This window comes from Eurytemora carolleeae, unplaced genomic scaffold (genome assembly GCF_000591075.1).
Source record: "Eurytemora carolleeae unplaced genomic scaffold, Eaff_2.0 scaffold936, whole genome shotgun sequence".
Taxonomy (NCBI): domain Eukaryota; kingdom Metazoa; phylum Arthropoda; class Copepoda; order Calanoida; family Temoridae; genus Eurytemora; species Eurytemora carolleeae.
The window spans coordinates 75,428-140,756 of NW_019396935.1; the positions used below are offsets into that span (position 1 = coordinate 75,428).

Sequence of the window (65,329 nt, forward strand, 5' to 3'; positions counted from 1 at the left end):
TGATTCTAACTAGCTATATTGAAGGTTTATATGTTACAAGTTAAAGTTAATAGACATTATAACAATTCGTACGTTGTTATCTATATCACATTATTAAAGCAATCATGTTACGAATTACAGCACAGTTGAAATAGGCGCATTTATGATGTGCGTATTTATAGGAAAAGCGAGGATAGATATAACGAAGTTAAGCTATCTCCACACATGTTTATAAGTTGAATGTACGCATGAAAAGGGTTTAAGCTAACCATTCTATGAATTCATTTGAAACACAGATTAAATGAATAATGGGTTTTTACTTAGAAGTTTGCAAACATAGATAATTAATAACGTACAATGTACTGCAGGTTTATAGAATATCATGTGACCTGATATTTATTACATTCATATATATACTTGTACCCAGAGTTTAAAATTAAACCGTCAGAACCATGGTTTAAAAATAATGTTGGTTGGTCTGCAGGTAAACCAGAGCTACATATTAGCTAGTTCACTTTGGTTTTAGTATTCCAGGTTAATTAGATCAGCTAGGTTTTAGTATTCCAGGTTAACTAGATCAGCTAGGTTTTAGTATTCCAGGTTAACTAGATCAGCTAGGTTTTAGTATTCCAGGTTAACTAGATCAGCTAGGTTTTAGTATTCCAGGTTAACTAGATCAGCTAGGTTTTAGTATTCCAGGTTAACTAGATCAGCTAGGTTTTAGTATTCCAGGTTAACTAGATCAGCTAGGTTTTAGTATTCCAGGTTAACTAGATCAGCTAGGTTNCCCCCCTTGAACAAATTCCTGTGCAAGCCCCTGGCAATCACCTTATGTCCAACCTTGCTGTCTTCTGAGTAGAGATATATTAATTTTTGAAAATTTAAACCAAATTGATAATTAAGCAGAACCTTGGTGTTTAAACAATTTGAGATTGATTCGGTCCATTATAGAAGATAGAGAACAAAATGTTAAATTTGAAATTATTAATATCAATATTATCTCATTTTGAGACTAGCTGGTCTCGTTGAGAACTAAATCATTATGTTTTTATTATTCAATATCATAGCAATAACATTTTGACTGCAATACTTTTTTATGGCTATTTCTCGGTGGTTATTTGATTTTGACTTTTTAGTTTATCCCAAAAGCACTTAAAAAAATAGGAGTTTTTTATTAAAATCCAGTAATGGGATTTAAACATTTTTAACAAATTTCTCATATCTTATAAAATGTAAATTGCACTCCGATAAAAGTTAAACTTAAAAATATTCTCCGTTTCTAATCTTTAAACATCCTTGAAATATTAATGTTTCCGTTTTCTATTGTTTGTTTTTCTTTCTTTCCGCGCATTTTCATAAATTCATAGTAATGTTATACCTGTTACAAAATCTACGAAAAATATAATCTCAATCAGTACAACTACAAAGGCCAGTCCCTGCCTCTCACTACATTGAAATCTAATCCCCCTACCTCTAACTACTCCTAACTCAAATCCCCCACACCCCTCCCTTCTCCTAACTCCAATCCCCCCTTTCCCGAACCATTCCTAACCCCCCCCCCCCTCACTGTCTGGTATAGAATGAATGGTGATAAATCCTGGAAGAATATTCACGAATCCNAGTCGTGTCTGCCTGAATCTGCCTGAAAGTAATAAAATCAATTTTCAGACTTATAAAAAGTGACTTTGCAAATTAAGGCATTTTGCGGAAGGGAGAACATTTTTTTTCTTCCAAGGGCAACGCCGGGCCTTCCAGCAAGTAACACATAAAAGAGAGCGATCTTGATTATGACCTTAATGTCTAAAACAACGATCTAATAATTATAAAGTTAAAAATAATCAATGACTGGAAAAGAGAGAAAAAAATTAATATTTGTTGCAGGAAATCAAGCATATAAGAGAAAAGTTAATTTTGTAATTTTTTATGGATATCTCTGTATATTCTTTATTTTACATGATATATAATACATTCAAACAGATTTTAACAGGAATTCACCGTTAAAAAAAGGCACTTTTTATACATAAAAGAATGCAATTTTAATGATTACGCTTTAATCTTGAAATTAACCATGTCAGCTTGGGGCTGAGGCTTGAAATATTAGAAATGATAGGATGTTTTCAAACTTAACTAGACACCATCTATTAATATCTCAGTAATCTTGATAAATATCATTAAGGTTTAGTGTTGTTCCGAACCCCTTGTTCTAAATTCCAATATCGATAAAATAGAAAAACAAGAATAGTTCAAGAATGAAGGATAAAACCAAACCAAATTATTGTTTTTCATTAAAGAGAGTGTTCACGCGCGGAAAATGAAAGGAAGTGAAGGCCGTAAGCTGTATTTTACTAAAATTGTACGCTCACCTAGAGACGGGCGTATTTGACTTTTTTTCATTTCATTCATTCTTCGTTTGTAAACTACCCATTTCATTCGTTTTTTTGATCGTTTTGAAAAATAATTATCTTTGGATCTTAAAAATATCGCTAATTTTTCATCCATTTTGGTTGTTTTCTCGTGGTAAACGATTTTTCAGTAAAATCGTTTTTCATTACAATTATTCGTTCAATAAAATCTCTCCCTCAGTAAAAAACGATATTTTTTTCAAAAATCGTTTTTTTTTACTGTGGTTGGCGATTAATGCAATATAATGAAGAAGACTTTTCTATTTAAGTTTTAATTAATAACAAGCTATTTTCGAATTACAAGTTTACAAGCAATTAAAGAGAAGCTTTTTTAATTGACAGCTTCTCTCTCTTTCCATGCTGTTTAAAAGATTGAAAAAAAAAATCGAACGTCGTCTTCATAACATTGATGAAATCGCCTACCACTGTATTAAAAAAGTTTTATTTTGTCAAAATATTTTGAAAAATTTGTTCTTTCAGTAAAAAACGATATCTTGTTCAAGTTCGTTCAACCAATTAATATCTTTGGTTTTTTATTAGTTTTTCTAGGAACGATCCCAGGATCGTTCGTCCATTGCTATTTTTTTACTGAACGACACCATCATTCACAAAAAAAAGTTTTTATAAAGTTTCGTTCGTTGACAAAAACGATTTCCATCTCTAGGCACACCGCGCCCTTAAATTAAGGCATTTGCACCATTTGCCACTTGAGAAGAAGAAGATTTAGTTTGTGCACATTTTTTATTAACATTTTTTTGCAATTACTATTTTCATATTCTCTTCCATCACTCTTTTTTACCCCTCCCTCCTACCATATCAAGCTCCGTAGGATTAAGTTAATTCTCTGGAAGCAGGATATTCAGGGATTGGATTGGAGGGAATAGGAGGGAAAGGGATTGGATTGGATTGAATAGGAGGGAAAGGGATTGGATTGGATAAAATGGGAGGGAAAAGGATGGGATTGAAATGAATGGGAGGGAAAGGGATTGGATTGGATAAAATGGGAGGGAAAGTGATTGGATTGGATTGAATGGGAGGCAAAGGGATTGGATTGGATTGAATGGGAGGGAAAGGGATTGGATTGGATTGAATGGGAGGGAAAGGGATAGCATTGGATAAAATGGGAGGGAAAGGGATTGGATCGGATTGAATGGGAGGGAAAGGGATAGGCTTGGATAAAATGGGAGGGAAAGGGATTGGATTGGATTGAATGGGAGGTAAAGGGATTGGATTGGATTGAATGGGAGGGAAAGGGATTGGATTGGATTGAATGGGAGGAAATGGGATGGGATTTGGATGGGAAAGGGAAAAGGAAAAGGGTTTGGAGGGAAACAAAGGATAAGAGGGAGATAAGAGGGGCCATGGGATGTGGGACCGGGGTAGAAATGGGGAGGGATGTAAGGAAGGGAAAGAGAGGGCAGGAGAAGTGATAAAGAGGGTAGGAGAAGGGATATAGAGGGTAGGGAAAGGGATACAGAGGGTAGGGAAAGGGATAAAGGGTAGGGGAAGGGAAAAAGGGGGTAGGGGACGGTAAAAGGGGGTACGGGAAGGGAAAAAGGGGGAAGGGTAAGGGAGAAAGGGGGTAGGGTAAGGGAGAAAGAGGGTAGGGGAAGGGATCAAGAGGGTAGGGTAAGGGAGAAAGAGGGTAGGGGAAGGGATCAAGAGGGTACGGAAAGAGATAAAGGGGGTAAGGGAAGGGATACAGGGATTAGGGGAAGAGATAAAGGGGGAGGGACGGGAAAAAGAGGGTAGGGGAAGGGATAAAGGGGGTAAGGGAAGGGAAAAAGTGGGTAGGGGAAGGGAAAAAGAGGGTGAAAGGGAAGGCTGGTGGGGTAAAATACAAAAAATGGAAAGAATATTGAATTTTTGAGGACAGAAAATATTCAAATATTCGAGAAAAAGCTTTTGCCTGGACATCTCTGATGTAAGCAACAAAAACTTCTGACAACAATTTTCCAATTGCAAAAACAAAAGTAGAAGAAAAAGTGTTGGCGAAATGTTCTAGATTCAGCCAATAAGTCAACAATTATATAATACCATGTTTTATTTGAACTTTTAGCATATTTTAAACTATAAGTTAAGCACACGTACTATTTACAATAATTATTTCTAATGAAATCAATTGAATTATATAATATTTATAGGAAATAAAGGCCATATAAGGAAAAAGCAATATTTGTTTTTATATACCCGAAACTACACAAAATTATACTTTTATCATTTTATTTATGTTTACTTTGAGAAAAAAAACTCAAAAGATGAATTTACGAGTTATTTATTCATTAATTAGATAAAAAACATGTGAGTTGAAAAAATAAAAGTTTATTGGAAAAATATGTAAACAAAAACCACGTAAACAAAAACTTTATAAAATTTCATAAAACTCTTTCTTTTAACAAAATAATTTTATAAACCTAAAAATGAGTTCTTGAGGTACATTGTATAATGAACAAAAGTTGATAATTTTTGCTTTAAAAACTCGTTAAAAAAGTAATTTGGACAACCTTGGTTTTCAATTGCAAGTTATTTTGTGAATAGACATAATAATACTATATTTATAAATGTTTCTAATTGAAAGATATAAAGTGCAAAAGTACGAACAATTTAATTTTTAGATTACAAAATTATTTGTTGAACTATTTACATGCACCAAAATGATAATACAAAAGACGATGCATCAATTAATGCATATTTTAGTTGATAATTAATAAGTTTAAGTGGAGTTGAGCACCTTTACAATGTTTAACACAATTTAACATTTATTCAAAATATTTTTTTTTTTCAAAATTGAGCTACTATAGAAGGTATAGCTTTTTGTTTTGTGAATTTATCAATTTTATTTTCTTTCATTTCTCTTTAATATTTCATGATAGGTTATTTCCCTGAGTTGGGAACTTTAGAATGGGATACCTTTAATCCCACCTGCTTAATCCGATTATCCAATGTGGACACTTTTGATTTCTTTCTTAATCCACTCTTTTGGATTTAGTACGGAAAAATCAAAAACCGGTTTTTCAAAATTACAGAGTCCCTCCCGTTTCTATATATTAATCTTAAATGGCGCGCAAAATTTCAAATTTCCCGGCGACTCTGATTGGTTGAATTTTAAACACTTTTCAGGGATACAAGTACAAGATTAGGTTAGTCTCGAGATTAAGAAAAAGAGAAGATCAAGCATTGATCTCGATATCCACCATTCTAAAGTTCCCAGCTCTGAAAGGATAACATTTATTTAGAGATCAAGTATGGAACCATAAAGCATTTGAATGGATATCGAGATCAAACGATCAAGATCTCCACACAAATGTTCACAACATAGTCCGAAAAAGTTTTCTCTCAGTTAAAACTTTGTTTATTTACAAAAATGAACTGATATAGATATTTAACATTTCAATGAAAATTAAGACTAACAAAGTTAGTCCAAGTCAAGATAAATCCTGCAAAAGTTTAAAAAGTTTCTTTGCATATTTCAAATTTATTTCAATAAAAACTCTCTGCCGTTTTATTGCTCGTGTATGCATAATATCTTGTTGCTTTTTAAAAATTCAATTTTAACAAAAACAAAAAATTGAAAGTTCCTTGGACTAATCAACTATTTAATTACATTATCATTCGTTGTCTTCTGATCTTCCAATTGTTGTCTTCATTGTGTATATCACTTTCTTTGCTGATCCACTCATTGAGTGATGCTTTGATGTTTTTTGACATGTCTAGTGTCTAGTGTCTAGTATTTCGTATCGAGTGTCTAGTATCAAGTGTCTAGTGTCTAGTGTCTGGTATCTAGTATCTAGTATATATTACCAATAGTGTCTAGAATTTAGTGACTATAAGTGTCTTGTGTCTATTGTCTAGTATTAATTATTTAGTGTCTAGTGTCTTGTGTATATTGTCTATTGTCTATTGTCTTTTGTCTTGTGTCTAGTATCTAGTATCTAGTATCTAGTAAATAATATATAGTATCTAGAATCAAGTATCCAGTATCTAGTATCTAGTATCTAGTATCTTGTATTTTGTATCTAGTATCTAGAATCTAGTATCTTGTATCTTGTCTCTAGTATCTAGTATATAGTATCTAGTATCCAGTATCTAGTATCTTGTATCTTGTATCTAGTATCTAGAATCTAGTATCTTGTATCTTGTCTCTAGTATCTAGTATCTAAAATCTACTCTGTGGTACCCCTAAGAGTAGAGAATATTGTTAGAGCAATGATACCAAGAAGTAAACCATAGAATCCACACAGTATTGGCATTCCACACTCATTAGGGTCTTCCTGGGGACCTAATTAGAAATTATTTTTATCAAAATAATATAAATATTTATATATTTATATATTAAGTTAACTAGAAAATAAGCACTCTAACTTCCCTTAAACGTTGCATAATCCGAGCCGGCACAACATATACTGCATAGTGTATATGCATTCAGTCGTGCCGTCCAGTCTGGAGTATTGACTTTCCAGTGTAAACTCGACCCAGCAAGTGTTATTATTTAAGTTAACTAATGAGGATTCACCACTAATATTGAGAAAGCACTGTGAGGACAAAACACCAATAAGGAGCCACTTTCTAGGACGCAAAAGTGTAATGTAAATACATGCACTCTAAGAAATCTCCAATTTGCATCTCACAAAATTTTAAAAATGATGCTACTAAGTCGAATTTGGTTCTGGTGCTCAAACAAATCTTGAGAATTAAAGGTAGTGTCCCTTTATTTCAACAGCCACAAAATACACCGATTGGTAAATAAGGAAAACATCTCAAGTTGGTATTGACTACTGCTGAAACAATGTTCAGAAAATCCAGAAAGTTAAATTCAACAGATATAAGTCTTTTTTTACGCAGTTATAAGACACGATTTCGCAGTATTCTTTGCCTCTTAGTCTCCGGGTTCTTACGAATTTCAGATTTTTCAAGAAACATGTAAATACATACATTATACAGTGAGACAAATAAAACTGTAGACTAGGAAGACTCAATATAGACAAGTATGTCTTTAATGTAATTTTCAATCAAACAGGTTTGCTACAGGGTGTCCTAAAAAACATGGGAATTCAGTGACGAATTCGATATCGTCTTTGTTATGGACTACCATAGTAATACCTGATTTCAAAAGCCATAATATTTTTATGTCTGCTTGAGTTTATTTTATAAAAAGGGTAAAAGACTGCAAAAATGTGTCTATAATGTCTCTGCAATATTAACAGTGAAGACGGACAAGTTTACTCTGTTCTTATACTGCAATTCGCTTGTTTTACTAAGTACACCCTTATGCAGTCAAAACATAAACAAACAAAATGTGAACATAGTGGACAGATTACTGCTTTCTCAGTAGGTATCACTCAGGGAGCAAGGAATAGAAGGGAGAAACAACTGACGCGGTTCGCCCTACCATATGATTATACATGCTTTGCACACGGTACTCCATTTTATATCGAGCTGTTTGGTTTCTTTAGTAGGGCCCCACAGGAAAAATATGTATTGGCTCAATTTTCTTTGACCAGTTTCGCCAATACATATTTTTCCTGTGGGGCCCTACTAAAGAAACCAAACAGCTCGATATAAAATTTTATATCTCCCTTCTATTCCTTGCTCCCTGGTATCACTGTACTAAATCAAAGAATATTTAAAAAGACGATATTGAATTCGTCACTGAATTCCCATGTTTATTGAGACACCCTGTAGTATTTTAAAAATAAACTTATTTCATTGAATTGATTAGTGTACTATGCGCAACTGGTTTGTTTCATGTTTATAGGATTACTTCAATCAGATTCTTATTCTACAGATTTTAGGGGCACACTTTTATATCAAAATCAAATTTAAAAAATCATACAATGGTTGGCGATTGTACCAATATAATAAAGACGACTTTTTTATTTAACTTTTAATTGTTAACCATACCAGCTTTTTTCAAATTACAAGTTTACAAGTAATTAAAGAAAAGTTTTTTAATTGACAGCTTTTCTTTGTTTCCATGTTTGTGTGTATATTATTTAAAAGCATGATACAAGTCAAAATTGAAATCGAAAGTCGTCTTCATTTTATTAATAAAATCGCCTACCACCGTAAATAAAACGGAATTAAAAAAAATATTTCAACTCACCCATAGCACAGTAGTTGCAGAGCCATTGTTTCATCGGTATAATTATCTCTCCCTGGCATCATTATCATTCAAAACAAATAAAAAACAAAATACGTTTTATTCAAGTATGAAAGTTCGGAAATAAAAAGATTATGACGATTTAACCCTATTCCTGCTGGGGGGGGGGCAATTTGACACCCCCCTGTAGGGGGATTTAGAGGACCCCCCCCCCTCCACCCCAGCATATCCTGGTTTTCAAGTACCCCAGCAGAGATAGGGTTAAATTCCAAAAGAATACATTTTTCTCTAAGAGGTGGGAGGCATAATTGGTATATGCAATGAGTGTTCCAAAAAACTTAACTTTTTCAAATTCTAAAAATTATCTACTGAAATAGTTTTCATAATGATTCCTTTGATTGATGTATAGAGGCCAGAATAACCATAAAGAATAAGGACTCCATTTTTATATTTTCTTTTCTGACCCTTTCTTTTACTTTGATCGGCTCTGAATAGCTCCGGCTAGTAAAGTTGACATTACATTATTTTGTTGCTTTTTAATATCGAAACTTTTTTGTATTTTAAACTTTAACAGGAACAATTCTTTCTTCTAGAAAAATGTTTGAGGATTTTCCAGCTTCACTTCCAGGATTCATGTCTTTCTGAAATTGAAACAAAATGCAAATCAATATTTAAACAAAAAAAGGTAATTTACTTTGAAGTAAAAACTTTGTGATACATCTTTAACAGATCATCTCTGTAACTATATTGCCCTCAGAAACATCATTAAGCTATTAGAGTAGCCAATGTTGTGTTCCCTATACCAATTCTTTTAAATCTATTCTAGAGTTTTGGTTTTAAAAACTGTTGATCCGCGATAAGTGATATCGTTTAGGATTACTGTTATGGATGGTTGATGGCAATTTTTGAAAGGGAGTGACTGGCTAGACATGGTATTTGAACGGAGAGTGCAGTATTGTAAACACACTTTTTAGTATTCATTTGAGTTCTATAACGGAGGTTTTCACGGTGTATAATTGCTGAAGAAGAGTAGAAGTTCTATTTTTGAAATCTTCCTGAGCCGGTGATTTAAGAAATTCAAGAAAATACGACTAAGGTCTAAGCTGTTGTTTAGCCTTATTTGCGGCTTGGGCTTCCGGATTTAAGTTGCTATAGTTTTCAACAGAGTTTAGTTCATAAAACCGATTTAATATTCTATTTGGCGGATTTTCATAGTTGGAATTTGCGCATTCCGGGTTTTGATGAGAATAAGACCCAACATTGAGCCTTATTCTCCACTAAAACCAACCAAGGTATAGGTTTTATTTTCATTGGGCCTAACTCCTTCAGTCGAGCCGTAGATCTCGCAGCTATCAATCACGTGACACAAGCTGTCGTCTGACTTGGGTCTTAAAACTGCGTTTAAGGAATTAAGACTGGAGCCAAAGCGTTTAAATCGCGGGCTCAGGATTGTGTATTTGTGAGACTTGATTTTGAAAATTGATCTCTTTAAAAATTATCTAATAACGAAAAATCTAACAAAATTATCCAGTAGATTAAAGATATTTAGAGAAATATTTTTATCAACAGAAATTATCGATAAAAGCCATGAGTATAATAGATGAGTTAAAGGAATTGAGTCTTTACCACAAAATCTGATTTTCTAATCACTATATCTTTGGAACCAAATGTTAGATATTTCAAACAGCTTATTTAACAGCTTATTTTCTATAGTGAGAGTACATTTTATATACTATGTCTAAATAGAGTCTAGTACAATCAGGGAGTAAGAAATAGAAGATACAACTGACGCGATTCGCCCTACCATATGATTATGCATGCTTTGCAGACAGGTACTCCGTTTATATAAGAAATATTCAGAATAGGTTATTGTATACGCGGTAATTTACATCAGACATATATTTCTTATACAAATGGAGCACCCGTCTGCAAAGCATGTATAATCTTATGGTAGGGCGAACCGCGTCAGTTGTATCTTCTATTTCTTACTCCCTGAGTACAATAGATGGGAATTCGTAGAATTTGTACACTCTCAGTACAGCTGTATTCTGACGTCACAAGTGTCAATTCAGTTTTGTGCCCGACAAAGTAATTATAAATAGTGATAATTTAAAAATAAAGTGCTTATCTTCCTGTAAAATAAGTAATAATAAATAAAATTGTCTAACAGAAATATTTAAAGTTTTTATTTGGAGGCCAAGAAAACACTTGTCCTTGAATTTAGCAAAACAACAGTTTTGTGTGGACTCCAAATTAAATCAATAAATCACAAAAAAAAACAATAATCAAGCAATTTTAAGAGAAAAGAAAATGTCCACTTGCCAGAAACTCTAAAATCCTAAACCCAAAATCTTTGCAACCTCTGGGTGTAAAACTTTGATATTTTAAACATTAACATCTGGATCAAAAAATATCAAAATTGCAAAATTCGAAATTGAAATTTTTTGAAAGTGTACAGCTATACTTTTTTTTCGGTAGATTAAGGGGTTAAAAAATAGAGGATGACAGACATACGCAATCTTTTAAATTATACAAAAATATTCAATTTACTTAAATAATATTTGCAATTCTTTTAAAATAATCTTTAAATCGGAATAAACATATTGATTGCAATAGAGAAAGTTCAATCAATGAGATCCATTAAAATGTAGAATAGGAAGACGACTTGTATTGGTCTGATTAGTAGGAAGCACTGCAATTATTCACTTAATTTGTTGAATTTCAAGTTTCTGATACAACTATTTGCATTAAAGCAGCATTGAAATCACACAAGTTTCTGATACAACTATTTGCATTAAAGCAGCATTGAAATCACAAAAGTTTGCTCAAATATCGTCTTCATATACTACAGTTTAATGGGTCCCGCTGTAGTAAACTAGTTTTGACCACGTTTGTTCTGAATTGTTGATATCAAACTTGTTTACATCTACTGTTTATATCTACTGTTTATATCTACTGTTGATATCAAACTTGTTTATATCTACTGTTTAGCGTGTAACTATGTTTCTGAAGTGTAGAATGCGGTGTATCTAGAATATCCTGGTTACCATGGTATCTACGGGGGGCTGGGTTTAGCTGCTTTCTACACTAATACATCAGGTTATAGTGTCATGATACTGGCAATATTGGTGTATATCTATCTTTTCCGGACTCGCAGCACAGAGTAATACGAAATAGAAAAGTGTGGCAAATGGGGGTGATGGCAATTTTTGAAAGGGAGTGACTGGCTAGACANCAAGGAAAGGAAAAGAAAATGAAAAGTGGGAAATTCGAACGCAAAATTTAGTCATACATATTTTTTAAGTTTTAAGAAATAGTTTTTTAAACCCGGAATTTGTAAAACATATCTCTGCTGATGTTATCTACAAGTTGTTTTTAAAAATAATCATACTGTGGAAGACGATGCCTGGCCGCGTTAAACTAGTTCCACAAGATTCAACAGAATGAGATAGAACGGATACGGGGCATTAGTACTGATATGATCTCTACAGTCTACACATGCGATATCGATATTGACTCTAGTTCTGAACACTCTAATAATAAGTTATAAGAAATATATATACTGGAAGTTATTTATGCGTTTTATTAGAGTCTGACTCACGTCCTCTATAATACATTATAATCATTCTTAAACAATGTTAATTGACGACTTCTCTTTGTTTACAGGTTTATGGTAGAAATAAAAATAGAAATAGAAGGTGTCTTAATTGTATTGAAATACATATCAACCACTAGGTATTATATCAATTTTATATCGAATGTTTGCCATTTGATCTTGCTGAATTCTTAGTTAGTAAGATAAGAAAATTAGAGTTTATTCTGTTACAATAATATAAAATATATATAAAAATCTGCATCCGGTTTTCATAATTTAAATCCGGTTTTCATAATTTTAATCCGGTTTTCATAATTTGAATCCGATTTTCACAATCTGAATCCATTTTTCACAATCTGAGTCCGTTTTTCACAATCTGAATCCGGTTTTCACAATCTGAATCCGGGTTTCACAATCTGAATCCGGTTTAGCCGGTTTTCACAATTTGAATGCGGTTTTCATAATCTGAATCCGGTTTTCACAATATGAATTCGGTTTTCACAATTTGAATCCGGTTTTCACATTATGAATCCGGTTTTCGCCGTAAAAACTTAGAGTTTTAAGAATCACTAATTCTTAAACCTTTAACATGATTTTAATATGTACTGGGAAACATATTATAATCTATGATTGTATGCTTCTAAAAGAAAACACATATTGATCTACACATTTGTGCAGATCACCTATTGATCTACACATTTGTGCAGATCACATATTGATTTACACATTTGTGCAGATCACAAATTGATCTACACATTTGTGCAGATCACATATTGATCTACACATTTGTGCAGATTACCTATTGATCTACACATTTGTGCAGATCACATATGGATCTACACATTTGTGTAGGTCACTTATTGATCTACACAAATAAAATATCTGAAATATAAAATGAAATCAACCATATGTAACAACGTACAACATTGAAATGATAACACATGTGTTATGTTATAAAAATTCTGAACCATTTACACGACTATGGTAAAATAAATATTTGTTAAAATAAAAGATCTATAACTGCCTAATGCACAACAAATAAAAAGTCTAGATAAATATGTGTATTTTAGTTATATATTTACAATGCAAACATTCAATATCTCATTTAGTTTAAACTAATTTAGTGCACATAGAGCGAGAACCAGAAAACCTGGGAAAATGGTGGAGCTTGTTACGCACCCCTAACTCTTTCGTAAAAGTAAATTCAACCTATATGAAGCATAAAGTCTGACCCCGCGTCAACCTTGTTGCACCGGCTAGTCCTGTCCAGAGAGCTAGGTACAGTACAAACTGGGACCGGAAAGGATGACCCGGCTTGAAAATTCAAATGTACTACTGCTGCCCGAGTTGTGATTTTGTAATATGCAAGTTGTAAGAATAAATTCTAAACTTTTTAAGTTACAAAACACAAAATCGCAAAAAGACGATTATTCCAGTGTTTTCTTGTTTCACTGTAAATCAATTTAACAAAGTATTATGTTTTATAGGACATTGTAAATGAAGAAGTTTAATTAAATGGTGTAAATCTTAATTGCTTAAACAAAGTGGGTTTGGAAATTTTCTTTATGTTCATGTTTTGAAAGTCCATGTATTTGACTTTAAAAAGTTTGATTATTTTTAAACAGATGTCATTGATCTGAAAGTACCATCAAGATCATCAGAAATAGCCTTGATCTTCAGCTTCTCATGGATCATGTCATCTTCGATCTGATCAATTCTAGGAAAAATATGTCTGTTAAGTTGATTGTCTTTCTTTTGCGGTTTAAAAAAAAATTCATTCTCTTTTCTCAGAGTTTAGAGGGTACCGTTGTGAATCTTGCATGCAACCTTTTAAATGGGGAATTGATTAAAGGGAGTGTTCGCGAAAAATGAAAGGGGTTACAGAGAGATATCGAATTGAACTCGATACTAATCGCTACTAATTCTACTTTTATTTGTTAAGTATATGATTTTTTATAGAATTCATACTTTAAACGAAGTCAAACCTTCTAGAAATCCAACGTATAGAAACAGCTACGTAGAGCAACATGGGGTATTTTCCGGGAGAACATTTTTTATATTTACGAGAATTAAACGTTTTTGTAAAAGCTTATCATTATCATTTTGATAATTTCCATTTTTTAACATACCCCAGACATTAAATGAGCAAATATTTTAATATGTACATTTGTACTGCTCTCTATTGTGTTTAAGGTCCCCCAGATTTTATTATGTACTGACAACATGAATGAATGATTATATGGTTATACATAAATTTGCATGTTACTATTTAAAAAAATATTTTATAAAAATGCTATTTACAGTTTTATTTTTAGAAAAAAAAAGTTCTCAAAAGTATAAAAAAGTTCTCCAGTAAAGCGAATATGATTTCATAAAATTCCGTTTTACCATTTAAATAAAAGAATTTTATGAAAATTACATCTACTTTACACTGATTATTTAATTTCTCAAAAAGATAAAAAATGTTCTCCCGGAAAATACCCCATGTTTCTATACGTTTGATTTCTATAAGGTTTGACGCCCATTAAACGACAATTTTTTGGCGAAATCCCTGAAACGAAAAGTTGTCGTTCAAAGTGCATCATATTTAAATGAAATATTATGAGATGATATAATCAATTTTAAATTTAATTGAAAAACACTCTTTAAGTTTCTGTCAGGCTATTATTTTTATCTATATTTAATGACTATTCTTATAATTAGTCTCGGTACCTTATATTTAGACGCTGTATATTCATTTCTGAGTTTTCTGCTTGTGTTTCTGCAATCTTCAATCTAGATTAAATAATTATAATTTATTGATTGACATAAATACAAAAATATAAATACATATTTTATAGATCACAAAATCTCGATCTTTAGTCCTTACTCCTTCCCCAACTACAAAGTTAGATAGAAGAACAATACATGAAGATACTCTGAGATATAGGGTTCTGCTTCTGTTAAAACAGTTTTATACTAACCTATTCATGAGTTCTCTGATTTGCTTCTGATAAGCCTCCTCCCTAGCCATAGCTTTCTCCTCGCTCACCTCCAGCTGCTGCAGGTTATTTCCAACTACCTACAAGAAGGTAAAGAATATGTGCATGATATTCAAAAAACACCTATTTAACACAGATCTAGACAGTATCTGCATAACACGTACTGGTTCCAAAAATCAGGTAAATATGTTACGATTACGCTTGACTGGACAACCCAGGCTAAAAGTTGCATGGTCCATGCCGGTACTATAACAAGCACTGTTTATTCATGGTCCATGCGGGTACAACATGCACTGTAGTGTATATGCATGGTCCATGCTGGTACAACATGCACTGTTTATGCATGGTCCATGCCGGTACAACATGCACTGTTTATGCATGGTCCATGCCGGTACAACATGCACTGTAATTATGCGGTCCGTTGTCCTTCTCCAGTCAGGCTACCCGTGTAGAGTTGATCTAGTACATTTTATGCAGCAAATCTATCCTGGTAAGATCTAAGTACACTGATTATGCGCAGGTTCCAGATGCAGACAACAAAATCGATAAGAATTTTGCCAATTACTCCTTAAAGAGACTGTTAAGTTAACATAAAAGGGGATACAGGTTAAAGCCTAAAAATTTTAGGAGTTCATCGTGACAAACAATAACCCAGAAGTGCCTAGAAATTTTAAGGACTCTCCTATTATAACTTGAATATAATGGCCAGAAATTCTACCAATGGCAGTCAGTATCTGGTCATGTGGCTCCGTCAATTTCTCAAGACAGGGACAAATAGAACTATTATTGGTCGAGATCAGCACCTAAAATTACTATGCTTTTGCCTACACCCTCATTGATTTTATCTTTACAGTTCCTTTAAATACAGAGGCTCTAAGTAAACATTTTAATGCTTTAGAATATTCATTTTCAGGGCTATTAAAATGGTCAAATCGTCAAACAATTAACAGTAGATTGCAGTATTTTTTTTTTCAATCCAAATCGTCTTCCAATTTTAAATACCTTCAATTCTTCTTCAAGCTCTGAAATCTTTTTTTCTTCATTGTCAGCCCGTTCGGTAGCTCGCGCATTTTCAGTTTCAAGATTGGTATGTTTCCGGCTTATGTCCTCATAATAAACAACAAGATCAGTTTCAAGATTGGTATGTTTCCGGCTTATGTCCTCATACTAAACAACAAGATCAGTTCAGGATTGGTATGTTTCTGGCTTATGTCCTCATACTAAACAACAATATCAGTTTCAAGATTGGTATGTTTCCGGCTTATGTCCTCATACTACACAACAAGAGACAATTAGAGGCTAAACCTTAGTCATATCAACTGAACTTGATATCCCAGCGTAAACATAAAAATAGAAAGATTCCAGAATATCAATTCATTATTTATTAAAAAATTGGCTCAAATATAAACAGGAGGAGAGAAGAAAAACGGCAAAGTGCGTCAAAAATACTTTTCAAAACAGTATATTTTGTAACCAAGGCTGATCAAATATGACATTTTTTATTAAGGAATGGAGTCGTTACCACTCAACAGTCCCTTTAACCATCTAAACTCTTGATAATTTCATTTTGCAAATATGCTAAACAGTCCAATTAACCATCTAAACCCTTGATAATTTAATTTTGCAAATATGTTAAACAGTCCAAATAACCATCTAAACCCTTGATAATTTAATTTTGCAAATATGTTAAACAGTCCAATTAACCATCTAAACCCTTGATAATTTTATTTTGCAAATACGCTGAACAGTCCCTTTAACCATCTGAATTCCAGATAATTTTATTTTGCAAATACGCTAAACAGTCCAATTAACCACCTAAATTCTTGATAATTTAATTTTGCAAATACGCTAAACAGTCCAATTAACCATCTAAATTCTTGATAATTTAATTTTGCAAATATGCTAAACAGTCCAATTAACCATCTTAATTCCAGATAATATTATTTTGCAAATACGCTAAACAGTCCCTTTAACCATCTAAATTCCTGATCATTTTATTTTGCAAATACGCTAAACAGTCCCTTTAACCATCTAAATTCTTGATAATTTAATTTTGCAAATACGCTAAACAGTTACTTTAACCATCTTAATTCCTGATAATTTTATTTTGCAAATACGCTAAACAGGCCCTTTAACCATCTAAATTCCTGATAATTTTATTTTGCAAATACGCTAAACAGTCCCTTTAACCATCTGAATTCCAGATAATTTTATTTTGCAAATATGTTAAACATTCCCTTTAACCATCTAAATTCTTGATAATTTTATATTGCAAATATGCTAAACAGGCCCTTTAACCATCTAAATTCTTGATAATTTCATTTTGCAAATATGCTGAACAGGCCCTTTAACCATCTAAATTCTTGATAATTTCATTTTGCAAATACGCTAAACAGTCCAATTAACCACCTAAATTCTTGATAATTTAATTTTGCAAATACGCTAACCCCTTTAACCATCTAAATTCTTGATAATTTTATTTTGCAAATATGTTAAACATTCCCTTTAACCATCTAAATTCCAGATAATTTTATTTTGCTAATACGCTAAACAGTCCCTTTAACTATCTGAATTCCAGATAATTTTATTTTGCAAATACGCTAAACAGTCCCTTTAACCATCTAAATTCTAGATAATTTTATTTTGCAAATATGTTAAACAGTCCCTTTAACCATCTAAATTCTAGATAATTTTATTTTGCAAATACGCTAAACAGCCCCTTTAACCATCTAAATTTCAGATAATTTTATTTTGCAAATATGTTAAACATTCCCTTTAACTATCTAAATTTCAGATAATTTTATTTTGCAAATACGCAAACAGTCCCTTTAACCATCTTAATTCCTGATAATTTTATTTGGCAAAAAAATAAGAGAAAAAAAATAATTACCTTCCTCTCTACACAGATGAGACAATAAAACATGATCGAACACAGATTTTGAAAGAAAACTATTTTTGAAAAAGTAAATTTTATTTTTATTGGTTTTATTGTCTTCCTGATTCTGCCAGGATAAATCTTGCTTCTTTCAGCTGATTTTCTAGTTCATCGATATCCTCTTCATTTGTGGATATATCCTAGATAATATATATACAATATCCTCTTCATTAGTGGATATATCCTATATAATATATATACAATATCCTCTTCATTAGTGGATATATCCTAGATAATATATACAATATCCTCTTCATTAGTAGGTATATCCTAGATAATATATATATTCTCTTTGTTTTGCTTTAACTTGAAAACTATTTTCCGGGATTCTGTAATTTACAATTGTCTCGAAAAATGTTTATGGACAATTTTAAGAAGTGCTTTTATAATTGAATTAAATTAAATTTGATTGAAAGAAAAACGGCATCTTATTTTTTTTTACAAAAACAGTTCTCGTTTTATTTTCTGTTTTTTACTTCATGTTTTTCTAAATTGCAGTTTGTTTCTTGTTAAATTTTAGTTAATTTTTTATTACTTTTGATAAATGTTTTGCTTCTTGTTTTATATCTATTATTTGTTTCGTTTACCAACTCTAATTGATTCTTGAGTTTAATTTGTTCATCAGCCCGTATTGAAGCACGGAGAAGATCACTAAAAAAAAAAAAAAAAAAAAAATCTGATTTAGTCCCCCCCCCCCCTCCTTCTTAAAAATTTGCAATTTTAACTTAAGTTTCTAAAGAATTACAAAAATATTAATTATTGCAAAATTCGAATTTTGTCTTTTTTTGGTTTAAAATGAATCATGTATTACGAAACTAGTTTTTACAAAACATGATAAATTGTACTTTTTAAAAATGTTTTGACCATGCTTTTCCAAATATGGAAAAATAGTTATGTAGATTTGAAATCTTTAATCCAGGGTTACAACTACAATTGTAAGGTCAAACGTCTGGCGACCCTTCCAAGTCTGTCCGGTCTCAATAGTTGATGCAATTTTCTAAATTTGTAAATCCGACCTACCTTATAGCAGTTGCCAGCCTATTTTCTCGTTTATCCGCCTCATCTTCCATCAGGAATATTCGCCTTGAGAGTGCACCTACATCCGCCTCAGCATTCGCCGCAACCTGAGCATATGGAAAAACAAATCAACTCGCTCCAAAAATAAAAAAATAAACCTAATCAAACTCAAAGATAAAAAGTGTGGCTGGTCTGGTTACGTACCCTTGAAAGCTTGGATTTAAAAATATTTAAAAAATTATTAAAATGTAAGACAATTCAAGACAGAATATCGACATTATCTTCCATATTTTTGATCAGTGTTTTCAAATAATATCAGATTAAGTTTTTAAGTCTTTTTAGATAATATTTCTAACCTTTTCTTTTTCTTCCAGTTTAATAGAAGCATTGAATAGGTCCTCAGTAACAACATCAAATTGAGATTCCTGAGTAATATTTAGATAAAAATATTAATTTATCATGCTCGAGTTCCAATATGAATGCTTAAGATTGACATGATTTCTACTCTTATTGACATAAAACTACGTGAGGACGATCAAGATGAATGAATTTAAGTGTATGCAACTAGATAAATTAAAATATTTAAACCGACGTCTAGATATCTAGATATATCTAGATATCTAGATATATCCAAATATATCTAGATATCTCTAGATATAGCTAGATATATCTGGATATATATAGTTATATTTAGATAAATATATATATATATATCTAGATATCTAGAAATATCTAGATATATCCAGATATATCTAGATATATTTATATAATATCTAGATATATATAAGCTAACCTGAGCAGCAATCTTTTTAAGAATATTCTTGAGTTGATCCTCTATCCGGTCTGCTTCCCTGTACATTAAAATGTTATCATTTAGATCATAAAATCTGTCATGGGTAGAGATGGATAGATAGATGATAGGTAGATAGATATATAGATAGATAGAAAGATATAGATAGATAGATAGATACATAGATAGATAGAAGCATGAATTGATTGCGCATTATTAATAATTTTGAAATTATGATGAAAAACTAGTCCAAATTTAAATCAAAATGACAAAAACTGACAAATGCATCCTAAGCTTTGCTAACCGAGTGCAATAGCCAATTCTATCAAAATAATATGTTTCGATTGAAAATTACCGAATTAGTCTGATATAGGGTTCTAAAACATAATAAAGATTGGTCATACTTGGACGCCGCCAGAGCTTCATCGTCGAATTTGTTTGCCCTGGCTGTCGCTGTATCTGTCTCTGTCGACAGAGAAACCATCTTCTTCTTGATAGCGTCCATCTTGGATTCTGAAAAATGCGGGAAAAATTGTAACGCCTATTTTGTTTAACTGTATTATTTAGTTGTTCACTTTCATAAATATAGAATTCAATTCTCGTTAAATTCTAAAGTTTTTTTTTTACAAATTATTGCTAATCCCATGATCCTATCCCGATTGGGTTATTTTTTCTAATATAAGGCCTGCTCATAAAAAAAAAACTTTAATGGTTAGGGTGCAAGGGAGGATTTAAAAAAAGTTTAAAAAGTTCGTTGGAAAAATGTTCATAAATAAAATATTTTTTCTTTTGACAAATATTAACATGTGACACATGTTTTTACATCTATTTTTCAAGGGCTTTTCAAATATATAAATATATATTAACCCTGTAGATTGATTAGTAAAAAGTTATTAAGCATTTCTGATTTTTTGACCCGTCGTTTGACCGTCATCCACCCTAACCTATGCATAAAAAATATTGGGTAAAAGGAATTTAGTTTTTACCACAAACTAAAATCTTCTGATTCCAATATCTTTGCAATCTTTTGATGCAAACCTTTGATATTTCAAACTTTGATTATTTTATCTATAAGTATTAATAGTTTGAAATACCTAAGGCCACGACATTGAGTTACAAAGACATAGAGATTAGATAATCAGACGTTGTGGCAAAAACTCAACTCCTTTGTTCACAACTATGATGTTGAAAAGTGAAAAGTTTTAACGTAAACCGTTTTTAAGTTATTTAGAAAAAAAACACAAGGGGAGTGGTTAAAAACACCTCTCACCCCCAATGGTGACAGAGTTAACATTTTTCAACAATACTAAACTCGATTGAGCTGTGCTACGTAATACGATTGAGCTGTGCTACGTAATACGATTGAGCTGTGCTACGTAATACGATTGAGCTGTGCTACGTAATACGATTGAGCTGTGCTACGTATGATACATTGACTTGCTAAGTCTTCTAAAAGACTGTGTCTCAAACTAAGTGCATGACGCTAATGCAAGGGTCGATATTCTCCTGAATCTTCAAGCAGCGTCAGCTTATTTTTATCATAAAAAGAACGGTGAATGATAAAAAAGTAAAAATTGGCATACTCCAAAAATTACTTTTTTTGGCTGAAATAAGGGTGATCCACACAGAATGAGCTTTCAGAGACGACTGTACAGAATTCACGATTCTCTGCAACTGAAAACTTGTATTTTTCTTTGCAAAATCATTAAATAAGTCATTAAAAGACTATATTTAAGGATAAGACTTAAGTAACCTTTGGACATACGAGATTTAAGTTACCTGTCCATTTTCATCCTTTAACAATATTCTTTTTTATTTCAAATTTTGTAAGCAAAAGCAACGAACAAAACTGGCGAATATTTGACAACTGTGAACAGTTATATTTGCAGAAGAATTTGAAAATGAAACTCAAGTTTTTGTGAATGAATTTAAACAAAATAAAAGATTTAAAAATCTAAGGTAATTGCTCTGAAACTACTACAAAGCATGAGTATCCTGCTCCTGCTCCAGTAATGCCGGTAAATAGCGGTGGAGTATTTTTTGTTTCCCCGTCTGTTAAACATTCTAGAATTTCTGTCTGTTAAGCATTCAAGAATTTCCGTCTGTTGAGCATTCTAGAATTTCCGTCTGTTAAGCATTCTAGAATTTCCGGCTTTCAGCTTGAGTGGCTGAAGCAAAGATTTAGAAAGACATTTAGAAATTGTAATCTTTATAAGTTTGTTTTTGTTCTAGTATTATTATTTTAACAAAGAACCCCCAAATGGTTTGTAAAAGATAATTTGAAATATTCAATATGATCAAGAAAGTTGGAAGCTTTAACGGTAAAATTTCTGAGAATTATGTCAATTGCTTCTTTAAAACTAATCCTGAACCAAGTTCTTATATATGTAGGTTTCAAATCTACGTTTCTCAGGATATAAAAAGTAAAAGCAAGATAGAGACACAAAGTCCAAGGCTCTGCGGAACTATGTCTTGTCTGCGGATCTATTTCCTGTCTGCGGATCTATGTCCTGACTGCGGAACTATGTCCTGTCTGTGGATCTATGTCCTGTCTGCGGAACAATGTCCTGTCTGTGGATCTATGTCCTGTCTGCGGAGCTCTGTCCTGTCTGTGGAACTATTTCCTGTCTGCGGATCTATGTCCTGACTGCGGAACTATGTCCTGTACGTCTGTGGATCTATGTCCTGTCTGCGGAACAATGTCCTGTCTGTGGATTTATGTCCTGTCTGCGGAACTATATCCTGTCTGTGGAACTATATCCTGTCTGCGGATCTATGTCCTGACTGCGGAACTATGTCCTGTCTGTGGATCTATGTCCTGTCTGCGGAACTATGTCCTGTCTGCGGAACTTTGTCCTGTCTGCGGATCTATGTCCTGACTACGGAACTATGTCCTGTCTGTGGATCTATGTCCTGTCTGCGGAACTATGTCCTGTCTGCGGAACTTTGTCCTGTCTGCGGAACTATGTCCTGTCTGTGGATCTATGTCCTGTCTGCGGATCTATGTCCTGACTGTGGAACTAAAATTTTGCATGGTGGAATAAACAAATTTTTAAAACATACATTTTTAACCCTATTGCTGCTGGGGGGGGGGGTCAATTTGACCCCCCATCTGTAGTTTTTTTTACATAACCCAAAAAGTATTGGTCGGGGGCTGTTGAAATTTTCAGACTTTTCTTACATACCCAAAGCCCTCCCTTTAGGTCTAAAACCGGGCTTTAATACTAACTGCCTGAGTCCACAGGCACACTGCCTGAATGACTGTTTTGCCTGTAACAAACTAAATCTTTGTTTTGACCCACTTTCACTTGTCAGATTTTGATAAAATTTAGCTCTTTGGAAAGCCTATGACATAAGGAAACGGATTGCACAAGTTTTGCGAAAAAAAATTGCAAATGTTTTGCAAACAACCGGTCAAAGGAAATTTGCACATTTTTAGTATTTCTTGATTAAAAATCAGGTTATTTAAAATTTTGCAAAATTTTTTGCATATTTAAAATGACATGGTTAAGGGCTTTTCAAAAATGTATAATTTTTTATTTTTTGGACAAATTTTGCGATAAAAAATTCAAATTTTGCAAATTAGCAAATTTTTTGCAGATTCTAAAAGTAGAGCACAAGAGCTTTCTAATGATGTATCATTTGTCATATTTGGACATAAAACATGGGATTTAGAGGGGGCGGGGTCAAATTGGACCCCCCCCAGCATATCCTGGTTTTCAAGTACCCCAGCTGGGATAGGGTTAAACTTACTTTTTTTTTATTCTTAAAGAAACTGATTTTTTGTCCCAAACTCAAATTTTCGTATCCCTTTATCTTTGCAGCCTTATGCTTTAACTATAATTTAAACTTAAATCAGACAATCTAACTGACTTTAAAAATTGAAATATCAAAGGTGTACAACATTGGTTTGCAAAGTATAAAGGAATTAGAAAATCAATTTTTGAGGCAAAGGCTCAATTCGTATTTCTGATTCTCTATTAACATATTATTAAATCATAATATAAATACAGAGATTTAAATATTTGCATGTTTTGGTTCTGGATAACTGTCAAGAGCGCTGAAACCAAGGTTTTAATGCAAGGAAGGTTATTTCAGAGGTGTACGCATTTTTTTACTGCAGTGTGCTGTCTCTAGGCGGTAATGTAAACACAAGACGGATGTCGAAGCCTGACATGGGATCCATCTTTCACATAAAAAATCAATGAAATATTCTGGTCAAACGAAACTATTATGTGAATTATCAAAATTATCAAAATTTAATGCTTTTAACCTCCTCGGATACTAAACGAACACTGATGCATCTATTCTTGTTTACAAATTCCGCCCTCGCGAGAACTGGTTTCAATATGTACGCAGAGTATACACAACCGCAATTAACTTTCCATGCATTAGTACCTTGGCTGAAACCATGTTTTTACAAACTGATGCAAAAGACTCTACTGGCTAAGCAGGCATGAGTATACTAGGATGTTCCCGTCCTGACTAGAGAGCTGAAAAGATAAATATTAATTAGTGTCCAATCATCAGTTTTCATTTTATATCTTAATCCGGGATTCTGGGATCCTTAGTTCAACCCTCCTCGGTTCATTGATCAATCTATTTTTTATTGATCCATCAATTGATAAATTTTTTGATAACTTATAATTCTAGGAATCATTTGATTTATTGGTCAATCAATTTATTCATAAAATGATTAAACTATTCGTTGATCGATCAATTAATATATAATCGATCATTTAATATAGGATCGATCAATTGATATATGATCGATCATTTGATATTTGATCGATCATTTTATACATGATCGATCATTTTATAAGCAAATTGACATTTTTTTTATCGGAAGAGAAATTAGAAATTAATAAATTCCTTAAAATAATTGCTCTGGGAAGGAAAGGTCAGTAGAGATACCCATGACAGGATCAATCTAAAGAAATTTAGTTGCGGCCTCAATCTTTCTTTGATCGGCCGTCGACGATTTAAACAATTTAATATTAATTATCTGTTAACTGTAGTGAATAACGGAACGATGAACGAGCGTTGTTTTTGGGTACGTTTACGTCCGAGAATCGGTCTTTTAGACACAATGGAGCAGGGTAACTCTTCAGCGATTATAAACATAAAAAATAAGGTCCACGCAATTTATAAGTGTCCATCCATTTCAGGATGTACTCTGGTACCATTTAAACTTTCGTATGAGTACAAAAGCGGATATGATATTCTTTCTTTCAAATCTAAAACTAACAAATTAATAATCTAACACTAATTTTATATTTAAGTTACCAAAAGGCTCTGCTATGATGGGGTTTGCGATTTTTTTGGGGGTCACTTCGCCTTCTAAAAGATAATAATATGATTCGAGTAAAGAACCAATTTTTGAACTTAAAAAAATAAAAATATTAATTAACAATTAACAATTACTGATCAATAAACTGCTATACGTTTTAAGTATCGTCCAGTTCTATTATTAAATGATTGAAGGAAAGCTTATCATTGATCAGAGTACAACTTTACTTAGTTGGTTGGTTTCAAATGAAATATTTCCGCCCGAAATAATTCAACCAAGCGCGGGTAAACGGCGGGAATAACTATTAGTAACCTCGGCAATGCTGGGTTCCCAAGCTAGTGTTTATAAAGAATCCAGGCTTTAAGGGCGATTCACGCCCTATTCGTGTAAATAATTTTAGCTTTTAACTGTTGCTCTGAAAGTCGGTCAAATTAAAAAAACATTTTCTGGTTGATTTTTCTTTTAGAATTGGCGCATTTTAAAAAATTAAATTCCAACTATTTTTCAGGAATGTTAATAAACCTTCCCTGGGGTCATATGAGGTTCCGCACAAAATTTGGGCCCGATCGGTTCAGCCGTTTTGACGTATATCGGTGACAAACAAACAAACAGACACCCAGACAAGCAAAGTTTATATAGATGCATCTTCTGTCAGAGAAACTAAATCAGCCTTAGCTAACTATCCAGCTATTAAGGTTTCATGCAGAATCAGTTAAATCAGTCCCCATACTGTATTAGATGTTAAAGACTTTTGCTGTTTATCTCTATGAAAAAATGGTAAACTCAGGTATTTTTACTGTGAAATTAATTTTATTAAAATATAACTGTCATATAAAAATGTTATTAGTCTCTATCGTATCCAACAACTTATCAAATTATGGAAGAAGACATTTTGAACTATTCACCAGCTGTCATGTTTCGTGGGACACCCTGTACTTGCAGTCACTTAAATCTGATTTGAATCAGATAAACTTGAGTTAAGCTAAATGCTTTTTATCTTCAAAGGAAAGTTTTATCAAGATGATTTAAGAATTTTGTTTTCAGAAAGCATGAACATTATCTAAATGAATTAGTATATTTCCTAAATAAAAATTAAGTTTTAAAGTAATAGCAATTCACGTCAAAAATTGTTCTCAAATTTTGACTTCTCTCTGGTCTGTTTTGACTTGGAGAAATCTTTCTTTGAAATATATATTAAAATATATATATTTTGGCCACAACACATCTATGAAAGATAGAATTAAATGGTTGTTTTCATCCGGGTTGTGTTGCTGCAGGGTCTCTCCAGCATAGTTCTCTGGCTGGAACTGTGGCGTAGGTCCTCCACAATATACAGGGTGTCCCAATAAACATGAGAATTCAGTGACGACTTTTATATCGTCTTCGCTCCATGCAGCATAGTTTCATAAACAATTATTATTGCAGTATTCCACCTTAATAATATCGAAAACGCCTGGTCTTGAGATTTTCAAAATGTGGTCTACCATTTTTGTATCTTCAAAATGGACGGAGAATTTGTACACATTTCAATTTATATAATAAACCAAAATTGTCTTAATATCTAATATCTATATCTTCGTCAATTTTTAAGACACAAGAAAGGTCTAGACCACTTTATGAAAAGCTCGTCAAACGTACAGCCATGCATGAAACATCAGAAATCAAAGACGACTTTCAAGTCGTCTCTCAATTCCCATGTTTATTAGGACACTCTGTAGAGTGTAGATGGAACAAAATGCAAAAAAAGTATTGAATAAAGACAACAAATATAAATCGACGGACTTTTGTTTGGGACTTGGGAGGCCTAAATGAGACAAGTCTAAAAGTTGGTAATATGGTATTTCAAAATAATGCAGTAGAATAATGAATGAGAGGGTAGGGATCAGGAGTCAGGACTCATGATAAAATATTCTTAAAATGTACAACAAATTTTTTTATCAAAAACTAGTGCAAACTTTCAATATAGTCGTACTGAACATGTAAGGGACAGCACAGAGTACATGTATGGGACAGCACAGAGTACATGTATGGGACAACACAGAGTACATGTATGGGACAGCACAGAGTACATGTATGGGACAGCACAGAGGACATGTATGGGACAGCACAGAGGACATGTAAGGGACAGCACAGAGGACATGTATGGGACAGCACAGAGGACATGTATGGGACAGCACAGAGTACATGTATGTGACAGCACAGAGTACATGTACAGAGTACATGTACAGAGTACATGTACAGAGTACAGAGTACAGAGTACATGTATGGGACAGACAATTTTGTTTATTTTTTGTCTTAAGTCACAATATTAAAGACGACAGCTTTAAGTGCATCCTTGTTTTTTTAGAAGTACATTTTTCCGTTTCCTGTTGACCAATGATACCAGGATTCATCTCTAATTGGATGATGAGACAGATAGATGAATAGACTATAGATAATCACCGGCGTTGCTATTTCTAATGGTGCTGAATCGTCACCAAGCACATATATGGACCCTGATTGGATCAGACGAAACCGGAAAGTCGTCTCTAAACTATCATGCTAAGCGGGACACCCTGTATAAAAAATGATCGAACTATTTTTGTTATCTATGAATATGGAAATACACATGTACTTTATGGACAGCATTGAATAATCGTTAATTGAGATCGGACACGAAGGGGGGTCGTGATACGTTCAAAAGAAATTTAACGAAACTGTCGTTTATTTTCTCTGCCAATTCACGATGGAACCATTTAAAACTTTATTTGATCAACAATAACGCAGAATTCGTCGTTTTTATAGATTAAAAAGTGTCACATTTTCTTCATTATTTCTATAGCAGATACCTTCCAGTCACTTTTATCTAGAGAAACTACAATCGAAAATAACCAAATTTGAAATGAAAAATTATTGATATCTCATTCATTCTTGATTAATAAATCTTTTTTAATGGTAATATTTGCACAAGGAAATATATTAATATTTCTATCAGTTAAGGATTATTAGGTTTTGTATTAATGTGCTGTAAAAATGTAAAAATGTAAAAATGTAAAAATGTAAAATTGTAAAAATGCGTTTTTTTATTTTCTGAAATCCGAGTGCAAATTAAAATTAAAATAGCAACAATGTGCTTGTCTGTATTGTTACCATTTTGTGCACTAGCTGAAGTGCACGGCGTTGCCCAGGGTACTCCTAGTTACCCCCGCCGTTTACCCGCGCTTGGCCGTAAATTATGGCTTAAAATATTTTACCATTTTAAAGTGGACCCACTAAACTTAGAATCTCTAAATCAAACTAAGACCATTCCCGTGGTTCTCCCGAGTTTCCCAATCGAAATTTGAGACAAAACGAATAAGAGGCTTGAGTTATGATCGGACCTAAATAAAACAAACAGGGACAAAAACATACAATTTTTATTTTATAGATATTTCATGATACGCATAAAAACATCAAAATAAGAATTACAACAAAGTTACCCGAGGTACTTTACATTCAAGGTGTTGATTCCTTGACAAATTGTTTCTATCTTCTTGTATATTGTACAATTGCTAAATCATTTAGAATCACATTGTTCCATGCTTCTGAAATGTCAAAGAAAAATGAAAGATAATCATTGAAATTTTAAATCTAAGAGTAATTTAAATGTCGTCTTGGTTTGGCCTAAGCTTTATACAAAGCCTCGTTTTTTGAGAATTTGATTCGATTAACGTTCAACGAAACGAGCCAATTGAATGTTACAAAATCATAATGCAGATTCGTTTATTTTATTCTTTAGGCTTTTTATAGATCTCTAAACGATCGTTTGAACAATTCAACCATTCATAAATTTTGCGATTTCTGATCCTTCGAATTTTCATTTATTCCTTCGCCCTCTTAATAAATAAGATCCTTGTTTCAAATTTTCCTTCAATTAAATGTCCGTTAAATAAAATTTTCCTTGAATTCTCTATTGAAATAGTTAAAATGAAAGCGTATTTTTTGTGGCTCCTAAGGGGTCGAGCTTTTCGAAAAATCCAGAAAGACAAAGAAGAAAATTGTTAGATCTAAGTCAAGCATTGTTTTGTCCAAATAGGTTGTCAAGTACAATAGATGGCGACAGAAAAATCGACCAACTGCGCACAACGTCATGTGTCAAATGAAAAAGAAAGACGACATTTCCTCTAATTAGTTGGTATGATTTCCAAGATTCGGGGGAGATAAATGTCGTCTTTGTAGGAATATGTAAAAAATATTTACAACTCAAAATTAGATAGAATATTTTACTGTCGTTTGGTGGCTTAATTTTTTTTTCTCTGTATATCTATGTAAACTAAATAATCTGAGGGAGGGGGGCGGGGAGGCGTCCAGGCCCCAGCCCCCTAAGTAGCATTAAAGTAAATATGTCTAGGGTTATTATAGGTTTACTGTTCAATTTCTAAAGCCAGCTAAATTAAAAAAAAAATTTAGACTTCTAACTTTTTGAAACACTCATACTTTATACGAATTTTACAAAAAATCATTTGGATTACCTTGTTTTAAAAGTGACAAAGTTTTGGTGGTTTACACATTATATCATAAACAACAACAAAAAAAACAATAATACAAATACAAAAATATTTATTTAAACATAAATTGACATTTTTGTTTTAAATTTCGTATCGTGTGATGACCAATTGTTTGTTTACTAAAACATTTAGATGCTTTATTCTTTGGAAAAAACGTATTTTTACAAAAAGGTTGATAATGGAGATCTTGGTTCTTTTACAGTTATTGATGGGATTGCAGAGGATAAGAGAAATTTCCTTGCAGAAGAGATTTCTGGAAATTTCGAAAAAGTCCTCAAATTTGGCTTAAAATCAGACTTAGCAAAATGAAGAGCACACACTCGGCTATCTCCGATTTCATTAGTGTCGTCAATTTTCAAAGAATTCAGCCATAATTCCTGCTTCTTTTTATTCTTTGAAAATTTAAATGTGGAAGTTCCAGGGGGTGGACGGCATCCAGGCACAAAACATGTTCTTCGCCTGCCCCCTAAATGAAAAAATATAACCAATGAAGACCAAAAATATCATTTAATTCATAATAATGTAATGTTTACTTAGTATATGTTAATATTACACCTTTAAAGTACCCCCCCCCCCCCACCTTGATGGATTTAAAATAAATAAAAAAATCTGTCGTTTTTAAGAAAACAAATCACACAGACATCCATATTGCGAAATTTAAATATAATATACATATTATCTCACAAAACACTTTGCAGATCCAAAATTTTGGCTGCAACAGATAACTTACATAAAATGTACGAAAATTTGTGAATTATTTGGTTATTTATGAACAAATGAATATAGGTAAAATCAAAATTTGACAAATCTGGGAAATCAATTTTTCGGCTCATGCTCCATAATTTAAGAAGTGATTGTAATATAAACAGAATAAACAGAAAGATAAGCACTTTAGTCTAAAAATTATCACTTTTATTTATAGTTTTGTAAGACAGAAAATTTGAGTTGACACTTATGACGTTTAAACAGCTGTACTGAAAGTGTACGCAATCTGTGTTGCCGTCAATTGTACTTGACAACCTATTTGGTTTTGTCTATTATTCAAAGTTCAAAAAATAAAGATAAATAATGAAATGTTTCCTGTTCAAATGATTGCTTTCATAATTTGAAATTAATAAAATGTTTATATATTGAAATGTTCTATTTTTAATTGTTGTAGATGCTAATGAACTATTTTCAATTTTTCTATTTTGAAATATTTTATAAATGAAATAATAATGTATTAACCCTATTCCTGTTGGGAGGGGGAGGGGGTGAATTTGCCCCCCCTGTAGTTTTTTTTTACATAACTCAAAAGGTATTGGTCTGAGGCTGTTGAAATTTTTTGACTTTTCCTACATACCCGCAGCCCTCCCTTTAGGCCTAAAACCGGGATTTAATACTAACTGCCTGAGTCTTCAGGCACACTTCCTGAATGACTGTTTCCTGTAACAAACTAAATCTTTGTTTTGACCCACTTTCACTTGTCAGATTTTGATAAAATTTAGTTTTTTTAGAAAACCTGTCATAGGAAATTTGCACATTTTAAGTTTTTCTTAATTAAACATCAGGTTTTTTTCAAAACTTTTGCATATTTAAAATGGTATGGTCAAGGGCTTTTCAAAAATGTATAATTTTTCATTTTTTGGACAATTTTTTTTGTGCAAACATTTTTACTACATAACTGGATTTTGCGATAAAAAATTCAATTTGTGTAGATTTGCAATTTTTTTTGCAGATTCTAAAAGAGCTTTCCAATGATGTATCATTTGTCATATTTGGACATCAAATATGGGATTTAGAGGGGGGGGGGGGTCAAATTGACCCCCCCCAGCATATCCTGGTTTTCAAGTACCCCAGCAGGGATAGGGTTAAAATGTTCCTTCATTAAAATGTTCATAAATTGAAATGTTCTTTCATCAAATTATTTATGTATTGAAATGTTCATATATCGAATGGTTCATATCATGGTTCTTTTATTGAAACGTTTAAATATTGAAATGTTTCATAAATGGTGGTAGGCGATTATATCAATTTTATGATTACAACTCTTTAATTTACTTTTTTATCTACTGAATTACAAGATTACAGGTAATTAAAAAAAGCTTCTTATAATTCACACCTTCCCTGTTTTAGCCCTGTTTTAGTGTGTCCACACCTGTTAAAAAGATTATAAATATCAATTAAAATTGAAATCGAAAGTAGTCGTCATTATATTAATAAAATCGGCTAACACCGTAAATAAAACGAAATTCCATATATTGAAATGTTCATATATTGAAATGTTCGTATATTGAAATATTCATATATTGAAATATTCATATATTGAAAAGTTCGTATATTGAAATATTCATAAATTAAAATGTTCGTATATTAATTTGTTCATATATTGAAATGTTCATATNTATATCTAATTGTCCTATATCTAATTGTCCTATATCTAATTGTCCTATATCTAATTGTCCTATATCTAATTGTCCTATATCTAATTGTCCTATATCTAATTGTCCTATATCTAATTGTCCTATATCTAATTGTCCTATATCTAATTGTCCTATATCTAATTGTCCTATATCTAATTGTCCTATATCTAATTGTCCTATATCTAATTGTCCTATATCTAATTGTCCTATATCTAATTGTCCTATATCTAATTGTCCTATATCTAATTGTCCTATATCTGATTGTCCTATATCTATTTGTCCTATATCTAATTGTCCTATCTATATTTCTGTTCAGTTTTACAGTAAATCCACACAATTGTGAAATAGGAAGAAGGCGACGTTTAGCGTCAAAATGTGATATCAAAGAATAGCTACTGGACATGAAACACAGCAATTGTGCAATGTTCACAGTTACGCAAATTTAATTATTTTCATTTCAAGTTACATGGTTAATTACATAATTAAGGATCCTTGTTGCTATTCCTTATAACAACATCTGATAGATATAATGGTTTAAGTATCGTCTTCCTTTTCCACAGTTTTATGGGTATCACTGTAGCCATATATAAACTGATTCTTTCTCTCTGACCTAATGTTTAATTCGCACTTGGCAGACAGACAATTTTATTTATTTTTTTATTCACAAATATGTTTGACATTTATTTCAATCCTGCGTCTCACCACTGTTGGCTGAATTTGTAATGCATTGTAAATACAATTTAAAATGTATTTAGTTGCAGAAGTATATATTATTAAATGTTCGACAATTTTTATGTTTTGCTTCCTGTTTTGCGGCAAAAGAAATGATTTCTCAGAATGTAATAAAATTATAATTATGATTTCGCCCTTAAAGAGAGTGTCTGGCTAGACATGGTGGGCAGGCGACACAACATGATGGGAGCGGTACGCGTGACCGGCTTGTAGTGGCCGAGCACGCCTACTTAGCAGGTTGTGATGCTGTATGCCTGCCTGTCGGGTTGGACAATCCATGAGGATTTAAATGATTGAATTTTCACTCTTTTTGAACAATTATATGCCGTACAAACGTCTTGCAGGCCTCAAATTATTTATAAAACATTTCTCTATAATATTGCATTCTCAGCTCAACTAACATGTCTAGAAAGACACTCCCTTTAAAGATCCATTGCACTCATGTTAATATATTTCTCATTTGATGAAGTAAAGTTTGATGACTAACTAGAAATTAAGCATATCATCAAATGTTTGGTTCAGCTCGTCGCTAATTTTCTTGATTCGCATTTTCTCCGCCAGGAAATCTTCTTCAACTTGATCAATCCTGATCACAGAGATGGAATTTTCACATTTATTACATTTTTTAAGGGATTTTTTACCCGATTCACAACGAAACCCTTTAAACTTCAACTTAGAAAACATTATATGCTTCTTCACGGGCAGCCGTAGTACATTCAAATTTCCGAGCCGGGTCCCAGTTTGTACTGTATCGCATGGACATTGGGTTAATAAAGCAGACCCTCAATAGGAGTAGCAAGTGCAAGAAGGTTGATGCGGCAAGACTTTACAATTTACTTTTACTGAAGGGTCAGAGATGCGTGACGTGGTTGTTTTCAATTGTGAGGTCTTCATCAAAAAGACTTGCGGATAGAAAAATTGTCTGAACTCCATTCTTTTCAAGATAGAAAACAACGATATATTTCTCTTTGTTACTCAGTTGAAAGATTACTGTTGTTAATTCAGTATGTACATGCTTTTAAATTGGAGGATCACTTGACATTACACTTACAGTCCCTTTAAGGACAATTGAAGAACTTTAGGATTTCGCAAACAAATAAACAAATTTACAGAAAAGGGTATAGTTTTCCAGAAAGTTTTTGGTTTTGATAATTTTTTTTGTTGTAAAGTTTTTGTAGTTAGAATCTAGGTGACAACTTATAGATTAAACCCTTGGAAATACAACATGATACCATAAAATTGAAAACATCAGTTTAAAGCTGAACACCATAAAATACAACAACGCTTCAGTTTCCAAATTTATGTCGACCATTGTTTTAAAAGTTATTGAAAATACGTACTTTGCACTAGTCAACCTGTAAAAAGGGGAATAATAAATAATATTATGATTTTTTTTCATATCATTTTTCATGCTGCTCTGTCCACCGCCCGATGCACAAACCAAAATTAGCTTGACAATTTTTTGTCCATCCGTAGTGGTCGGCCCTGCACCCCCTCCCTCGTCGTGACTTCATTTGATTTTATAGATTTTTTAAAGAGATTGGGGGCTGTTTAAAGGTTTTATGTTAAATTCCAACTATTCCTGACATTCAATCGTTGAATATTCATTGTAGCCTGTTCATCTCTATATTCAGCTGCTTTCAATTTCACCTGAAGAAAAGTAAAAAATTCGATTTTAAAAATTGTATTTTTGTTTCCTTATATACAATCATATCCTTTATATAGCTAAACTAATATTCATGCATCAAATTCAATTAGTTTCGATGTAAGTAAAGAATTCTATTTTGTCGTTGCCGCTTATTTACATATGGAATATGACAAGGCTATAATGCAAGGAAAGTTAATTGCAGTTGCGTATACTCTGCGTACATATTGAAACCAGTCCTCTCTGGGCGGAATTTGTAAACAAGAATAGATGTGTCAGTGTTCGTTTAGTATCCGAGCCGGTTAAAAGCATCACATTTAGATAACTTTGATAATTCACATAATAGTTTTCTATGACCAGAATATTTCATTGATTTTTTATGTAACAGATGAATCCTATGGCAGAATTCGACATCTTTCTTGTGTTTACATTACCGCCCAGAGACAGTACACTGCAGTATATAAAAGATGTGTACACCTCTGAAATAACTTTCCTTGCATTATAACCCTCTCTCCCTCCCTCACCTCACCCCCCTCCCTCCCTCCCTCACCTCACCCTTGGGATTATAAGATTTGAATAGACATACAGATAGAAAGATAGATCTTGTCACCTTAGAAATACTTTCAAAATTGTCAGGCTGTGGTTAACACAACGTTAGAATTTCTTTATAGTAAAACATGATGTGGTATTGGTATCACTGTCAACAAAGATGTATCAGATTTCTCAAAGTTTTATAAGCTTTTTTTGAGTTTCTTTGAGATCTTATTGGAACTTTTATGTGGAGTACTCTTAATCTTAAACACTTTATCTTGATATCTAATGTAGACACTTTTTGATTTCAGTATAAACGCTAGCTTTCCCAATTTAAAATAAGCCTGCAGGGTATATTAAAGAGGAATTAAATTAATACAAACGTAAAAAAAAGGATTTAATCCAATGCACAAGAAAACTGAAAGGCTTAAAATGAGTAATTAAGGTGGGTGTAAATATTTGATATATGATTTATAACCTGAAGATCAACAATCTGAATTTGTCTTCCCTCCTCCCTACTCCTGCTCTTCTCCTCTCCAACCTCTAGATGCTGAAGATTGTTTCCAACAACCTTCAATTCGTCTTCCAAATCCTTAATACAAGTATACATTCTACTATTCAAAACAGATACACCAACCCCTGAATTAACGCAAAACATGTTCTGTACTTTCAGGAGGGCTGGCCATCTGTGCACACTGAACTAAGCTGGTGAGGTAGGTCAAATAGGCCTTTGATAGGGCAGTTACTGTAAAAATCTGGCCGCGCCATCAAGGCTGAAACCAAGCTGGCATAGGATAGGGTTGGGCCGGTACTTGACGCGCATCAGAAAGACCGGTACATAGGGGTCGGGCCAGTTTAAATTGACTCTTGTCCACAGTGCAGTCTTTTCAGTCTAGCTGTTCTTTCTTAATTTTGATTTTCAGTACCATTGACAGGTTTTTCCATAGATAAAGATAGATTGCCCATATGACGACATTTTTCATCTTGAAAGATATAAATGTAGAGAGATGTTTTAAATATATTCCTATTATATAGATTAACTAGGTCGGTTGTGAACATTGGCTGCTCTTATGTCATTGAGTACTTGTGGTGTACATGAGTTCTGTAAAAAGAAATTTAAATTAGTTTAGTCCTTCTCATGTCCTCCTCCAGTTCTCGTCAATATGATATATTGCTCAGTGAAATAATTTGATATTCTCAAAATAAAATTCACTCCTGAGTGGTTTAATAATTATGAAATCCATTAAAACACCAAACCACCCCGCTTATCATTGAAGTAAACTTTGACCCCTAGAAGTATGAGTTCGCAGACTGTACAATTCTTGGTGATTTTGCGTACATAAGCTATCCATGTTTGTTTATTTATCTATGGGTTTTTCAATTTTAATTAATCCATTACTTTTAATACATAATGCCCATGGCCCGGATTTGTTTCAATTCATTTATTAATGATTTGTAAAATTAAGCTCTAATTAGTCGTTTCTTTGTCACTAAAAGGGTATATTCCGTATGGTGTACTGTCCTGTTTTGCAGTTTATTAGTCTCTATGTGTAAAATCAAATTGCTGAAGTTGCCTAAAAGTTAGTACATTTTTTTTTTCAACTGAATCAAATATTTTTTGCCCAGCACACAAATTTGACACATCCATGCAATTGCACGGGTATTTTCCTTGCAGCCAACATTTATAAAATAATTCAAATGATACTTCTTGTTTATAGGATTATCCATTAAATTCCAATAAGAATGAGAGTTATGGAAAACATTTGTTTACCATTATTTTCTTCTCTGCACCGTCAGCTCTCTCGTTTCCTCTCTGTCCGTCTGCCTCCAGTGTCGCCATTTTCCTAGAGATATCCTCAAACTTGCGCTCCGACTCTGTATGCAGGAATACAGCATCCTTCAGCTGTTTCTCCAAATTATCTATCCCCTCCTCATTAGAGCTGTTGGCGTTCTCTAATTCATGCCGCTTCTTTACGCAGTTATCCGCCTTACGGCACGCTCCAGCTAGATCTAGGGTTGCTTTAGCTAACCTCTCCTCTTGGCGCTCAGTGTGCTCTTGTAACAGGATTAATCTGGATCTAAGACCAGACACCTCTCCTTCTGCATTACTGAAACAAATATTATTACAGTGAGAACCAGAAGAAAGTGGAGTTTTTATCATTAGATTTTTACTTTAACCATCTATATATAAATTTAGCTTGTCTGTTTGTCTGTTTGGGTGTCTGTCTGTCTGTTTGTATCCAATAAACGTCAAAACGGCTGAACCGATCGGGCCCAATTTTTTTGTGGGACATCTAGGGACCCCAGGGAAGGTTTATGAATGATTGAAATTTTAAAAATTTGTGTTTAAGAGGTTTTTAATTTTGTAAAAAATTTAAATTTTTGAAAATCCGCGAATTTTTTTTAAAAAATCTGCAAAACTTTTTCATCTTTGTTTTGAAATGTAAACAATTCGAACATGTTCCTAATTTAAATAGAAGATGGATGCGAAGCGCCCTAAATGCCTAGAAAGAAGGGCGCGAAGCGCCTTGAATTTCTAGTAAATAAATAATCGATCACAACTGACAACATGGCCACTGTTAAAGATGCATGGGCATCGTTCACGCAAGAAACACCATTTTTGAGAACACACTAATTTTTCCTGAATGATAGTGTCGTTCAGAAATAGTTCCAATATCAATTTTTATTTGTGTTTTTCTTGTTCTGCATATCGTTTCATGAAGGATATCCAGATCTAACAAATCCCATTTCTTGCTGATCCCGAAGATTTCTAAAATATTCTTGCATAGGTGTACTTTCTCATATATCTTTCATCTCTCCCCCTCCCTTTTCTCCCCTCTGTCCCCCTTTCCACCTCTCCCCCAATACTTTTTCTTCTTTAACAAGTTCTAATTTAGCCTTCAAAACTTGAAAGTGCATATGAGCAAGTCAAGTTGTCCAATTAATCCCTTGAATAAAAATGAGCCTAGGATGCTATGGACACTTTTACTTTTTCTTCAGGACATTTGAATACACATCACTAACATGAGTACACATCACTAACATGAGTACACATCACTAACATGAGTACACATCACTAACATGTGTACACATCCCTTACATGAATACACATAATTTACATGATTACACATCGCTTACATGTGTACACATCACGCGGGAAAGTTGTACTTTTATAAAAAGTATATTAAAACTGCTGCAGGTAGAGATGGGCATAGTTTTCTTGAACTAACAACATTTTTGTGAACGAAAGAATTTTTTTGTGGAAAAGGGTGTCGTTCAGATAAAAAAGAACAATTGACAAACAAAATTAAATTTTCAGAGAAATGAAAAATAACCATTTAAAAAAACAAAAACAAACGATTTAAAGTTATTCAAACGAACTAACGATTTAATCGGACAAACCATTTTACAGAAAGAACAATTTTACTGTACAAAAGATGTTACTAAGCGATCGTTTAATGAGAAAACAAAGGAAAATAAAGAGATAATTTTGAGAAAGAGCACACTCTTTTTCATTTTTAACGATTGAGAAAACTAATGAAATAAGTCGTTCACAAACAATGAACAAACGAAATGGCAAAAAGTACATTAAAGGTTTGAATGATGAAATGGGGGCCAACAGAATAGAACAGGATAGGGGGCCGGGCGCTGTGGTTCGGACAGACTTGAGAAGTTACCATTTGGGAAATAGCACATTTGGGAAGTTGCCACTCGGGAAAATGTCTTTGGGAAGTACCGCACATCTTGTACTTTCATCTCATTTATGTACTCACCTTAATTTCTTTTCAAGTTCTTCAAGTTTAATGGTTTGATTAAACAGATCTTCTGTACATGCATCAAACTGCCCTTCCATACTTTGTATCTTCTTCTGTACATTCCTGTACATAAATATTAATATATTGCTGTACAGTGCAAAAGCATCAAACAGTCCTTACAAATAACTTTGTACCTTCTTCTGTGCATTCCTGTACACACATTTTTATATTGCTATACAATCAAAGGGACTATAAACGTATTTTCAAGTGATCCTATATTTTAATGATTGGCAGGTTAGATTCACAATAATACCCTTAAAACATTTCCCATTTTTACGCCTTGATCAAGTATGAAAAGGTCATCATTGTGAACATGCTTTTCAATAAAAACGTGTAATTTTGCACTATAAAAAGTGTAATTTGATTTTTTACTGTACGTAAACTTTCGCCAATAATACAACAATGATAAGCCTTGCAACTAATACACATCTAACTATAATAAGGAAGCAATGTCATATTTACAATCTAAATTCTTTCGTACATTTTGAAAGATCGAGAACCTTAAACGTACTGTTAGCATAATTTCCAATCTAAGAGGACAAAGCCCAATTCACAACGGCAAGTATGAAATAGATATCAATGTTTAAAATTTAGAAAAATGATTATTTTTTATTGAATTTTCTCTACAAAAGTGAATTGCGCATTTCTACTGCTGGAAAACATGTTAAAGGAATTATAAAATTTAAACACCTTTAAACATATATAAAAACTTCAATATCTTCCACACTATTGATTAGATAAAGGTTTCTAGGGTACCGCTGTGAGTCGGACATTGCCATAATGGAGGGTTCCTTCAAATTTCACAGTCCATTTGAAGGAGGTGATAAAAGCAAATAATCAAAATTAGAAACCCATCATAAGTAATTCAATGGCCAACCTCAACTGTTCCTCAAACTTCTCAGCTTCAAGCTCATTCTTGACCTTCAGATCTTCATAGGCAGCAATCCTAGTTTCCGCTGCTGCAGTCTCATTCGCCAACTTCTCCATTTTCTTCTTTATACTATCCATATTATTCACTGCAAACCTGAAATTATGCAAGTTAGGTGGCTAAATTGTGCTTAATTTAAGAAAATATTCATTTAGAGATAAATTAGATACAACAAATTCTTTTCTTTTCTTATGAAAAAGAAAGAAAAAAGCCAATATTCACATGATACATTTGAAGAAAACCAACTGCTTATTGGGACACAAGAGGTCAATTAATAAATAGCTAAAACTGTTTTAACTGATTTATAAAAAAGTGGTTTTACAAACCATGCCCAGCTCAACTTTTAATTAATCTTGACCTCTGGGATCTTTATTTTCTAAAAAAAACAAGGAATCATAAATTTATTTTTAAAAAAAAAATTTTAAAAGGTGAGTGAGTTAGTATTTGTGCAATGACTAAACTATTACTGGAACTGTAAAAGACATGAAGTATAAACTTGATATAAATGTTGACTGTGCTGAACGGTATATGCTGACCGATACACAATTCTTCAAGCAACTCAGGCAGCTACACAGGGAAGTGGGGGAATACTTCATTATTTAGGGTCCTGAAATACTTATTTTTATTAATAACATGTACTTATTTTCATCAATGTTGGGCCATGCCACAAACTCAGATTTTCTAATCCCTCTATCTTTGCATCCCAATGGCATAGACCTTAGATATTCTTTCAGTTAATATAAGTTTAAATGATGAAAAAAAATCCATCACATTTAAAAGACATAGGGATTAGTACATTTGATACTTAATTTCTTTTAGAAAGGCCAAGGAATAGATATTTTAGGGCCCTGAAATTGGTATTTTAGTACCCTGAGATTAGTATGTTAGGGCCCTGAAATTGGTATTTTAGTACCCTGAGGTTAGTATGCTAGGGCCCTGAAATTGGTATTTTAGTACCCTGAGGTATGTTAGGGCCCTGAAACTAGTATTTTAGTACCCTGAGATTAGTATGTTAGGGCCCTGAAATTGGTATTTTAGTACCCTGAGGTTAGTATGCTAGGGCCCTGAAATTGGTATTTTAGTACCCTGAGATTAGTATGTTAGGGCCCTGAAACTAGTATTTTAGTACCCTGAGATTAGTATGTTAGGGCCCTGAAATTAGTATTTTAGTACCCTGAGATTAGTATGTTAGGGTCCGGAAATTGATATTTTAGTACCCTGAGATAAGTATGTTAGGGCCCTGAAATTGGTATTTTTGTACCCTGAGATTAGTATGCTAGGGCCCTGAAATTGGTATTTTAGTACTCTGAGATTAGTATGTTAGGGCCCTGAAATTGGTATTTTAGTACCCTGAGATTAGTATGCTAGGGCCCTGAAATTGGTATTTTAGTACCCTGAGATTAGTATGCTAGGGCCCTGAAATTGGTATTTTGGTACCCTGAGATTAGTATGTTAGGGCCCTGAAATTATTATTTTACTACCCTGAGATTAGTATGTTAGGGCCCTGAAATTGGTATTTTAGTACCCTGAGGTTAGTATGCTAGGGCCCTGAAATTGGTTTTTTAGTACCCTGAGTTTATAGTATGCTAGGGCCCTGAAATTGGTATTTTAGTACCCTGAGATTAGTATCTTAGGGCCTTGGAATTGGTATTTTAGGTCTCTGAATTTATTATTTTCGGTCCCTAGAATCGGTAATTAAGGTCCCTGGATTCTGGAATATGTATTCTAGGTCCCTGGAATTTGTAATTAAGGTCCCTGGAATATGTATTCTAGTCCCATGGAATCGGTATTTTAGGTCCCTGGAATATGTATTCTAGGCCCCTGGAATTGGTATTTTAGATCCCTGGAATTCGATATTTTTGGTCCCTAGAATTGGTAATATAGGTCCCTGGAATATGTATTCGAGGTCCCTGGAATTGTTATTTTAGTTCCCTTAGATTGATAGTTTATGGTTTTTGGAAGGGGGGTCTAAACGACAGATACAAATCTAAATAAATCCTCCAAATAATCTGTCATGTGATAGAAAATTGAAGCTTGAAAAATCACAAGAGATAAAAATATAACAAGAATTTATTTCAGAACTTTATAAACGATGATAAAGATATTTTCTTTTTTCTGTTTAAACAGGGAACTGAGCATGTTTTAATATTATAACTTCGCACGTTAAAAAAAGATGAGAACCTGAAAAGATTGTTTCCCTCTCCCCCCCCCCCCCCCCCCCCCACCACCTAATCCTTAATAAATTTGGGCCCTGAATACAACAAAAAAGAATTTTCCGATTTCCAGGGCTCTTCACAAGCAATCGATCATAGGTTGAAATATAAATTTCAAATTAATGTTATTCGACTTTCGATATTTCTTCATTTCTATTTTAGGTAAATATATTCTATAAAAAAATTTCTAAACACATATTATATTAAGATCAATATTAATATTTTTTTTGGAGACCTCGGTATTTTTTTGAAGTGTGATTTTAAAAAATTTAGATTGTTATAGACTTTTAGTTAAATACTGAAATTTTTGCTGTACATTGTACATTTACTGTACAGTACACTATCACATTATGTACTTGAGTCCAGTGCAAAGTACAAAGAACATTAAAGCTTTATTATTATGTTGAAGAAACTATATAAATCCCTGCAGTTATACGTGAAGATAATTTATCTAAATTTAAAAGTTCCGTCAGATTAAAGAATCTTGTTGATTTCAACATTGACAAAATATACCTGTCATGTGTGACCGCCCTTCACATCTAATACAGGCTGATTTAAAAAAATTTGATTTTGATTTTTCTAAAATTTAGTTGAAAAATAAACGAAAATTGCTCGGATTATTATTTTGATACTAGCTTGGGAACCCAGCTTTGCCTTATAACTAAAAAACTGTTAAACCTAGGTAGGAACATTCCCGGGTGGTTCTTCAGAGTTCATCAATTAAAATTTGAGGCAAATCGGTTGTGAAGTTTCTGAGTTATGGGCTGACATACACACAAAACAGAGAGTATTACTTTATATATATATAGATTTTCAAAACGGAAACATCATAAAAATTGAAATTTAAAAATTTACGAGATTAAAAAACTCCCCGATAACGGATAAAGCGGCATCAGCACACTCTTAGAAATATAAAATAAATTAAACATTTTTTAATTACAAAATATTTGTTAGAATTTTAATAGGATATGTGGGAAACGGAATCTCACTATTTTTTATATAGACTTTACTAAGTGTTTTAGAATTTTGTTAAAAAACATTTTCATATTTTAATTATTTCAAAGTGATTTATTTCATTTAATATTGTTTGTTTCAGCCGTTTTCAGGATTTACTTTTATATAAATTATGTTTGATGGATCATGGTGCTTTAACAGTTATTTAACAGAAATTTTGGATCTGAAAAAGGAAAATGTTCTTATATATTTTTTGCATATAGAAAAGGCTGGAATTTCTTGCTAATCCTTGCAAACACGGGAAATTAGTTCCAAAACTAACATTGACTGCTAGAAATCGGCCAAATCTGTAAAGTTATCTTTTCCAAGCTACATATCTTTAAATCCAAGCTATATAAGCTATATAAGCTATATATCTTTAAATCCAAGCTATATAAGCTATATAGGCTATATATCTTTAAATCCAAGCTATATAAACTATATAAGCTATATATCTTTAAATCCAAGCCGAGTTGAACAAAACTACACCATACATTTATAAAAACTATATATTGAAACAAAAAATGTCAATTTTAAACTAATGTTAAGGTGTGAAAACTCTTTTTTTGGTGATACTTGATTTCATTTTCGAACAAATCCCTATTCTGAAAAAACAACCACATTTAAGCTCATGTTGCGTTTTGAAACATATCTTGGTTTTGAGGCAATTTACATCAATGTGAACTTTAAAAATTTTACACACTTACGTATTACTTGTCACGATGATACAGACAGAGGCACATGACAATGATACTGCGCTGCCATTGGTGGGAGTTCTGGTCACGTGATACGGACGTATTTATTGTAATATCAATCATATCTATTAAAATTGAAAAATTATAAAATTCAATTAATAATAGGAGCAAATCTAAGTTTTTCAGGCTCCTCTGGAATATCGTCGTTTTCAGATTGGTTGCGTATTTGCTTAATATGATCTGTTTAAACCTACGGTTTTTTATCAACATTTTATAAATATAAACTTTATATCAATTTCTTGAGACAGGAACATCAGATAGAAATTCTTTGAGCTAAAATTAAAGCATTGTCTTCTTTCTTGAAGTTTTAAGATACAAGAATGTATCAAAGCTCCGAAACAAATGGAACCGCGTCCTGGTATGATAATGTTTGGCAAACATTGCAAATCCCGTGAATTATTGCAAATCTACTGTATCGAATCTGTGATCAGAGAGAAATTTGCAATTTAGGAATTTCATGCCAATATTAGAATTCAAGATTTGCATGTATCGGGGTTAGATTGGTTAGACATTATATAGGGTTAGATTGGTTAGACATAATACAGGGTTAGACATTATACAGGGTTAGATTGGTTAGACATTATACAGGGTTAGACATTATACAGGGTTAGACATTATACAGGGTTAGACATTATATAGGGTTAGACATTATGCAGGGTTAGACATTATACAGGGTTAGACATTATACAGGGTTACCCAGACAAGTGTTGAGTTTAATTACAAACTTGAAGTCTTTTCAGAAACTGTTTTTATAACTTTAACTGACCCAACGATCAACGAGATGTAAGTCCTATGCACAACAGTAACCTTTCACTCTTTTTTTGATCAATAATATGAAAGATAAAGTCATTTATATACAGCCAATCTCACATATAAGAATACATAGCAAGAACACATGAAATGTCTTCTGAAAAGCTGCTTCGATGTTCGCAGCTTCAAAGGATTGAATACGATTTGTGAAAATATATCCAAATATCATTGTAGAACGTCATAAGTTTTCTGATAATTTTTAAGTAACTGCTTTATTAATTTTAATTCAAGGTAAATTAATAGCCCTGAAATATCAAAAACAACAAATAATTATTAAACTCGTTTTTTTCGCGGCATTTGATCTTAAACATGTTGAGAATACGAAAAAAATCTTGCTATTTATTTATATATCTGAGATCACTTTAGCTTGAAAGTGAATTCTCACTATTGCTTTATTCTTTCTATACCACGAACTCCACAATCACTTTTACAGAGAAACCACATGTGAAAATTTTTAGTTTTGGGTGATATATTATGGATATATCATTCATTATTTATCAATCCAGGGGGACTAAAATATGTCGAAAGTCTAGAAAATACAGAAAATATATTCCGTACAGTCGTCTCCATGAACACTCACACTTGTTGGGTAATACTTTATATATTATATATATATATATAATATAGTATATATAATACTTTATATACCATAGATTAAATCATTCATTTGTTATCGTACGTTCTCTATTTCTCCTAGGTAGGGATGTTAACGTTTTCTTTTTTTTGAAAAACGATTGTTTCGTTATAAAAAGGCGACAAAAAATCAAAAACGATCGTTTTTAAAAACGATCGTTATTTTACAAGTTCGTTTTTTAAAATGGTCGTTTTTAAAACGATCGTTTTGATAAATGATCATATTTGGAATAGATCGTTTTTAAAAACGATCGTTTTTATAAAACTCGTCGTTAACGATTGTTAACGACTACACTTCGTTAACGATCGTTAACGAAGAGAGGAAACCGACCTGAAGGGCATCTGTACTTATCATTGAGTAGTTTTTAAGAAAATATCAAGAAGTTTTAGATCCCCCACAATTCTGTCACTTCATGTAAGACAACATTCAATACATTTGCATCACATTTTTTTTAAAACGATCGTTTTTAAAAATCGACCGTTTTTATAAATTTTGTCGTTTTGTTAACTATCGTTAACGACAACCCTTCGTTAACGATCGTTAATGACAACTCTTCATTAATGATCGTTAACATAATTGTCAATAAAATTTTTTTTTAAACAATCGTTTTTTAAAAGCGATCGTTTTTTTAAAAATAATCATATAAAAAACTGTCACAAATCGTTTTTATAAAAACGATCGTTTCCATAAACGATCGTTTCCATAAACGATCGTTATTCGTTTTCTAAAAGTTTAAAACGAGTAAGTCGTTTTTAAAACGATCCTTTTTGAAAACGATTGAAAAACGAAGCAAAAAACGATCGTTTAACGATCGTTTTTAAAAACGATTATTAACCCTAGTCCTAAGTATCTTGATCCTCTCTTTATCTTAATATTGAGACTAACCTAATGTTGTACTTGTATCCTGAAAAGTGTATAAAATTCAATCAATCAGAGTTGCGTATATGAAGCCGATAAATTTGAAATTTTGCGCGCTTTTTAAGATTAATATATGGACAGAAATGGGAGTGTTACGCGAGCCATGCTGCGTGTAGAAAGTCTGCTTGTCACCCCTGCGTATTTCTGAGTTCCCCCTGAAGATCTGTACGGAATGTATTGTGAAAGAACTAGTTTAGGAACTGTTTACAGACCGACTGCGCAGACGCAAGATTTCTCGCGGAGTAGTAAATAATATTTATCAGTATATGTTTATTCGTTTTGCAAGTATTAGCCGTGTTCAGATTTCTGGGATCACTGTGGTAACTATTTTTATATATATTTATGCTTATCGTTTTGATTATAGTATGATTGATATTTATATACGTGTTTATTGGTTCCTAGCCACAGTTTTTTAATGCCTGAGTGAATTATTTGTTGTAGTTGTATGATTTGTCACTCAAAGCTTTTTCTGTGGGTTTATTAAACTTATTTAGATTGAAGGCTCAGAGAAATAAACGTTCCGAACCTTACTATCATCCTTTTATTATGAAGAGCGTTGAGAGAAGGGAGTCTTACGATCCGGTCCTGAGAAATACAACACGGTATATATATTAGGTCTTTAGGGAAATCGCTAAGTAGCGAAACAGGGAGGAACTCTCTAATTTAGAAAAACAGGTTTTTGATTTTTCTCTACTATATCCAGGAAAGAACGGTTTAAGAAGAAAATCAAAAGTGTGTCCATTGAATACTCAGGAAAAATCAAGAATCTATCCTAGGTTTAGACAAAATTATGTAATATGGTAGATTTATACGCTGGAAATATTGATATACGGATGTAAAATGTAAATTAATGATGCTTTTATTCTATTATGGATTGTAACCATAGTTGGGTTTGATAGATGAGATTTTTTAACAGATCTAGCGGATTAAAGAATCTATAGAACATAGGCTAAGATTTCGACTAGGACTATAAGATCTAGGATTAGGACTATAGAATCTAGGATTAGGACTATAGGATTTGGACTAGGACTATAGAATCTAGGATTAGGACTATAGGATTTAGACTAGGACTATAGTATCTAGGATTAGGACTATAGGATTTGGACTAGGACTATAGGATCTAGGATTAGGACTATAGTATATAGGATTAGGAATATAGGATTTGGACTAGGACTATGGAATCCAGGATTAGGACTATAGAATCTAGGATTAGGACTATAGGATTTGGACTAGGACTAAAGAATCTAGGATCAGCACTAAAGGATTTGGACTAGGACTATAGGATCTAGGATTAGGACTATAGTATCTAGGATTAGGACTATAGGATTTGGACTAGGACTCAAGAATCTAGGATCAGCACTATAGGATTTGGACAAGGACTATAGGATCTAGGATTAGGACTATAGAATCTAGGATTAGGACTATTGGATTGAGACTACGACTATAGGATTTGGACTAGGACTAAAGAATCTAGGATCAGCACTATAGGATTTGGACTATAGGATTTGGACTAGGACTAAAGAATCTAGGATCAGCACTATAGGATGACAAGGACTATAGGATCTAGGATTAGGACTAAAGAATCTAGGATCAGCACTATAGGATTTGGATTAGGACTAAAGAATCTAGGATTAGGACTATTGGATTTGGACAAGGACTATAGGATCTAGGATTAGGACTATAGAATCTAGGATTTGGACTATAGGATTTGGACTAGGACTATAGAATCTAGGATTAGGACTATAGGATTTGGACTAGGACTATGGTATCTAGGATTAGGACTATAGGATTTGGACTAGGACTATAGTATCTAGGATCAGCACTATAGGATTGAGACTAGGACTAAAGAATCTAGGATCAGCACTATAGGATTTGGACAAGGACTATAGGATCTAGGATTAGGACTATAGAATCTAGGATTAGGACTATAGGATTTGGATTAGGACTAAAGAATCTAGGATTAGGACTATTGGATTTGGATTAGGACTAAAGAATCTAAGATTAGGACTATTGGATTGAGACTAGGACTAAAGAATCTAGGATCAGCACTATAGGATTTGGACTAGGACTATAGGATTTAGGATTAGGACTATAGGATTTGGACTAGGACTATAGNTAGAACTAGAACTAGAACTAGAACTAGAACTAGAACTAGAACTAGAACTAGAACTAGAACTAGAACTAGAACTAGAACTAGAACTAGAACTAGAACTAGAACTAGAACTAGAACTAGAACTAGAACTAGAACTAGAACTAGAACTAGAACTAGAACTAGAACTAGAACTAGAACTAGAACTAGAACTAGAACTAGAACTAGAACTAGAACTAGAACTAGAACTAGAACTAGAACTAGAACTAGAACTAGAACTAGAACTAGAACTAGAACTAGAACTAGAACTAGAACTAGAACTAGAACTAGAACTAGAACTAGAACTAGAACTAGAACTAGAACTAGAACTAGAACTAGAACTAGAACTAGAACTAGCGCTAGAACTAGAACTAGAACTAGAACTAGAACTAGAACTAGAACTAGAACTAGAACTAAAACTAGAACTAGAACTAGAACTAGAATTAGAACTAGAAGCAGAACTAGAACTAGAACTAGAACTAAAACTAGAGCTAAAACTAAAACTAGAACTAGAACTAGAACTAGAACTAGAACTAGAACTAGAACTAGAATTAGAATTAGAACTAGAGCTAGAACTAGAACTTGAATTAGAACTAGAACTGGAACTAGAACTAGAACTAAAACTAAAACTAGAGCTAGAACTAGAACTAGAACAAGAACTAGAACTAGAACTATATCTAAAACTTGAACTAGAACCATAGAAACTATATAAAAACTAAGAGCAATATATATTCTGTCTACAAAATGAACCTTATAAAGATGAAAATATATTTTGCAAAACATCCATTTAGATTTTATGGGCGTAGGAAAACATCTATTTTGCTGCAGCTAGATTAATTATTTGATATGTATACATAACAAACAGTGAGAACCCCAAACTGCATCTAGATTAATTATTTGAAATGTAAACATAACAAACAGTGAGAAACCCAAACTACAGCTAAATTAATTATTTGATACGTATTCATAACAATCAGTGAGAACCCCAAACTACAGCTAAATTAATTATTTGATATGTATACATAACAAACAGTGAGAACCCCAAACTGCATCTAGATTAATTATTTTATATGTATAAATAACAAACAGCATGAGAACCCCAAACTGAAGCTGGATTAATTATTTGATATGTATACATAACTAACAGTGAGAACCCCAAACTAAAGCTGGATTAATTATTTGATATGTATACATAACAATCAGTGAGCACCCAAAATTGCAGCTGAATTAATTATTTCATGTGTATACATAACAAACAGTGAGAACCCCAAACTGCAAGCTAGATTAATTATTTGATATGTATACATAACAAACTGTGAGAACCCCAAACTGCAACTAGATTAATTATTTGATATGTATACATAACAATCAGTGAGAACCCCAAACTGCAACTAGATTAATTATTTGATATGTATACATAACAAACAGTGAGAACCCCAAACTGAAGCTGGATTAATTATTTGATATGTATACATAACAAACAGTGAGAACCCTTTACTTAAGCTGGATTAATTATTTGATATGTATACATAACAAACTGTGAGAACCACAAACTGCAACTAGATTAATTATTTGATATGTATACATAACAAACTGTGAGAACCCCAAAACTGCAGGTAGATTAATTATTTGATATGTATACATAACAAACATTGAGAACCACAAACTGCAGCTAGATTGATTATTTGATATGTATACATAACAAACATTGAGAACCACAAACTGCAGCTAGATTAATTATTTGATATGTATACATAACAAACAGTGAGAACCCCAAACTGCAGCTAGATTAATTATTTGATATGTATACATAACAAACTGTGAGAACCCCAAACTGCAACTAGATTAATTATTTGATATGTATACATAACAAACTGTGAGAAACCCAAACTGCAAGCTTCCAAATTTTAAGGACAATTCATTCCATAGATTTTTGATTCTCACTTAGAATATTTATTTATGAGTTTTAATAATTAAAAATCTATTATTAAAGGTCTTTCTCAAAAAATAACAACAATTAAACATGAATGAAAGTAATTTATAAAAAATATTTTAAAAAACATCTTTTTTTGCTTTAGAGAGATTAAAAATACAGGACAATACATTATGGTTTGTATACACATTTCAATGTGATGTACAGAGCGTCCCATATCATATTAGATTATTTCTAAGCTTTAAAGCAAAAATACGCACATAGTACTCGAAAAACCTAGTATTTTCTGCTAGAAAACTTTTATAGAAACCTCATACATTTATAAAAAGATTCATTATTTTTAAATTTTTTGATAGGTCCCTAAAATCAAAACTTTATGATGTGGGACACCCTGTACTTGGACTACAAGGAACTAGTTTGAGCAATACAATAACAAATATTGTAAACAAAGGACGGAATACCCATACGCAATGGAGGAATGCCAAGCTTGTTTACTATCTGGTCTTAATTTATTAATTCTTTAAAAGACATCACAATTAAATGTTCACAAACCCTACCTTTTGTATTCCTTCCTTGCTGCTATTTATATAACCCTGTCCCCCCTCCTTGCTACTAAGGTACATAAACCCTATACACCCTACATTTACTATATCCTCCTTGCCACTTGGGTATTTAAACCCTATATACCCTACCTTTACTATACCCTCCTTGTCGCTAGGGTACATAAACCATATACACCCTACCTTTACTATACCCTCCTTGCTGCTAGGGTACATAAACCCTATACACCCTACCTTTACTATATCCTCCTTGCCACTAGGGTATTTAAACCATATATACCCTACCTTTACTATAACCTCCTTGCTGCTAGGGTACATAAACCCTATACACCCTACCTTTACTAAACCATCCTTGCTACTAAGGTACATAAACCCTATACACCCGACCTTTGCTATACCCTCCTTGCTGCTAGGGTACATAAACCCTATACACCCTACCTTTACTATACCCTCCTTGCTGCTAGGGTACATAAACCCTATACAACATACCTTTACTATACTCTCCTTGCCACTAGGGTATTTAAACCCTATATACCCTACCTTTACTATACCCTCCTTGCTGCTAGGGTACATAAACCCAATACACCCTACCTAAACTATACCCTCCTTGTCGCTAGGGTGCATAAACACTATACACCTTACCTTTACTATAACCTCCTTGCCGCTAGGGTACATAAACCCTATACACCCTACTTTTACAATATCCTCCTTGCTGCCTGGGTACATAAACCCTATACACCCTACCTTTACTATACCCTCCTTGTCGCTAGGGTAAATAAACCATATACACCCTACCTTTACTATACCCTCCTTGTCGCTAGGGTACATAACCCAATACACCCTACCTTTACTATACTCTCCTTGCTGCTAGGGTAAATAAACCCTATACACGCTACCTTTACTATATCCTCCTTGTCGCTAGGGTACATAAACCATATACACCCTACCTTTACTATACCCTCCTTGTCGCTAGGGTACATAAACCATATACACCCTACCTTTACTATACCCTCCTTGTCGCTAGGGTACATAACCCAATACACCCTACCTTTACTATACCCTCCTTGCCGCTAGGGTACATAAACCCAATACACCCTACCTCTACTACTCACCTTCCCTGCTGCAAGGTATATATAAGATGCCATAAACTTAATTGATTAGTAAACTATGAGAAGATTAAAGGAGCGTGTACTGAATATTATTCTACTGATAAAAACAATATTTTTTATCTGTAATCTACAGGACCATATAATGGGTGGTTTATAAAACACCAGCCCTTCAGGGAGCTCAACCCAACACCATCAACCTCCTTCAACGACCCACTCGCTCCTACGATCACCCTGGACAACCCCCTGACATTATGTCGTTCATTAAATACCCTCCCTTCTCCCTTCAACACCAACCCGTTCTCCGAAGATCTAACGCCACCCTCTCAACCCCCCTCCCCCCACTCTCACTAATTCTAACCCATCAATCTATATTGTTGAGTACGTACTACGTGCTAAATCTGTTCAAGTATATTCGGAGATTGATTCATTTAAACACATATTATCAATTATAGAGCCTTTATCATCCAGCAGTGGGAAGTGAATGGGATAGAACCAAGGGGAAAACCATTATTGAAATATTTTTTTTTAATAATGGAGATGACCGAACAATTAGATAAAATTAAGGAATTGAATGATTAAAGAAATAATAATAATAATTAAAGATTCATGCGAATACAACGGAGGATTGAATAAGGTTCTATAAAGAGGAGAATAATTGAAGAAGGATCGAAAAATGTTTGATAAAGATTGAGAATACGATCGGAGACGGATTAAAGAAGGTTGGATAAAGATTGAGAATAAGATGAAAGAAGAATTGAAGAAAGTTTGATAAAGATTAAGAATAAGAGGAGAGACGTATTAAAGAAGGTTTGATAAAGATTGAGAATAAAATTCGCGAAGAATTGAAGAAGGTTGGATGAAGATTGAGAATAAGATTATAGAAGGATATAAGAAGGTTGGATAACAGGTTGAGAATAAGATTAGAAAAAGATTGAAGAAGGCTGGATAAAGATTAAGAATAAGAGGAGAGAAGGATTAAAGAAGGTTTGATAAAGATGAGAATAAGAGGAGAGACTTATTAAAAAGATTCGATAAAGATTGAGAATAAGATGAAAGAAGGATTAAATCGAAGGTTTGATAAAGATTGAGAATAAGATGAAAGAAGGATTAAGGAAGAAGGAAATGAAGAAGGAAAGGAAGAAGGAAAGGAAGAAGGAAAGGAAGAAGGAAAGGAAGAAGGAAAGGAAGAAGGAAAGGAAGAAGGAAAGGAAGAAGGAAAGGAATAAGGAAAGGAAGAAAGAAAGGAAGAAGGAAAGGAAGAAGGAAAAGGAGAAGGAATGGAAGAAAGAAAGGAAGAAAAAGAGGAATAAGGGAAGAAAGAAGGAAAGGAAGAAGGAAAGGAAGAAGGAATGGAAGAAGGAATGGAAGAAGGAAAAGAAGAAGGAAAGGAAGAAGGAATAGGAAGAAGAAGGAAAGGAATAAGGAAAGGAAGGAGGAAAGGAAGAAGGAAAGGGGGGAGGGAATGGAAGGAAAAAAGGAATAAGGAAAGGAAGAAGGAATGGAAGAAGGAAAGGAAGAAGGAAAGGAAGAAGGAAAGGAAGAAGGAAAGAAAGAAGGAAAGGAAGAAGGAATAGGAAGAAGAAGGAAAGGAAGAAGGAAAGGAAGAAGGAAAGGAAAAAGGAAAGGAAGAAAAAAGAATAAGGAAAGGAAGAAGGATAGGAAGAAGGAAAGGAAGAAGGAATACGAAGAAGGAAAGTGAGAAGGAATACGAAGAAGGAAAGGAATAAAAAAGGTCAAAGGAAATGTTGACGGAAATGAAAAAGGAAAGGCGGAAGAAAAGGTATATTTCTTCTGAAATCAAAGTCTACAGATGTTGAAAGGTAAATATATTCAATTTGTTCAAATATGTTCAATTTTTTTTACTCTAAATTAATATATTTATCCTTTTGGGCCGTTCACGTGGTTCACCCGTTTAGACTTAAACAAACAAGCAACATTTATACATGTAAACTGGTATTTTCATAGCAAATAAATAAAGTTTAAGCTTAATCCGTCATTAGTTCGTCTGTTTGTTAAATGATTCTTTGAAATAAGATTAAACCAAGAATTTTAATAGTTTTTGATAATGAAGTTTCCATAAGTGTGACAGATTAATTTTTCAATTCCCTCTTATGTTCCTAACTGGAGGTGATAGAGTGTAGATTTATATTGATTGATAAAATCAAATTCTTTAATTTTAAAATATTTGGATTCATCTGTGGAATCATTAATCAAGTCTAATCCAAGGAAGCTGTGAAATCAAACCATAATTCAAAATAAAAAATAAATATTCAAAGTTTTTTACAAAACTGAAAGAATTTGATTACAATTTTACAGATTTACAAAACTTCAGTGCAAGTTTGATCAAACTCAAAATTAATATTTTATTCTTATTTTTTATCGTGCTTTCTTCACAGTGAGTAAACCTATATATCCCATCAAACACTCCTTGTAAACCTTTAGCTCCCATCAAAAACTCCCTGTAAACCTATAGATCCCATCAAACAAATAGTTTAATGTTTTGTTTCTCAATGATCTATATAGTGAATAGTGATTACTAAACCAATAACAAACAATTACCAATTTTACTAATGGTTCTCCAGCCAAGAATTCTAGACCAATCTTTCATTTAGAGAATTGATTTTTGGAGATTATCTATAGATCTAGTTTAGCTTGCAGGTTTATATTCTCACCATATAGGTGATAATTACCACCAGATCAGTAGATCAAGGAGATACAGGAGGGGTCAGGGGACATAAGCTTGATGGATCATTGAACAATCAGATACTCATTTATACCATCAGATAATTCAAATACTGTCAAATTAAAAGCAAGTGTCAGCTTCAATAATTTTCAAGTTTAAAGGGAGTGTTTACTAATTCAAGATTGCATGAAACCTTGGTTGTATTCATCATTCCTAAACTAAGAAAGTCAAATTTTTGTAAATATTTTATTTTTAATGAAATTAGGGTTTCAACACTTCAAAGCATGGTTTCACAAAATCTAAAACATTTTGCTATAGGAATTAGGTCTTTGCCACAAACTAAAATGTTCTTATCCCTATTTCTTTGCAACATGGTAGCGTAAATCTTTGATTTTTCACACTATAAATATTTGATCTTTGTTTGAAATATCTAAGGTCCATGACATAAATAAATTAGAAAACCACACTGTGTGGCAAAGACTTCCTTTGTAAAACCTCTTTACTCCAAAGTCCAAATATCATCTTGTGTGTTTCTTATATATAAGAGGTCATTTTGCTCTTTACTCCAAATATCATTTTGCGTGTTCCTTATACATGAGGGTTGATTTTTAAACACGCTCATGCATTGCAATAAAACTAGACATATATTTCTAAGTATTGTATTCGTACGGGTTTACAAGGTTGCGTGGTTATTTCTATCAACTATAGTTGCAGTTGTTCATGCATGCAGGCGCGTAATACACAATTTGAGTTAAGAGGGGTGGGGGAGGGTGGGCAGAAAGTTTCTACGATGGTCTGTAGCAAAATGTCTATACTGTTCTCTCTCCTTTGCCTTCTTATCCGTTGCTGTACACTGTACAGGTAGGAAAAATGTGTTTAATCTTGGATAAAATGTTTGTAATCTTGGATAAAATGTTTGTAATTTCGGATAAAATGTTTGTAATCTCGGATAAAATGTGTGTAATCTCGGATAAATGTTTGTAGTCTCGGATAAAATGTTTGTAATCTCGGATAAAATGTTTGTAATCTCGGACAAAATGTGTACTCTCGGATAAAATGTTTGTAATCTCGCGGATAAAATGTTTGTAATCTCGGATAAAATGTTTGTAATCTCGGATAAAATGTTTGTAATCTCGGATAAAATGTTTGTAATCTCGGATAAAATGTGTGTAATCTTGGATAAAATGTTTGTAATGTCGGATAAAATGTTTGTAATCTCGGACAAAATGTGTGTAATCTTGGATAAAATGTTTGTAATCTTGGATAAAATGTTTGTAATCTTGGATAAAATGTTTGTAATCTTGGATAAAATGTTCGTAATTTTGGATGAAATGTGTGTACTCTCAGAAAAAATGTTTGTACTCTCGGATAAAAGGTGTGTGATCTTGGATAAAATGTTTGTAATCTCGGATAAAATGTGTGCAATCTTGGACAAAATGTTAGTAATTTTGCATAAAAAGTGTGTAATCTTTGATAAAATGTTCGTACTCTCGGATAAAAGGTGTGTAATCTTAAATAAAATGTGTGTAATCTTGGATAAAATGTGTGCAATCTTGGATAAAATGTGTGTCATCTTGGATAAAATGTGTATACTCTCGGATAAAATGTTTGTAATCTTGGATAAAATGTTTGTAATCTTGGATAAAATGTTTGTAATCTTGGATAAAATGTTCGTAATCTTGGATAAAATGTTTGTAATCTCGGATAAAATGTTTGTAATCTTGGATAAAATGTGTGTACTCTCGGATAAAATGTTTGTAATCTTGGATAAAATGTTTGTAATCTTGGATAAAATGTTTGTAATCTTAGAACAAAGGAATTGAGTCTTTGCCACAAACTCTGATTTTCTAATCACTATATCTTTGGAACCAAATGTTGTAGACCCTAGATATTTCAAACTATGAATTCTGTTGGATCAAATATTCTGAGCTTGAAATATCAAAACTTTACAACATCAGTTTCCAAAGATATAGGGGTTTTAATATTTGAGTTTGTTGCAAAAACTCAATTCCTTTGTTATAAAATGTTCGTAATTTTAAAAAAAATGTTTGTAATTTCAAATAAAATGTTTGTAACTTTCTTATTTTTCTGTAAGTAAGATATGAAAGTAAGAAAATAAGTTTGTTCGAGTGTTCTTCTCTAAGTCTTCAGTAGTCCTCTACAAAAGGGTGAAAGGGACGGTGTAAGCGTAATATTATGTGACCAGCTCCAAACGGTATTTACTCTTCAACCCTTAATCTGATCAAACTGTGGAAGATAACCTCGTTTATCACTTGAAAACTGTTTAATGCATAATTTTTCCATTCTTTCAAATAGAACCAAGAACTGTGCAACTCACTTTTGCAGAGAAAAAAAAAGATTCAAAATTTGAAAACATGGAGGGTCACATGAAATTACGTATACAGTCCCTTCAAGATCTCTAGGTTGCCCCCCCCCCCCACCACCTAGAACTGACACAACTCGTAAGTCGTGAACCAGTAGAGTGAGTGTACATATTTTCCATCCAAATAAGAGAGCGCTAACTAACCAACTAAATTCAACTTATTGTTGAATTGAAGTTTATTATTTATATAATTATTTGTGTGAATATGTTAGATAGATCGCATGCTGGGTTATACTATTATATATCTTGGGATCAGTAGCTGTATGTGAACCAAGGTTGCCTACTCTCGATGCGCTCCAATGTATGAAAAAATGTCGTCTTTTTAGTATAGTTAGATAAAATCCGCATATGACGTCACTTATTATAGAGGCGAGAGTGACGTCATATGCGGATTCTATCTATACTAAAGAGACGACATCTTTCAAACATTGCAGCACATCGAGAATAAGAAACCTTGTTAAACATCCTTGATTTGAACAAACTGTAGAGATAGGCGTAATATTTAAGTATTTAAGTATTAAGTATTCAAATTAAATTTTCAAGGCTGTATCGAAATGAATTCAGTTCAGTTTCGCGGTTATTGAAAAATGAAAATATTTAAAATATAATATTTTTAATATTAATAGCTTTGTTACTAAAATAAGTATAGGTTTTTATTTTTAAATAAACCAATCAATTAGGTTGTATTCCACTGATCCAAGGAATGTTCCAAATATGATGAACATTCAACTTTAAGCTCTTCTTGAAAGTATACGAAAACTTGGGTAAACAGTTTTATTTCAAGAGCAAACAGTGTTTACAAGATAATTTATAAACGAGCTGTGGGCGTAATTTGTGTACTTTCAGTACGTATGTATAAATAAAGGCAAAATTCAATGGTTTTAAAGAAAAAAGGTTGACCAAGTCGTTATGAATCGTTATAATAATGGTAAAATTAGTTTTATAACATAAAAAAATATATAAATATTAAATGTAAAATAATTTACAAAATAAGTTATAGGTTCTGAACGTATGAAGAGCTGTGTAGGTCCCATGGGTATATTTATGATGAATATTATGGTCTATTCATAATATGAAGAACAATAGGTATATATAGATATTCTAAGCATAACCCCATAATAAGCAGAGTATTCAACATACAAACAATCTTCACTATACAGAGGTCAAGAAAGGACCCTGTAGATCAGATTTTATAGGAAAAATTCAGGTCGCTTCCCACCCACTCTCTTCTCAATATATTCATCAAGTAACACAAATTGGAATCTAAAGATATTTAGAATAGATATGATCATTTATTGGTTCACAGAAATTTATGTAAAACAAGATAATTGACGGAGGTTAATATTTAAGCAGCTAGCACACTCATCTAAAATATCACAATATATATATATACATTTTAGGGTGTTGTGTAATCGACCACTGGTGAGTTAGAACTTAAAACAAGTATACATAAATAAGAACAAGGAAATTAAAACTTAAATGGAAAATTTGTCTTTATTTTATTGATATAAAGGCCGACCACTCCCATGTATGTATCAATGTAACCGTTAGAATAATATGAAACCACACATGATTTTATATTTTGTTATACCATATGCTTCAAATTAAAATAAGTGAGAAAATCTAAATAAGGTAAAAGTTCCAACAATAATTTGAGCTAATTTCCAAAAGATTTAGTTTTATACCTTATTTCAAGAAGCTCTATTCTTTACTACTTCTACTCATTTTATTGCTTTTACTCCTTTCATCCTGGGTATCTTCTTCTTTTATAGATTGTCTTGGAATACTTTCTATTATTTTCTTCTCTTTTAGCTTTTCCATCGCTTTATCCCACCCTTTGTTGAGCCAGTACTGAATATTCCTGAAACGAATAATTTAAAGGGACTGTAAGCGTATTTTAAACCGACCCTCCATGCAAAGATGGCAATTCCCGATTCATAACGGTACCATTGAAAACTTTATCTGATAAAAAATATGGATGATATTGACGTTTTCTAGTTTAAAAAGTGTTTGATTCTAATAATTCCTTTATGCTTTTTTGCAGTAGAAATGCGCAAATTACCTTTTTAGAAAAACCACAATTAAAAAGGATCAGTTTTAACACTTACAAACATTTCTATCTCATTCATACTTGATCAGACAGAGCTTTAAAGGGTGCCGTTGTGAATCGGGCATTGCCATGGTCACTTGAAATTACGATACATCTGTTCAACCGGATGTCGTAGACCTTTGATATTTTAATCAACGAATTCTGTCAGATCAAATATAATAAGTTTAAACATATCAAAGATTTACACCATCAAGTTGCAATAATATAGGAATTCATATTTGAGTTTGTATCAAAGCTCTTAATCTGCTGCCAGTACTCAAAGAAACTTATTACTAATTCCTAATTCATAATATTTTTATATCTTTGTAACATGATTTCGTAGATTGTGCACAATATGTGTTGTTTTAAATGCTATTAGATTGATAAGGAAAATATTGAAATACTAGAAATTCAAGGCGCTTCGCGCCCTTCTTTCTAGCCTTAGAGGGCGCTTCGCGCCCATCTTCTAAATTAATTGTAAACATGTTCTCTTTGTGTACATCGTAAAACTAAACAAAAATAATTTGCGGATTTTTACAAAAAATTTCGCGGATTTTCAAAATTTTAAAAAATTTAATGACGATCGAATTTTGATAGAGACAAATATTTGAAATTTTGATGATTCATAAACCTTCCCTGGGCTCCCTAGATGTCCCACAAAAAATTTGGGCCCGATCGGTTCAGCCGTTTTGACGTTTATTGGATACAAACAAACAAACAGACAAACAAACAAACAGACAGCAAGACAAGCCAAATTTATATATAGATTAAAGCTTACACAATTAGATTGCAAAGATATTTGGAGTATAAGATTATAATTGGAGTTGGTTTCTTTCGTTGAATTATTGCTACAACTAGTTAAACACTTGCTACATTTGAAAACAAAATTAAGTTAGTTTTGAAAATGAGAGAACTAAATAAAATGATATCTGAAGCATCAAAAATAAAAAAATAAATTTTTTTGCTTACTTTTCCACAATTTCGACTATAGAATTAAGAAGCTTGTGTATCCGGTCTACAGGAATATTATTGCTACAAATCCAGTAGCTTAAAATAGCGCCTTCCACAGCCCTGAATATTCATCAATTATCAAAATAATTTTCCAAAGAAAAAGAAATATTCATTAAAAGTGTTTTTTTTACACTTACTCTGTGATGTCGTAGCTAACAAGGTTCACGAACCAGAACATGAAGATACTTGCTGAAATTCGAACAGACATCGGGCGCGAAAGGTCCACAATAACGGCCCATGCTCCAATAAAGATGCCAGTTGCCCTCAATGGAGTCATACGAAATATGTAGCTCAACATCTTAAAACGGTTTAAACCAAAATTTCTAAATATTGTGGATTTTTAAAAACTATTTCCCGCATTTAAAGTACTTGACTCTGGCCTTTTGATATTTATTTGCCTTCTCAGAGATTGGAACTTTTGTGCATGGAGTATCATTTATCTAGAACTCTTCAGCTCGATATCCAAAACGAGCACTTTAAATCAAATTTACACATGCAAGGTGCTTAACGAACACAAAATGTCGTATTTTGACACTTACTCCAAAATAAATTAAATTAATCTTTCAGTCTGTATCATTATAAATGGAGATCAATGCTTAATCCCTGCAGATTCACAAGAAACAAATTTACTTTAGACATCGGAATATTTCTGTAGATATTGTTAATATTTATAATGCTTGATCTCGATAATTATTGTTTTGTGGTCACTTTTAGATTTGAGGATAAATGCTTTGTTCTTCAACAAGAGCTATCATCAGGGTGATTTTTCTCAAATTTGTATACTTTATTAAATTGATTATTTTAGGATATCGAAGAGGAATTAGATTAATCCGCAGGTATGCATAAAATAAAAATCAATTTATATTTATCTGTGCTCTCTGATTATAGAAGTAAGATACACTTTAAGATATACAGGGTGTCCCACGAAACATGACAGTTGGTGAATAGAATTTAAAATGTCTTCTTCCATAATTAGTTGATAATTAGTTGTTTGATAATAGAGAGAATGATAAAAAATATTATATGTCGATTTTATTATAATGAAAATGATTTCAAAGTAAAATAAATTTAAGGAAAAAAGGTTTTTAAAATGAAATAAACTGCTAAAAGTCTTAAATATTGAATACAATATTGGAAAGAAGACATTCAAAACTATTCACTAACTGTCATGATTCGAGGGACACCCTGTAGATAGGTTTATTCATTCCGTCTTTTCCTTTGTTTCAATGTACATTTAATTGACAGGTTTATAGAAATAATGTTCAGATTTTAATCTTGTTGTATCATATATACAATCAGTTTTAATAAAGCGCTTATCTATTGCATAACAAGTATCTAATTTAGCCTTTTTAGAAACCGAACTTAGAGAAATAATGCTCGGTTGCTGCCTTATAGAAACCGAACTTAGAGAAATATTGCTAGGTTGCTGCCTTATAGAAACCGAACTTAGAGGGATAATGTTCTGTTTCTACCTCATAGAAACCGAACTTAGAGGGATAATGCTCGGTTTCTACCTTATAGAAACCGAACTTAGAGGGATAATGCTCGGTTTCTACCTTATAGAAACCGAACTTAGAGGGATAATGCTCGGTTTCTACCTTATAGAAACCGAACTTAGAGGGATAATGCTCGGTTTCTACCTTATAGAAACCGAACTTAGAGGGATAATGCTCGGTTTCTACCTTATAGAAACCGAACTTAGAAGGATAATGCTCGGTTGCTGCCTTATAGAAACCGAACTTAAAGGGATAATGCTCGGTTTCTGATTTACAGAAACCGAGCATTAGGGGGTAATGGGCGGTTTTAGCCTTATAGAAACCGAACTTAGAAGGAAAATGCTCAGTTCCTGCCTTATAGAAACCGAGCATTAGGGGTTAATGGGCGGTTTCTGCCTTATAGAAACCAAGCATTAGGGGGTAGTGGGCGGTTTCTGCATAATAGAAACTGAACTTAAATGGATACTGCACGGTTGCTGCCTTACAGAAACCTAGCATTAGGGGATAGTGAGCGGTTTCTGCCTTATAGAAACCAAGCATTAGGGGTAGTGAGCGGTTTCTGCCTTATAGAAACCGAGCATTAGGGGTATGGTCGGCCATTATGACCATTTTGTTGGAGAGCCCCAACTTTTTATTGGAGTACCCAGATTAGATCTAGATATCCAAATAAACTTTATTTATCCTATTCTGAGGAGAACCCACATTCTTTCACGGCTGGACAAACTCAAAAAATTTTAATAAAAATTCGACGGAACTTCGACCTATTTCTCAGCATTCATAGGTTGTGAACACAGCAGACGACATTTAAAAACATCAAAACACGTAATTTCTTTTTTGATTTACAAGTTTAATGCAATTAAAAAGAAATTCACAATTTAAAAAAAAATCCTATCCGTTTTTTTTAACCTTTCATTTTTCTCAAAAACGGCTAATCCGTTTTGTTGACGATTAAAAAATTAACGGTTTTTGGCGTTCGTTATCTTCCGTTAATTTTTGAAAACCTTTGTTCCATTAACGGAACTTTGCCAAGCTCTACCATTACCCCTATTGCTCGGTTTCTATAAGGCAGAAACAACCCATTACCCCCTAGTGCTTGGTTTCTATAAGGCAGAAACCAAGCATTACCCCTTATGCTCGGTATTTATAAAGCAGAAACCGCCCAAATTACCCCCTAATGCTTGGTTTCAAGGACGTGAACACTGAACATGTTCCAGAACCCCAACTGATATATACCAAGATTAAAAAAATTAAAGAAGTCGAGTTTTTGCCACTAACTGAAATTTTCGAAATCCCTATATTATTGCAACAAAATTAAATAATTATCGATGATTTAAATGTTGGAGATTTGGGGTTTACGTTTTATTTCTTTGCCAAAATTCCTTCTTTAAAATTTCCTTCATCTTAGATTATGTCACTTTTTGACCACCCTTACCNCAAAGCTAGGGGATGGTTCTATACTAAAAGATGATGAAACTATGAATTTAATTACTTTATTTTTGATATTGAACTATAAATAAATAAGTATAAATTAATGAATGTTATTCTAAAACTTATGAACATAGTGCATAAATCTTGTTTAGAATTAAAACTTTTACCGCCTTTTGATCAACATTACCGACCTATGATTCCCCCAACAGAGGTCGAGGTTAGGATACTTAACGTCCCTTGGGACAGTTATGTAAAATAACCATCCGATCTGCGAAGGTTCTCAAAAGACGATAAAACTGTGTACAAATACTTTTTCGGGAAATTCAAAATTTTACTTAACCACGGGCTCCCAAGACCAATTTTGTCTGCAAAACATCCAAGGAACCCTTGGTAAAGTAAAATTCCCTTAACTCTCCCTGTAAAGTAGTTGTAAATAATGAAAATAAATGTACATAATGCTTTGTTTGAAGATAAATATGCGATTTATCTAAAGGTCGTCTTCAAATGGAATTATCTAAAGATCGTCTTCAAATGGAATTATCTAAATGTCGTCTTCAAATGGAATTATCTAAATGTCGTCTTCAAATAGAATTATCCGAATATATTGGAGAGAAATCCTCCACCTCCCCCACCTCTGTTGTTACCGTAGCCGCAAACCTAAAAAATAAAAGTAAGAATATAAAACATTTTTGTAAACAAATTCAATCTTTTAAATTGAACTTGAATATTTCTAATAATACACCAAAAAGTCGTCTTCAAATATTTGGAACTTACCTTTTTAGGAACCTCGTATGGAACCTTTCTCGATACAGTAAATGGAACATCGTGACAGGTTTCCTTGGGTACTTTGTGACATTTCTGGTAAGGAACCTGAAGTATTATTTTCTATAAATTAGAAATTCTTAAAAAGCACATTTTAGATCTGTAGCTATACAATAACAAAGCAGATGTACATGATCATCGTACGTGGTATATATCAATACAATAAAGACGAATTCATATTTCAATTTGATTTTTCATACCAATCTTTCCAACAGCTGCAGAGACATTAACATGTTCACGAAAAGAAGTTGTCAACCAACTGCAGCTTATCTTTGTTTACTGTTACTGTAGTAATTTTAATAATGCTTGTTAGGGATTCAAGTGTTTTTTAATAAAAGTCGTCTTCAATGCATTCATATGATTGCTGACCAGTGACCACTGAAGGCAATTTTAGATTTTTTTGAAACACCGCACGCCCAAAGATCGGCCTGTACAATCGAACTATACCATTGGATTAAAAAAATTGTTTCCAAAAAATCTTTCAAATTTAAAAGTTCAAAGAGTTCTTGAGGGCAAAAAACCAAAGGGAGTGGGGGGGTGTCATTTTAAAGAATAATAAAATTGTATTTTTTTACTACAGAATTTTAGAAAACAATTTATCTAATTTGTTATGAAAATGTGTAAATATAGTCTCATAGTCTAGATACCTTAACATTGTAGTGTTGAGGCACTTGTCTACATTTCTTCTGTGGAATTTGACTGCAGTTATTCTCCGGCACTTGCACTGCCACTTGGTGACAGTACTGCTTCTTGTGGCACTTGGGGTATCCTAGTATACAGAATAAGTTGGTTAGTTGTTTACACACTATGTTCTTTGTACAAAATTGAAAGCGGATAATTGATTCAATGATTTTTGTTATATTTTATATTTTATATTTTATATTTTATATTTTATATTTTATATTTTATATTTTATATTTTATATTTTATATTTTATATTTTATATTTTATATTTTATATTTTATATTTCATATTTTATACATTATATTCTATAATTTTGTATTTGATTTTACATCTCTTTGTACTCTACGCGGACCCCGACATTTCTTTCGGTAGTATAAAAAAAATTTATGTCTTATATAAATTTCCTGATAGATTTGTTACTCAAATAATGGTTTAATTTAGGGATAACATTGTAAATTGGACATGTTACTTTTGAATTAAACTACGGTGGTAGACAATAATCTATCACTATAATGAAGACGACTTTCGATTTCAATTTTAATTTATATCAAGCTTTAAACATGGAAACAAAGAAAATCCGTTAATTAAAAAAGCTTTTTTTAATTAACTGTAAATTTGTAATTCTAAAAGATTGTGAACAATTAAAACTTCAATAAAGAAGTCGTCTTCATTGTGTTAATATAATCGCATACCACCGTATTTAAAAAAGATAAGGAAGATACTTCAAAGACGACTTTACACTGTCGGTTTTCTTGTATAAAGAATTCTATGCAAATGCAAACCTAGTTGTTTCTTTTCCAAATCATGAAATAAGCCTTTAAACAAATCAAATGTAAATATTGTATTAGCTTTTGGTCGTCTTTACATTCGCATCCTTTGTGGGTAACCCTTATGTTACCTGAATGATAGTCTACAGGGCATTCCTCTTTATAGCTGCACTTGTCTTTATATTCGGTTCTAAAAAATAGAAAAGTAAATATTTTCAGATTTAACCCTATTCCTGCTTGGGGGG

General features: G+C 32.7%; 2 protein-coding genes and 2 long non-coding RNA genes across 4 annotated transcripts; all 4 read right to left on the reverse strand.

The window, feature by feature from the left end:
- Positions 1-13,336: 13,336 nt before the first annotated feature.
- On the reverse strand, positions 13,337-20,308 carry LOC111710294 (tropomyosin). The gene is made up of 11 exons (XM_023484349.1): positions 20,204-20,308; positions 19,803-19,860; positions 19,366-19,434; positions 19,013-19,116; positions 18,580-18,643; positions 18,054-18,132; positions 17,948-17,955; positions 16,060-16,170; positions 15,040-15,137; positions 14,789-14,851; positions 13,337-13,793 (listed from the first exon to the last, which is right to left on the reverse strand). Exons 1-11 carry the CDS (start codon positions 20,302-20,304, stop codon positions 13,694-13,696), a joined length of 855 nt encoding a protein of 284 aa, XP_023340117.1. The 5' UTR covers positions 20,305-20,308; the 3' UTR covers positions 13,337-13,693.
- Positions 20,309-32,645: 12,337 nt separating this feature from the next.
- Positions 32,646-39,760, reverse strand: LOC111710300 (tropomyosin). The gene is made up of 6 exons (XM_023484353.1): positions 39,618-39,760; positions 38,699-38,803; positions 36,697-37,033; positions 35,404-35,517; positions 34,332-34,399; positions 32,646-33,335 (listed from the first exon to the last, which is right to left on the reverse strand). The coding sequence occupies exons 1-6, from the start codon at positions 39,746-39,748 to the stop codon at positions 33,236-33,238; spliced, it is 855 nt and encodes a 284-aa protein (XP_023340121.1). The 5' UTR covers positions 39,749-39,760; the 3' UTR covers positions 32,646-33,235.
- Positions 39,761-58,059: 18,299 nt separating this feature from the next.
- Positions 58,060-60,237, reverse strand: LOC111710297 (uncharacterized). Its single transcript, XR_002767029.1, has 4 exons — positions 60,025-60,237; positions 59,846-59,947; positions 58,473-58,648; positions 58,060-58,153 (listed from the first exon to the last, which is right to left on the reverse strand). It is a non-coding gene; the product is annotated as an uncharacterized LOC111710297 (long non-coding RNA).
- A 2,948-nt stretch (positions 60,238-63,185) lies between these two features.
- On the reverse strand, positions 63,186-65,285 carry LOC111710298 (uncharacterized). The gene is made up of 4 exons (XR_002767030.1): positions 65,216-65,285; positions 64,281-64,402; positions 63,586-63,681; positions 63,186-63,468 (listed from the first exon to the last, which is right to left on the reverse strand). It is a non-coding gene; the product is annotated as an uncharacterized LOC111710298 (long non-coding RNA).
- Positions 65,286-65,329: the final 44 nt, after the last annotated feature.

Coding starts and splice junctions, on each gene's coding strand:
- LOC111710294 (XM_023484349.1), bottom strand. CDS start 20,304: ATGGACGCTATCAAGAAGAAGATGGTTTCTCTGTCGACAGAGACAGAT. Junction 15,138..16,059: donor AGCTTGAAGAAGAATTGAAG/GTATTTAAAATT, acceptor ACCTTCTTGTAG/GTAGTTGGAAATAACCTGCA. Junction 14,852..15,039: donor ATCAGAGAACTCATGAATAG/GTTAGTATAAAA, acceptor TATTTAATCTAG/ATTGAAGATTGCAGAAACAC.
- LOC111710300 (XM_023484353.1), bottom strand. CDS start 39,748: ATGGATAGTATAAAGAAGAAAATGGAGAAGTTGGCGAATGAGACTGCA. Junction 34,400..35,403: donor TTCAGATTGTTGATCTTCAG/GTTATAAATCAT, acceptor ACTTTTCTTCAG/GTGAAATTGAAAGCAGCTGA. Junction 33,336..34,331: donor ATTCAACGATTGAATGTCAG/GAATAGTTGGAA, acceptor CTCTGTGATCAG/GATTGATCAAGTTGAAGAAG.